General features: G+C 38.3%; 4 protein-coding genes across 10 annotated transcripts; 2 read left to right on the top strand and 2 right to left on the bottom strand.

Moving 5' to 3' along the window:
* The first annotated feature begins 26519 nt into the window (after nt 1-26519).
* Nucleotides 26520-40089, top strand: tmod4 (tropomodulin 4 (muscle)). The gene is made up of 10 exons (XM_047360880.1): nt 26520-26674; nt 30993-31148; nt 32186-32342; nt 33130-33249; nt 36835-36927; nt 37051-37181; nt 37818-37925; nt 38281-38424; nt 38545-38689; nt 39863-40089. The coding sequence occupies exons 2-10, from the start codon at nt 31047-31049 to the stop codon at nt 39883-39885; spliced, it is 1023 nt and encodes a 340-aa protein (XP_047216836.1). The 5' UTR covers nt 26520-26674; nt 30993-31046; the 3' UTR covers nt 39886-40089.
* Nucleotides 29981-50302, bottom strand: scnm1 (sodium channel modifier 1). 5 transcript variants are annotated; one of them, XR_007037637.1, is made up of 9 exons: nt 49869-50024; nt 49641-49711; nt 49467-49555; nt 48776-48870; nt 46123-46223; nt 45909-46030; nt 45706-45817; nt 45404-45606; nt 29981-30049 (listed from the first exon to the last, which is right to left on the bottom strand). XR_007037637.1 is itself a non-coding variant. In XM_047360884.1 (8 exons), exons 1-8 carry the CDS (start codon nt 50214-50216, stop codon nt 45495-45497), a joined length of 729 nt encoding a protein of 242 aa, XP_047216840.1. In that variant the 5' UTR covers nt 50217-50302; the 3' UTR covers nt 44220-45494. The 5 variants fall into 5 exon arrangements, 3 of the variants coding, with proteins under 3 accessions (XP_047216840.1, XP_047216837.1, XP_047216839.1); XR_007037636.1 differs by lacking the exon at nt 29981-30049 and adding an exon at nt 44220-45326; XM_047360884.1 differs by lacking the exons at nt 29981-30049; nt 49869-50024 and adding an exon at nt 50190-50302 and having other exon boundaries at nt 44220-45606.
* On the top strand, nt 50226-54189 carry lysmd1 (LysM, putative peptidoglycan-binding, domain containing 1). The gene is made up of 4 exons (XM_047360885.1): nt 50226-50330; nt 50576-50784; nt 52202-52485; nt 53457-54189. The coding sequence occupies exons 2-4, from the start codon at nt 50605-50607 to the stop codon at nt 53638-53640; spliced, it is 648 nt and encodes a 215-aa protein (XP_047216841.1). The 5' UTR covers nt 50226-50330; nt 50576-50604; the 3' UTR covers nt 53641-54189.
* Nucleotides 54190-57964: 3775 nt separating this feature from the next.
* Nucleotides 57965-65537, bottom strand: tnfaip8l2b (tumor necrosis factor, alpha-induced protein 8-like 2b). 3 transcript variants are annotated; one of them, XM_047356911.1, is made up of 5 exons: nt 65238-65537; nt 65051-65157; nt 64854-64964; nt 60884-61207; nt 57965-58720 (listed from the first exon to the last, which is right to left on the bottom strand). In XM_047356911.1, the coding sequence occupies exons 4-5, from the start codon at nt 61199-61201 to the stop codon at nt 58478-58480; spliced, it is 561 nt and encodes a 186-aa protein (XP_047212867.1). In that variant the 5' UTR covers nt 61202-61207; nt 64854-64964; nt 65051-65157; nt 65238-65537; the 3' UTR covers nt 57965-58477. The 3 variants fall into 3 exon arrangements, with proteins under 3 accessions (XP_047212867.1, XP_047212863.1, XP_047212854.1); XM_047356907.1 differs by having other exon boundaries at nt 64854-65157; XM_047356898.1 differs by lacking the exons at nt 64854-64964; nt 65051-65157 and having other exon boundaries at nt 65238-65526.
* Nucleotides 65538-71291: the final 5754 nt, after the last annotated feature.

Here is a 71291-nt window from a genome sequence, read left to right as displayed (position 1 = left end):
TAATGTTGAAAATGAAACTATGATTAAACAATTTAATTAAACAAAAAACAAAAATGACAGATTCAAATCATTTGTATAATAATAATAATAAAAATGTAATAAAAGCAACAAATTTTTAAAGGCCTTCATTCCATGGGTGTTCATAAAGTATGTATCTAAGGCTTCATTCATGCTACAGGCAAATGCAACCCATATCCGACTTTTGGCGGTCAAAATGGCCTAATTCCAATCTTTTCACCTCCAAAAAAACAGAATTGTGCTACTTCGTGTCGCTTTGGGGTTGTGAACCATCACTATTAATTGGAAGTTTGAACAACCACTTAAAAAACAATCAGATTTCAGCAAAATATCAAAATTGAGCATTAAAACCTGCAGTGTGAATGTAGCCTTAGAAGTAAAGCTGAGTTTGACATGCGTATGAAAAACAGGTCACTACAAAACTGGGTTTTACAATCGAGTCAAAATTATTTCAGAGTTGACATTTTTAACTGACCATCCAATACTAGCAATTAGTGTTTGTTAGCTATTAGCATGTTAGCTTGGGGAAAACTATCAGTTTCTGTGTTTATATACTTAAAAATTAAGATCCTTACCTTAACTCTGCTTAACATTTTCAAATCTAGCTATTGCCATTACACAGGTTGAAAACACAAAAGGAAAAACAGCACCTTTGCTGTACTCTGTTCTGCCTTCCTGTTATCTGCTGAAAGTCTTGCTCTCTCCCATAACCTGAATTATAGCAGACATGTCTCAACATGTGAAAAATGCAGTTTTTTAAAATAAATTCATACCATTCACTAATACTGAAAATAACTGGCACTGTGTATTCTTTTTTCAGTAACAGCATCAATACCAAAGTGTTTTGCTCTCAGCATGACATAGTAGCACTTATGGTACATTCATTGATTGGAAAAATATGGTATTTTTCAGGTTCTAACTGGCTGGTCCGATTAAGCTAAACAATGTAATTTCTTGCATTAAACTCTAAACCTGCATTAAACCTAGTTCTATCTATCACAAAATGCCAGTTGTATCTGTAAAATCTAACAAAATCTCTTTCTAAGTCAGCATTATCTAGGAAATTGGGATATATATGTAGGTCTTCAATATTAATAGTTGAATGGATCTTTTAAGGTCCTAAATAACTCAAGTAAATGTCTTTCACTGAAACTTATTTCTAAGTACAATATTAAAAATAATTAGGACAGGATTAAAAGCCTTCTTTGGTCTCTCTTGGGTTCCCCAACATTTTTCTAAATACAAACAGAATGTGACTGCATTGAATTGGCACTGAATATCATTTAGTGCCAATTAGATTCCAGATTAACGGAAGTGCACTGTTTAAATGAATAATGCAAGCAATAATTAAATTATAAAAGTTTGATATAGTTGTATTTTTAATTGACTGACTTTGATTATAACAGAAGTGAATCATTTTGTGGGGACTCAGGTTTAAAATGTTTTCCTCAGTGCAGTTCGCTGAAGTAATGAAATAAAAATAAAAATAATGCAGCAGTCATTCAGATAAATACGTCATCAGGCCTTTGTGTCTCATCAATAAAAGGTTTAGTTTAATCTGTTTGATATAGCTACAAAGAGACATCACAGCTTAAAACTGGGACAGTATGTTCAGTATGTGCACAGAGTCATCATGTATTTATTTTGACTCTCTCTGTTTGGATTCCCCACCTAACAACCTTTCTTCCCCTGGTTTTAATCATTGCAGTTACTTAATGTCATTGCTAGTTTTCACTGATAAAGAGTTTCCTTAGCAATGCTTTTGTTTAGAGATTTGATAGATTTGTTTTAGCCACTGAAAGAGGCTTACAAATCACTGTGATAGCTGTTTTGATTTACTTTATCTGAATGACATCTTGGTCTTTATGTCTATTGATGTCTAAAATAGACTAAATTCAACACATGACTCCAAACACATGGTTTGGCTTTGGTTCAGCCTCCAGGGTGTTCCTGTTCTCATGTGTGCATAATTTGAATGTAAAATCAAGACCATTTTATTTAGTCTCAAGTCTGTTATTACCGCATTCTGCCAGAGGGTTTGGAATAAGATTTTCCTTTGATGTTCCTTCAGCAGTCTAATCCTTTCACCTTAATGCATTCTTTCTCTTTTATTCTGATGTGTGGCTTGCTTTATCTCAACTTATCACAGAAAGCTGTATCCGCTGTAAAAGACTCCCACATCTCTCTCATCTTGTTATGTCATTCCAGCCCAGCAGATAATGAGATCAGACAGTTTTGAAACAACTTACATAGAAACCAAGAAAACAAAAATGTGAGAAAATATGTTGCATTCTCAACCAAAAAAAATGTTCAAAGCCAGCCTTTATTCATGGTGGTTTATTTCAATGGCCTATTGTGGCTCTTAATTGGTTTCATTATATATATATTACCTTGCAATACACTCCTTGAGCGATCCATCTTCCCATTAACTCTCACACTGTTCCATGAAGACCAGATTTTTGGAGTACATCACTAATAGTCATATAGTCAACCAATTCTCCCACCTAGACTTCGGATCTCTATAGTTCCTCTCGTGTTACCATGGGCCTCTTAGCTACTTTTCTGATTAATGCTGTCCTTGCATAGCCTATCAGTGTTGATGTATGACAATGTCTTGGTAGGTTTGCAGTTGTAGCACATACTCCGTACATGTGTGGGTTATTGAACAATGCTCTGTAATATGTTCAAAGTTTGGGATGTTGTTTAATAACTTAAAGCTGCTTTAAACGTCTCGACAACTTTACCCCTAAACTGCCTGCAGTGTTTCTTGGTCTTCATGATGTTGTTTGTTGGATAATGCTTTTACAAACCTCAGATTCTGTTACCAGACATACAGTATATTTACACTCACCAGCCACTTTATGAGGTACACCTTGCTAGTACCGGGTTGGACTCCCTTTTGCCTTCAGAACTGCCTTAATCCTTCGTAGATTCAACAAGGTACTGGAAACATTCCTCAGAGAGTTTGGTCCATATTGACATGATAGCATCACACAGATGCTGCAGATTTGTCGGCTGCACATCCATGATGCAAATCTCCTGTTCCAGCACATCCCAAAGGTGCTCTATTGGATTGAGATCTGGTGACTGTGGAGATTTAAGTCCAGTGAACTCATTGTCATGTTCAAGAAACCAAGTCTGAGATGATTCGTGCTTTATGACATGGCGCGTTATCCTGCTGGAAGTAACCATCAGAAGATGGGTACACTGTGTTCATAAAAGGATGGACATGGTCAGCAACAAAACTCAGGTAGGCTGTGGCGTTGACACAATGCTCAGTTGATACTAAGGGCCCCAAAGTGTGCCAAGAAAATATCTCCCACACCATTACACTACCACCACCACCACCAGCTTGAACCATTGATACAAGGCAGGATGGATCCATGCTTTCATGTTGTTGACGCCAAATTCTGACTACCATTAAAATTTCACAGCAGAAATAAAGACTCATCAGACCAGGCAATGTTTTTCCAATCTTCTATTGTCTAATTTTGGTGAGCCTGTGCGAATTTTAGCCTCAGTTTCCTGTTCTGAGCAGACAAGAGTGGCACCTGGTGTGGTCTTCTTCTGCTGTAGCCCATACGCCTCAAGGTTCGACGTGTTGTGCATTCAGAGATACTCTTCTGCATACCTTGGTTTTAACGAGTGGTTATTTGACTTACTGTTGCCTTTCTATCAGCTCGAACCAGTCTGGCCATTCTCCTCTGACCTCTGGCATCAACACAGCATTTGCGCCCACAGAACTGCCGCTCACTCAATATTTTCTCTTTTTCAGACTATTCTCTGTAAAGCCTAGAGATGGTAGTATGTGAAAATTCCAGTAGATCAGCAGTTTCTGAAATACTCAGACCAGCCCGTCTAGCGCCAACAATCATGCCACGTTCAATGTCACTTAAATTACTTTTCTTTCCCATTCTGATGCTCAGTTTGAACTGCAGCAGACCTACATACCTAAATGCATTAAGCTGCTGCTATGTGATTGGCTGATTAGAAATTTGTGTTAATGAGCAGTTGGACAGGTGTACCTAATAAAATGGCCGGTGAGTGTATATCGTGATTAAATTCCAAATTGTGTCTCTAATCATATTGGAAAAAAATAATTTAAGATATTTTACACTTTACAGAAATGATACTAATGCACTCCCCCAACTTTTACTAAGCTACAGTAGTGATTCGCTCACCTTCTAGTTTTAAGGGCTTTTCACCTGTGCAATCATATGATGGTAGACTCCTTTAAATACAGTTAGTTGCGGCAGAAAAGAAGCAGTAGACAGGATATAAGAGAAAAAGTAGCAAGTGTACACAGACGAGTCTTTGACATGATTACATTCACAAAGGGACCAACATGGCGTTTGGTAACACCCTGAAATCTGTTTCCCCCATCATTACTTCAAATTTGGGCCTGGAGATATTTAATAAAATAATCCAAATACTCGTACTTGTCGTCTTCCGCTTATCTGGGACTGGGTCGTGGGGGCAGCAGACTCAGCAGAGACACCCAGACGTCCCTCTCCCAAGATATCTCCTCCAGCTCCTCCGGGGAGCTGTCCTGTCCCTCCAGCATGTCCTGGACTGTCCCCTGGGCCTCTTCCCAGTGGGACGTGCCTGGAACACCTCCCGAGGAAGGCGTCCAGGAGGCATCCGGTATAGATGCCCGAGCCACCTCAACTGGCTCCTCTCGATGTGGAGGAGCAGCGGCTCTACTCCGAGCCCCTCCTGGATGGCCGAGCTCCTCACCCTATCTCTAAGGGAGTGCCCGGCCACCCTACGGAGGAAGCTCATTTCAGCCACTTGTATCCGGGATCTCGTTCTTTCGGTCATGACCCAAAGTTCATGGCCATAGGTGAGGGTAGGAACGTAGACCGACCGGTAAATCGAGAGCTTCGCTTTTCGGCTCAGCTCTCTCTTCACCACAACGGACCAACACAGTGCCCCCATTACTGTGGCAGCCGCACCGATCCATCTGTCGATCTCCTGCTCCATTCTTCCCTCACTCGTGAACAAGACCCCGAGATACTTGAACTCCTCCACTTGAGGCAGGAACTCCCCTCCAACCTGAAGAGGACAAGCCACCCTTTTCCGGTCGAGTTCCATGGCCTCTGACTTGGAGGAGCTGATCTTCATCCCAGCCGCTTCACACTTAGCTGCGAACCGCCCCAGCGCATGCTGTAGGTCTTGGCTAGAAGGGGCCAGCAGGATCACGTTATCTGCAAAAAGAAGAGACGAAATCCACTGGTCCCCAAACCCGACCCCCTCCGGCCCTTGGCTGCATTTATAAATCCTGTCCATAAAAGTCCTAAACCATATATAATCCAAATATATTATACATAAAAATCAGTCCAAAATTGATAAATACCACAACATAAAAGACTTACCATTGTGTCAGACTGAACCTGAATCAAAGCAAATATGAAAAAGGTAGTTTTCTTCCACAAATTTTAGACTGTTTTGTTGGTTCTACAGTGCATATACCAAGAGGCAGGTTGTAGCAGTCAATGGGATCACCTTTGCAAAAGCAGAATCCCCTTTGTGCTTCAGTTTATACCTTAGCTTTGGTAAGAACATCTGGCTGAATGACCTGAGTGCTCTATTGTTATGAGTCGAGCAGCTTCCTTTATAGCTTGATATCAAACCATGAGACTACTTCTCATGGTTTGACAGGAACCCAGCCAAAACCTGCTAAAATGATGTGTTACAGCATTCCTAACCAATGGCAAGCATTAAGGATATAAGTGTTCATGGGCAAAACATAGAGAATTTCAGTATTTCTATGTAGATGTGATAAGGACACAAGTTTTTCAAAGTCTTTTGGTGGAAGATAAAATTTTGCTTTAGCAACTTGACATAGCTGATAAAACTGGTCTTGACCTCAGAGGTACATTGTTTCTCGAAATTAAAAGAACTTTCTAAAAACACACAGTGGGCCAAAATTAAAAGTGGGAAACATTATGAAGCAAGAGAGTTAAGGATATCAGGTAAGTCAACGGTGTCAAATTCAAAGACACAGTGGGCCAAAATTAAAAACCTTGGACAGCATCTCGGGGCAGCCTTGATATTTATTTAAAAACGTTCTACAACTGAATATGTTTTTCCTCCTCTTCCGATATTACAGTAACCCTATTCACATGTAGACAATCAAAGATTAGTACTATAAAATCAATTCTACAATAAAATAGATTATTCTGAATCTTTCTCTGTCTGTAGCCTTCTTTAATGTAAACTTTTTTTTCACAGACTAACATTAATAATCATATCAATTTTCATTAAAGCTCAGTTTTTTACACTCTGATCTGATGCACACTTGTCCAAACCAGTTAAAAATCAACAAAGGGAGCATGTGGGTCCTAAAACATCAGCAGAGTATTCAGAGATTTGTAATAGTAGTGGTGCTTGCGCTGTCTACCAGCTCTATTGGGTATTTGGAATTATCTTGTGGAGCAAATATAATTATAATGCAGCCCAAATATGGCCTGCCAGCCTGAGTTTGACACCTATGAGTTGAGTCATACAAAGATGGCATGATATCCAACAGTTTTAGTCTTGTTTTCAATTAGAATAAGGGCATTCTCTGCTAGCCATTCTTTAACACCTTGTAGACAATTAACAATTATCAAACATGATTCATTTTCTACAAATTATTTGTGACCGCAAGCTTCAGTTTACTAAATGGCTATGTTGCTTGCAAGTTGGTGGACTGAAACTGGAGACATTTTGTTACTTTGTGTTGTTTTTTTTTTGTCAAGGAGTAGTGGATATGTTTCCCATAACTCAATTTGATTGCAGGCTTGAATTTGGTTTTAGAGTCTTCATCTCAAAGAAACAGTCTGAGAAAACTATACAGTACTTAGGGTAAAAAAAAAACATGTTTTTCATATTTTATTTGCCTAAGATGTCTCTGTTTTTCAAAACAGTGTTAGATTGCAGTCTTTTGAAAGTAGGACAGGTTTCAGATGAGGCTTCGCTTCATCTCAAACCATTACACCCTGTCTACACAGCCTCGGACTGTGCTTTCATTTCCAGTGTTTTTCTCTGGACTTGCTCCCTGGGTCCCCCTTACACGGCCTCTTCGTTCCTCTCAGGGCTGCGTGTGTGGCATGTGTTTTGGATTCTTGCCCAGGGACTATTCAGAGTGGGAGAACAAGGCCCCCCAGTGTGTTCTGTTTTCGACATTCTTCTGCCCTGACATCAGCCCGGCTGCAGGAAGAAACGCTACCTCAACGGTAAAATGGCTGTGTGCGGGAAGGGGCCCCTGTTGACCCGAGCAGTCTGGTTGGCGGACCCCGGCAGGGCGTGGGCTTACCCCAACCTTGAAAGCTGAAGCCCCCCAAAACAATGCAATCAAAGGGATGGTTTACATACCACGTGGTGTTTCGCAGTATAAATGAGATGGCAGTGCCCAGTGTTTGTTAAGATGGATTGTCCCCTCATTCAACACTACCACCTCCAGTAGATGGGCTATATGGAAATTATGGTCACATGCTGAATGTAAATATTATGGTTTGCGAAACTGCAGCCTGAGGCCAAATGAACACTGACGACTTGTGCAGGGTTTTAGTTTCTGACTATTGGAGTTGTTGTCTAAGAGTGGCATTAGAGTCTGCTGTTATCTTAGTGAAAATGTTCTTTAGTAACATATTGATTACATTAGGCTGTACATACATTTTCTTCCTTCTTCCTTTATCTTAAATGATGAGCTGTGGATCTGTCAGCCATTGACTTATCAAAAGAACCTAGCTGCTGAACCTTTTCATCAAGTTACCTTTTAAGATTGACTATTAGACCCAATAAGTATTCAGTTAAATGCTTAAGTTGCCATATATTGTAATTTTATCTTAGACATAGTCTATGGCGTCTTCAGTTTTGGACTCCGGCCCATCTTAAATGTTTTCCGCATGCTCTCATTCAGTGAGCTTATTCAAGCTCATGGCCAGTTTCCACAAAGGGATCCGGTTTCCCGTCAGCAGAAGGCACATGTGTGTTTGCTTGTGTTTGTCTGGGTAGGAGGGCGAGAGAGTGGCTGAAAGAGAGGAGGCGGGGAAGCGTGGGAGGAGGAGACATCAAAGACACGAGAAATTGGATCCCCTCTTTTCACCAAGCATGTGGGGCTCAGAGACAAAGGAAATGCAATCCGCCATGTGACCATGAACGCCTCGGATGCCTCAGCCATCTGGCTCCATTCAGCTTTTCACTCATTCAACATTATCAGGCCGCACCATGCATTTGACGCCAAACTAATTTTTAAAATAATTTTTCATAGTATTTTATTTTTAAAAAATGTGTCCTTTGTTTTAGAATAAACAGAATTATTTTATAACACTTGCATCAAAAATTAACAAAGCTTAAGATAAGAAAGTTGATTAACGCTTTGTGATTGCAAAAATGACTTACACCTACTCTAAAAGACTACATACTGTATATAGAAGTGTAGTTACACACCTTATTGTATATTTATTTTTAAAATGTGAAAAATTTAAAACTAAAGGAACTGCAATGCTCTAGAATTTTCATTTAATTTTGAGAGCACTGCCTCATGTGCAGTTAAAATAAGTTTACTTTGGTTCGCAGGTATTTTTCAATGTTTTTCAATAAAATAAGATTCAAATATTGAAGGAGTATTGTGACCTTATCACACCTGACAGTGTCAGTTATAAAAAAAATCAGTATCGGACAAAATCAGAATTGGCAGATCAGGCTTTTTAAAGATTGGTAATTGGTGGTCGTCCAGAAAACTGCAATCAGTGCACCCTTACCAAAACACATATAGCTTTATCATTTATTTCTAAAGAAATGTCTGACTCTACACATACAGCTGCTGTCTTTTGTTTTGATATGACTTGTTCATGATTCAGATCGTAACATATTTCAACGTAGTTACAGTTAATTGTGTGCGGACTAAAAATGGACCGCTTGGGTTATCTAAGCACAACTGGCTAACTCTTGGTGCAGAGGACATATAATGTTAGACAGGACACCAACAACACATATTGGGATTTGGGTTTAGTCAAACACTTAGATATCGATCATTTAAAAACTGCTTTTATTAGGACTTGAAACTTGGGAACCAATTAGGACATCCCTAAGTGTCACACTAGTTGATCCACTATATTGCCAATAGGATTTGACTGCCTACTATTACATCCTACTCTTGATCTAAAAGGTCCTATTTGTTGATGGAGCCACTGTTGCCAGCAATAAAAACTTTAACATTTCTGTCAGTCTCCCACAAGGTTCTGGTGTGTGTTCATAGTTAGCTGAGAAAACCAGAATTGCAGATCAAATTCATTCAAAAGGTGCCCAAGAAGGTTGAGGTAAGGATTCAGTGCTGGCAACTCAAGTTTCTTCACACCACACATTATACACCTTCAGCTATGGAAATCATTGATTTGGTGGTGAGACCCAATACTTTTGGCAATATAGAGTAATACAGGATTTTTTTTACTTAACTGAAATGAGGACATTTTGTTGGAGATTTAGACTAATAGTAAAATTCAACCAATTTCCTTTAAAATAAAATTTACTTGTTGGATATTATTATTGGGGCTGGATGAGTCATTCTAATTTTTCCTTTTAGAAAAGTAGTTTCCCAGACTTTAAGTGGAAGTTTCCCTCTAAAAATATACAGTTTAATGTAAAATAGAAAATGTCATTATCACAGCTGCTGGAATTTGTTAGTTACTAAATTACCAATGTTTTTATATTTCTGTTTTGTAATCTTAGTAAAGATTTCTACAGTTTTGACTCTTTTCTTTGGTGTTAACACATATTTTTATCTCCCCTCGCTGTAGCCCCATTTTACTTGTCTTTTTGAACTCAGACATTTAGCTCTCACTGAGGAGTAATGGATCTGTTAAAAGGTAATAAGAAGTTAAAAATGGCAGAAGTGCATTTGGTGGCCTTCATCATCAGCTGCCGTTCATGCAACAGAGATATTGTATTGTAGCATTTAGGCGAAAACGTTATCCTCCCTGGGGGCCCTGAACATAGTCTAGCTATACTAAAACCATCATTATACAGTATAATAAAGAATCAAGAGAGTCTGTCTATTTCTATTTCAGGTTGAAGAGCCCCTCTTGTGTTACTATGGCTAAAACTGATATAACAGTTGCTTAGCTCCTCTGACATTAGCAGGGTCAGTAGTATCAATGTCACAGACTCCTTGCCTTGAAGCTGGTATTATTACTTACAGAATCGCTGGTGACTTGGCCTTGGAGTTGTAAACTTTCACATTCATTTTTCTGAAATACAAACGATGGGCTACAGAGGAGATTGTAAAAAGTTGTATTAAAAGATCAACAAAATGTCACTTTTACCAGTGTATTGATCATCCAGTAACAGACAAAAGTCATGTCAACCTCTGAGAACATACCCATTCTGTGTAAGACTACATTTTTTAATATCTTGGAGATGCCAGCAACACAGTAACAGATACAATCTACATTTCTGGACAAAATCTATATTCTTTTCACATCAGTATCCTTCTAGGGACTTGCAATCTGTACATTCTGAAGAGGTTTAAAATGGCTGTACGGTCCAGTCGTCACAGCTGTTGACTAGTTCATCTAAAAGGAAGTCAGATTGGGCAACTCTAACAGCCAACAACAGTAAGGGCAGTAATATGATAATTGTTGGGTGTTTAACCAAAAACACAGCAACAAAAGTACATAATAGCTGGATGGAAAAATATAAATTACTCTGAGCATTACTAAGAATCCTTTATGCCTGTGCAGAAATTGTAAGTGTAAATTAATGAACATATTGCCTGGAGGAACAAAACAGAATGAAATTATCTAGAATACTACTTTTGGCTCAGGTTTATTCATTGCCATCCATGTTTTGCGATCTTACTTGATTTGAACACTTTGTGGTTTATCATAATGAGATGCTGTGATAGGACAGGACAGGTCTGTTCATACACATCGTACGGGTGCCATTCTGGGCTGCTTTTTATCCCAGTCCGTCCTTGGTATCTGTCCTACCCCATCATTTAATACTGATGTTTTTAAACATTACATTTTTGACTTTGTACCATGCCAGGAGCTGAAGATGTAAATTAGCCTGCATGACTAAATCTGGTATGTTTCTATTATCAGCTTAAACATTAACCTAAAAACTGATGAACTGTTTGAGTTTTTTTGCTAGCCTAGCTCTATGTCAACTATAGACAGATCTTGGGTTGATTTAACATAACAGAGTGAGTTAAAGTAACCTAAGCCTAACTTTAAGCTAACAAAAAGTGGATTGAAAAGATAACATAAAAACTAAGTTCTTAAACAAGTAAATATTAAGCAAAACTGGGCCAAAATTGGGACTTTGTGTCACACGCAACTAAAGAAATAACCCAGTATTTTGTATGTCATTGTTGTGAATTGTCCCTTTTAAAATAAAACCGATGAGATAAAATATAAAGATTGAATCCAGTCATTCTCACTTGCAGCTTAAGCCTTTTAAATGCATGCCTGGTTCCTTTTCATGCAAAGCTCCAAAATGCAAACCTTGCTAATGCTCCCCATACAATTACACCTAATACACAAATTAAGGGCCATGCAACCAGACTACACACCAACAAATCAATCTGCAAACTACACACCAGAAAGAAAACTTCAGCCTGAAACTCTATTGTCCTGCTCCTGCTGGTTTACATAATAGTACGCCACAAAGAAACTGGCTGTGCAGATGAACATCGTTCTTAAAACACCGGTTGGACCAGGCTGTCATCTTATATCCTAATATCACACAATAGTAAATCTTTGTTTGGAAAACAGACCTGTTGTTGATGAGGACAAATGATAGTTCATGGAGGCATTCTCAGAAGAAGTCTCAGTTAAAGTTGAAAAGATGGGTACATCGTTGTTTTCGCAAAGAACCAGCTGCATTGGTGAGGGGTCTCGTGACCAGTCGAGCTGTGTCATGCGATTTGTGCGAATTGGAATTCTGGAGAAATACCGAAAAATGCATGATGTGTAATAGGAAAAGGGGCAGGGCAAATGTTCTGTCACAGCTCACAATAACTCCATTAACTGACATCTGAAAGACATCAATAACTAAAACAAAATGCAAATAAGTGGGCAGAGTTTTATGGCCTTATGATAAACCCTCTCTGTGTCACTTTATCAGACTTTTATTTCAAGATAGTGTAGTTTGTTTATAGGTATAATAGCTGATCTTTAACTTGCACCAGCGAAGGGTCTAACAATGGCTCTAAGGATTTCATCTCAATACCTAATTGCAGTCAGGGTGCCATCATTTATCCTTTATAGATCTGTGTCCCTCCATGGATGTACCTCCCCAGACCAACTCTGACCCACCTCCTCAAACAAAGGAGCAGATTTCGGTCCTGCTGATGGGTTAAGGAACTCTGACAGCTCTGTCCAGCTCTCCAAGAGTAAGTGCCTGTCTCCTGGAATCTCCTCCATGAACTTGAGACAGTGTTGGAAGACACAGCAAACCTTTGGGCAATGGTACATATTGATGTGTCATCCTGGTAGAATTGGACTGCCTGTGCAACCTCTGTAGGGTCCAGGCATCGCCTCATGCTACCAGTAGTGACACTGACCCTGATTAAAGACAAAACTACTGAAAAGCAGTCAAAAAAAAAAACAAACATTTCTGTTTTTGGGGTCATCTCATTGTTGTCCCTTTAGTGTACCTGTTTTTAATTTTATTAACACCAAAACAGCTGACACTGATTAATAAACCCCTTTACTAATTAACTGACCAGATCAATATTCCAGAGGTTTGACTTGATATTGTACTCTGATTAAAAAGTGTTCTTTTCACTTTTTTTAGCAGTGTATTATGGTGTGAGTATTTTAAAGTGAATAATTATTTTTTATTTGAAAATATATTCGATGCTTCAATATGTACAAGTTGTGTTTTCAACAGAAAATACCAAAATAACAGTGGCTTTACCGGCATAGTGGGGCAGATCAAAATGAATCACATGTTTTGGGAAATATGACGAAGTGAAAGAACTTTGTATTATTGCCAACTTGCCTTCCCTGAAGACTAGTATATGCTCAGAAAAATTAATATTAAACTCAAAGCCATTGGCAAGCATACACGTTGCTGTTCTCAAACAAATGTTGCAGCATACTTTTGAAACATCAATCTTAACTATATACATATATAACTACTATACTACATACTATATAACTGTATACACTGGACCCAAAAACAAAATTGAAACTGCTTTTTCTTTCTGACAGTAACTTGGCAACATGTGTTTAGAAAACATGTTCGTCATCAGGACTATATTACAGATCAGACAGGAGTTTCAAATGGTTTTACCACCAAAAAGTATAAAAAAGTTACATAAACGATAGTAGATGCAAAGAAAATTGGGATTCTCAATCCTGCTTCTTGAAACCTACTGCCGCCATCTTTTAGATATGGCACTGAACCAGCAAACCTCACTCAAAGAATGGCTTATTTTATCTTATTTTTCATCAATTTCTGCAATAGGCTGTTAATGAGCCATCAGTTTAACCATGCATGATGGAGGAGGACCAGAATTGGAAAATGCTTGAAATGCAATCACTTCTATTTCTTGTTGAGAAGAAAAAAGTGGACCAATGCAAATATTCATTTACTGCAGAGAAAGCTATATTTATGTAGCAAACTGCCAGTCGTCTGTGGAATTCTGCAGCTCATGAATGAAGCTCTTTTAATGTTAAAATTTAATGTTTAATGACTGGTATCTGACTAGCCTACCACACCTAAAAAGTGGGAAAAAAACATGTGTGTGGTTAAAAGATGCCTGTGTGGTATCAGATAAGGGTGTCAATTTAAAGTTCTCTGAAATTTAAATCTGAAAGAATATCAATGTCATCAGTTCATTACAGATGCACAAATTGAAGAACCATGAGCTGTTGGGATGCAGTCTTAATGGGGTAACAGATTTACATACAGTATGTGACCTTTTGGACGCAGGGACTTGTAAAGGGTTAAGATCTAGTCAGGTTACTGAAGGTTACTAAAGCAACATTCTTGTATTTCAGGCAGCAGAGCAAGTTTGGCCTAAAAAAGCCTCTTTAACAGTAATACAAACATGTAAATCTATTTTACATGTTTATAAAGTGTTTATGATGTTCTCGTTTTTCTTTTTTATTGTATTCCTCCACACATTCAGTACAGGTAAAAGGAGAGTCTCAGTCAATAATTTTCTCAGCTGTTGTCACATAATAGTGGAATCTCATTTCTGTCTTGGAGAATGTTTTACATACAGACATGTCTTAGAACATTTTTCTTTTAGGAGATTATCAAACAAGCCTTACTTAGTCGTACTGTTCTCATCGTTACCTGTTCTACCTGTTTCTCTGACCTTTAAACGGACATATTTAAACTGTCTTTGTAAAGTGCCTTGAGATAAATAAAACTTAATTGAATTGAAATGAATTTCCGGCTTCCTCCCACAGTCCAAAGACATGCCTGTTAGGTTAATTGGTCTCTCTAAATTGCCCTTAGGTGTATGAATGAGTGTGTGCTTGGTTGTTTGTGTGTTGCCCTGCGATGGACTGGCGACCTGTCCAGGGTGTACCCTGCCTCTCGCCCATAGACTGCTGGAGATAGGCACCAGCTCCCCCGCGACCCACTATGGAATAAGCGGTAGAAAATGACTGACTGACTGACTGACTGAATTGAAATGTTATTTCAGGAATTCTACAGCCTTCTAGAGCAGGAATGTTGTTCTTTCTGTAGGCAGCTCCAGACAAAGTATCTGTGAAACAACTCAGTGGGACTATAGTCATAGTAAGGACTGACAAGGCTGCATACCATGAATGTCTTTGGTGCAGCCAAGTAAATATAAATGTTTAACCTTTATTATCTGACACTCAAGTCATAAGAAAAAGGTTTTGCCGAGGAAGGACATATATGGACATCCTGCCTCCAAACGCTGGTCCTTGCATCATCTAGTATGACCACAAAATGTTAGAATAAGGACCCATAAAATTATTTCTAGTTTGGATTATATGACTTAGTGACTAGGTGTTACCAGGGAGTGTCAGGTGCAGTGCAGGTAATAACTATTATGTTGAACATTGAGTCAGATTGATGCTAAAAGACACCCGACCCAATAACAAACCCATATTTCCTTTTGATCGTTCATTGCAGAATAACAAAGGAATCTTACAATGTGATTACAATTAGCAAACCTCATTTGCAGTTAGGTGCATAGCAACAGCATTGTGTTTTGCAACACCAAAACACAGACCTAACACATACATGGCAACATGACTCAACACCTTGAATTCAAATTCAATTAAATTCAAAAATACTTTATTAATCCCAAAGGGAAATTAAATGTTGTTATAGCTCATATTATGAAGGTTTCTTCAAAGAGCCATTGTAGATGCTGATGGCTGTGGGCAGGAAGGATGTCCTGTAGCGCTCCGTCTTACAGCAGATCTGAAGAAGCCTCTGACTGAAGACACTCTGTTGTTGTAGGACAGTCTCATGAAGAGGATGCTCAGAGTTCTCCATAATGTTCTTAATTTTATGAAGAATCTGTCTTTCCACAATGATCTCCAGAGGTTCCAGAGGAGTCCCCAGAACAGAGCCAGCCTTTTTTATCAGCTTGTTGAGCTTAAATGCACATTGGCTCCAGCTACCTATGATGGCTCGAAGGGGTGGAAAGTAAACGATGACCTGGCCTCCTCTTCCTCCTCACGGACTCCAAATCCCAGATTCCTGATTTTAGTGAGCTTGCTTGTTGCCCTGTGATGGCACTGATTCCTCAGCAGATCACAGCACAGTAGATGCCAACACTGATTGGAAAACCATTTTCCAGAATACTGAAAACATAAGTTTCAAGAAAACAAACTAATGAAATAAAAAAATCGGGTCTTACTGCACACGTCTACATGACAACGGAGACCAGGACGTTTTCAAACCATTATACTCTGGAAGCCGTTTTCAAATCGTCTCATTTTCAGAGAAAACGTTCACCGTTGTTGTGTAAACGAACATTAGAAAGGCAACACAATTTTTCCATTTTCATCAGAAAATAATGTCGTGTAAACGTGGCCCCAGTTTCTTAGAACAAATATGCAAAAACTTTCTGAAAAGTGGCTTTGTTAAATACCCTTCCAATGGTTTTTGTTTTTCCAGCCAACAGGTTCATCTTAAATTTTATCCGAATTAAAGCTGTCACAGTCAGATTTAACATAGACTGCACCTAATGTTTTAAATGCCTAGTCTCTTTAATCACCCACTAATTAAATCAAATGAACTTGGACCTCAACCTTTCCCAATTTTGAACTCTCATCTTATTACTTTACAACCATTGCATGCAGGACCGACACGTCATCATATAAATGCTTTGACCTATGCTTGTGAATGACTAAGCAGACCCTCTTTCTTCTAAACATGAAGGTGCTGCAATGGAATCTTGCACTTTAGTTTTAAGCTGACAGGACACAATGACTTATCAGGTCTGAGCAAGCTTTAACCAGCGTTTATTTAGTCTAGCTCAGCGCAGTTTTCCTCATTCGTTTTTTTATGTTCAGCTCCTTCCCAGTCGTGTACAATCATGCAGAAGCTTGTTCGGGACAATGTGCAGCCTTCGTGCATACATAGGATTCAAACATCGACAGAATTGTAAGGAATGCCCCGAGACAAAGCGGAAGATACAAACAGATACGTGCAGTATAAGGACTAAGTGCGATTTGTGCAAACATGTGTTTCTTCACGGAAGCACGCGGTGCACGTATCTCACAGCGAGGAGAAAGAACAGCCTGTGTTCAGTTTTCTCATGGGTTTAACACTCCACCTAGTGGCCTTCTTTACCAAATTCACTGACTTGTGGAGCAATTGAAGAATTTCATTTAACATATTATTTTTGGGTTTCATGGAAAGAATACTATTAAAAAAGAAGACTGACAATTAATGTAATTATAATATCTGGCAAGTTTCATATTCACAAATGTAAATTTTCATCATCTTTACCTTTTCTTTTCCAGATTTCTGAGAGTAAAAACAAAAAAGATGTAAACACATATGAATGCTGTAGGTCATTGAATATTTTTAATTTATCATAATGTCCTTGATTATTTTCTCCTAGTACTAAATGTATTTATTGTAGAAACCTATCCCCTAGCGTACTTTGTTACGCATTCTGTTCTCTATTCTTTGCATTTGTGAACAAAAAAAGAAATCAAAATCGATTTACGCACTTCCTTTCTCTATGAGCAGGAACAAATGGTGTTTTGGTTACACAAACAATGGAGTTATGACAAGTGAAAAAATACCATCATGGAAAATTATTGGTGGGTCACCTCAAAAAAGGAAGAAAAACTGTGGTTTTGACGATGATGAGGCAAAGGGGGGGTCCTGTGTACTTCCTGTGAGAGCCCCTTCTCCTTTCCCTGATGTAAAATTATCATAATCTCAATTGATCACAATTCCACGGATTATTTTGAGAAATTATTATCGTAAATTATCTTTTTGAGAATGTTATAACCATTCCTATCATCCAAAAGCAGTTTAGTTTTTTAACAGAAGGCAAATAGTAGTGAATCACTGTGGAGTTCAACACCTATTAGCACTGAGATCTGTTTCTTTGGTATTTGCTAATTGTGCAATTTCTCTTTTCTGTTTTTACCTATTTCAATAATTAAAGCACACGTAAGCTGTGGTAGAAAACTTGGACAGTAAATAATATGTGTTAGTAACTAGTAAAACTAACCACAACTTGCAGATTGAACACATGTTATCAATAATATTAAAACTGTATCTGGATACAGTTTTATGCACAGTTAGCCAGCTATTAGGAACATTAGCTGATAACATCCCTTTGTGTATTAAACACTTAGGGAACCTGTTTGTACTATACTACGTATGTTGCTGATTTAGTGACATAAAAAAATCAGAAGTGGAAAAAACTGTTTATTTCCACAACTACCAAACAGCCAGTCTAGATATTGAAGTTTTTGGTAACACAGGGACCTCTTCATTTCTATGTCAATGAGAGGGTTGCAGTCGCTCTTTCAGACCAAATACAGACATCCCTACGTCAGAGTACCATTCATTACCGCTTCTCTGTAAGGATTTCCTATGACTTATAGCTACATAGCACATATTTACTTACTAATGTAGCATGGTTACACATCTGAATATTACTTTATATGGTCTATCTTATAAAGTTTGCTCATGATACATTTTTAGTTGAAAACTAGCAGAAATGTGTTGAGATTATATAATAATGCAGCATTCCCTTTGTTTCGGAGGTTGGGCCTCCTGTATGAGAATGATGTCACAGCCCAGCTGAGTTTGTTCCAGTTGTAAGTCAGCAAAGCTTTGAGATTTAACTGTGATGGTTATACCTTGACAACTAGTGTTATTAGTACTCACTGATAACATCTAGTATGACCACAAAATGTTAGAATAAGGACCCATAAAATTATTTCTAGTTTGGATTATATGACTTAGTGACTAGGTGTAACCAGGGAGTGTCAGGTGCAGTGCAGGTAATAACTATTATGTTTCACCATAATGCTTCTTTTAAATTGTTTTATTATCAGCATCCAGTGTCATCACCAAGTGATAGTATTGTTGCAAGACTTGGCTACTTCTTTTTGGCCTGGACATTATAAATTGAGCAACTCCCTGCTTACCAATGCCTGCCAACCGAGTCACTTTCTGCTGGCTGAAACTAACTCGGTTTTATCCGGTACTGGTTTTATCTCACATTTTTTAACGATTATCACTCTGAGTCACAAAATACTTTTACTCTAAGTACAGACTGTTCACATTGAGTCCATCTGCTGCATGACATCAGTACATTGCAAATATCCTGTCTCAGTCACACAGGATACTAGTCATGCAAGTGTTACTGAAGGACTGGACTGTTGTAATACTTTATTATCAGGAAGTCCAAAACATTTGGTAAAAAGTCTTCATTCCAAAATACTGAAATGAAAGCTCTGCTTAGAATTACCAGGGAGATATTCATATTTTAGCTTTTCTACACTGGGTCCAGTTGAAACCACTAAACAAGCTACTGCTGACATTTCCTTTGTGTACTTTTTCTAAAACATAGAGAGTACTCCTGGACCAGTGCTTCTGTACTTTTTGTGAATTTGCTCTATCTTTTCAAAGCCCCAGATGGCTGTTCACACCGGGTCGGTTTTGCTGAAGGTTTCTTTCTGTTAAAAGGTAGAGGTGGGGTGCTGGTGGCTCAGCTGGTAGAGCCTATGGTTCTTGGGTTTGATTCCCAGTCTTGGGCCATTTGCTGTATGTCTTTCCTGTCTCTCTTCACCTTCTTTCCTGTTTGATGACTGTGCAATAAAGGCCATTAGTGCCCAAAAAAACAATAAAGGTAGATGTTCCTTTCAACTGGATTGCTATGAAATCAATGAATCAATGCCATCAGCTGTCCTAAAAACTTAACTGAATCTAGTGCATTGTATTACAACTAGGATCTATTTGGTATACACATAATGTATTGAGAATTTTCTTTAATCACTGTATTGTTTTGATCATACACTGCAGAAATTACAACTGTCTTGTAAAGTTTGTTGAGATAACATTTGTTGTAAATTGGTGGTATATAAATAAACTGACCTGAATTGAAACTAATTTTACCCCATAATTTAATCATTATTTCACATCCTTTTAGTCCAGCGTGTGTTTAGCTAATGTGTCTTTTGGATTTTTTTGTCTTTTGCTTCTAGTTTCTCCTCCTACTTCCTGAATTACTACATCACTAACTGGAAGTACTGCCCTCTCACACACCCACGCTTTGTTTTGAATGAAAAAAGAAACTGTCTTAAACTGGCCTAAACTCTAATTTCAGTTTATCTGAGTTCATGTCACCCAGAAAAACCACACAAACCCCACAATCACAAACAAAATGATGTTAAATATAAATCATATTGTTTTGTGTTAAGCTGAAAGTCTAAGAATGAGGAAGTCGACCAGAGGGCCGGTCTGGGTATTCAACTGTTACCACTTTACATGGCAGACTGTTTAGGGATTTATACCTACTAAAGTTCAAAATGTTCCCAGGGTTATTTGATTTTAATAAACTTCAGACCACCGCGGTCAAAATCGTGTTTTATGAGAGAGCCATGAATCTCAAATGTTTTTGTTTAATATCAACGTAGTTTGTTCAAGTTGCTTTTAAAGAGTCGCCGTTGTGCTTTCCTTAAACTAATGTGGTTTCTGTAGATTCACCAGACATAAAATAAAAAAACAATTTTTTAACAGCAGAGATTTGCAAAAACAATCTCCAGGGTTTTGGCAAAGGCAAGATTTTTCAGAAACAATCACAGCTATAAAATGTTTTGAGAGATTGTTTTGCTACAAATGTCCGTTCAGTATTCTATGGGACTGCAAATCTAGGATAAGATAAGTTAAGTTCATAATTATTGTGTAATTTTAAAGCCATGTTTTTAGTGTGTGTTTTATTAAACCAAATAAAATACTGTAGGTCTTTACATAATATTCTGCATGCTGGCTCTTTAAATAGATGCCAATCATGTAGTGTAAGAAACAATATTTGGCATTTTTCTCAGGAGGTTTAGACAATGTGTGGAATGTAGTCAGCCCACATTTTTAAATGTGTAAAACGAACACCAACACTGAGCAGAGATTCAGTGCAATCATGGACTTTGTCATCTTTGGAACAAAGTTAAAGCCTAGTCAAATCACTGATGCTTCGGTATCAGGCTATTTTGAAATACATTTAGATCTATTAAAATGCTTTTTAAAAATTCTACAGTGGTGATCATTCAGTTTTTCTTTGCATGCATTTCATACAGACCGTAAATCAGTTATGATTGGTAAATTTCCAAGTTCTCCTCAAATAACTACATAATTTTCTCTTAATGCTTAAGTTTGCTCCCACAGTTAAGAAAACACTGACTGTATTGTCCTATAATTGGCCACCAACCTGTCCACGGTGGATCCTTTTCTCACCTGGAGCATACTTCAGCCCCTTAGCTGGTTCTTTAAAGGAATATTCATTTTGTTCCTCCTAGTATTGAGGTTAGGAGGAGAAGGGCTTTGTTAAAAAAGAATACAATTAAATAAACACGCATAGGATGCATAAATGTATAAAAAACAGACACCAGAAAATACCCAGCCCAGTTTGTAAGTGTCATATGAGGTAAACAGTGAAAGATGGAGCAATACAATGAAAGGTTTCATTGCACTTTCTAAATGTCGTTTAGGTAAATCAGGGGAACTACATGCCAGTCTCTAGTGGGGAGAGTTTCAAGTTGTTCACAATGAACATTTACTATAATTGATGTTGGCACCGCAATGTGGTCTGATATTTTTGTTACACCGCCTGTTTGTCTCAGTTTAATCAAATAAAAATAATAAATGATACAAACAAAAAATGATAGGTAATCATCCATCCATCCATTTTGTTATACGTCCTTCTTCCATACAGGGGAGCTGGTGCCTATCTCCAGTGGTCTATGGGCAATAAGCCAGGTACACCCTGGACAAGTTGCCAGTCCAATGCTGGGCACCACTGAGACACACAGGACAAACAATTATCCACACCTAAAGGTAATTTAGAGAGACCAATTAACCTAAAAGTCATGTTTTTGGACTGTGGGGGGAAGGTAGAGTACCTGGAGAGAAACCCCACATTCATGAGGAGAACATGCAAACTCCATACAGAAAGACACCAGGCTGGTAGTTGAACCTAGGACCTTCTTGCTGTAAGGCAACAGTGCTAGCACCTGCAACACCACGCAGCCTGATACGTAACTGTGAACTGGATACATGTTAACATGAATGCTGAAGAACCAGAATCACACCAGAAACAGAAAACGAGGTCAACAATTGGATTCAAGACTGTGGAAAACACCTTCTAAAGTTTGGGCAAGTTAAAACACACAGGTAACTGATTAAAAAAAAAAGAAAGTACCTGAAGTCAATGCAGTTAAAACCTTTATGGTAGTGCCTTTAAGTATGAATGGGTGTGTGCATGGTTGTTTGTCCTGTGTGTCTCTGTGTTGCCCTGCGATGGACTGGTGACCTGTCCAGGGTGTACCGCCCCTCTCGCCCATAGACTGCTGGAGATAGGTACCAGCTCCCCTGCGACCCTTCATGGAAGAAAGATCCTACAGAAGATGGATGGATGTTGTGTGTGGATCCTTTCTTAGTTCCCCTGCTCAGCACTCTCCCCCAAGCTGTTCTACATCCTTATTTGACTCAACAGGTCTCAACACCACTCCTTACTTCTCCTCAGTATTTAGCCTTCTTGGTTGTCAATGTGGGCTCCATGTGGTGCAGTTGTTAACAATGTTGCCTTGCAGCAAGAAGACCCCCTGGCACTTAAAGACAGAAATTCATGTTTTGTAATCATAAACACTGACCTATAGAATATTTATGGGAAGGGCTGAAAGGTTGTGTGCGAGCAAGCCTGCCTACACACCTGACTCAGTTATACAAGTCGTGTCAGGAGGACTGGGACAAAATTTGAGACAACCTTGTACTAGAGACTGGTGGAAGAATACCCAAAATGCTTGAATCAAAGCGTACGTTTAAAAGGCAGTTCTGCTCCTAGATATGAAGAACATTGACTAAATTCTGTAAATAACTCCCACCACATATATTCTGATATTAAACAAATGGAAATACTTTTAGTGATCCTAACTTACCTAAAACAGGAAACGTCTGGTCTAGTTTAGTGTTGACAAAAAGGGAAGAAAGGGTTATGTATTGTTTTGTACAATAAACTGAGTTAAATTATATCTGCATTTGCTTTTCTCTTGAAACTCCAGTTTTCCCCAAAGTCCAAAAAGATGCAGATGGAGTTTTTGTTTGTTTCATTTGTATTGTCCTGTGATTGGCTGGTAACCTGGTAATCTAATGCTGGATCCCTTCTCTAATCTCGACCAGACAGCTTTCTCAATCCCTCACAGTTTAGCTGGTCAAATGATAGAATGGTAATTTTCTGCCATCTACTGGTCATAACAAAAGATGTGGTTTTTAAACAGAATACAAATAAAAAAATCACTTATAGGATGCATTACTGTATTCAAAAAATTTAAAATTTCCAAAGCACAGTTGGGAAGTGCCACATGATGTAAACAGTAAGAAGAAGATGTGAAATAAAGAGTGTCTGTTTCAATGCACCTCTAAATGCTGTTCATGTGAAACAGGGGAACTACGCACCAATCATTTCTCTGCTGGGGAGAATTCCTAAACTTCAACAAAAACATTTACAGTAACTACTGTTTATACTGTAAGGAGGTCAGCCTTTTTTTTTGTCACATCACCTGTTTGTTTCAGTTAAAAAAAAGTGAGAAAAAAGACTGAATGACGTAAACAAAATAAAAAAGGTAATACTGAGCTGGAAAAATGCTGAAATAAATGCTGAGGAATCAGAATCAAACCAAAGGCCAAAACTGAATTCAACTTATTGGAAGCCACATTTTAAAATGTAGTAATCATGTAAGAAAGTTAAACCACTGTTTAACATACATCATCAAAAAGCTATTTGGATAATACATAGATTAAACTTTGCTTCTTGATAGTTCATGTTTAAATGTAATGATTTTGACATATTTAAAGTCATGATAGGCTGAAACAGTTGTTAGAACTGTTACCTTTTAGCAAAAAGATCTGGGGTTTGAATCCAGGATGGATTCTGTCTGTGTGGAATTTACCCAATCATTTGAATTATGGAAAATAGAGAAATTAAGTTACTTGTGAAACTGATTCAAAGCACTTCAAACCAACTGCTTGTCACATTAGTTGTTTCTTGTCTTGACATCACTTCTTTTTATTGCTGTGTTACTGGGATTTAACAGCAAAAAAATGAAAACATAGAGTGACCGGCAACCTCTTTGAACCTGTTAGAAAGTGTAACATCTTTTAGATTAGTGACATGAATACTTATTAAGCACATTCATAACATTTTACATTTGAAAATACCAAAGCTACTTTCATGGTTTTCAGCTACGGTGTGAGGGCAATTCTAAGTAAAATTACTGGGGTTAAAAACTACTGCAAATATTATCATCTTATAACAATACAATTTCCAATAAAACTAGAACTTTGCTTGACTGTGATCTTGAAAAAAAAGTAGATAGTAACCCATCTTAATGCTGTGTCATTTTAACAATAGATCTTCATAACGTTGTTATTAATGTAATAATCCAGTTTAATTTTCTGATATCATCATTGTTTATTGCTAGATTTACACATTGCAGCCATATTTTGCCACCAATGGGAGAAATAATGAGTAACTATATAAGGGATACTGTATGATGAAAAAAAATAAAATTGATGGATGCGTTATGTTTAGTATGAAAACATCTTAACATTTTCAGATGAAAAAAACTACGAAAAGTCATCAGAAAGAAAATGAACCCCTCCCACCATTAATAAGATTTTAGAGTCTACAGGGGATCCATATTAAATTGCAAAGGTTGAAGAAAAATATGAGTGCATTTATTAAAAAAGCTCTAAATGTCTATTTTTTTTCACAAAATCATCTGTCACAGTTATTCAGCTTTCTGTCCTTACAGTCGAGCGCCCAATTAATGTGAAACGACGCACAGTGAGGAGGACGGTGAAGGAGGTACAGGTCCTTCTCAAACAATTAGCATATTGTGATAAAGTTCATTATTTTCCATAATGTCATGATGAAAATGTAACATTCATATATTTTAGATTCATTGCACACTAACTGAAATATTTCAGGTCTTTTATTGTCTTAATACGGATGATTTTGGCATACAGCTCATGAAAACCCAAAATTCCTATCTCACAAAATTAGCATATTTCATCCGACCAATAAAAGAAAAGTGTTTTTAATACAAAAAACGTCAACCTTCAAATAATCATGTACAGTTATGCACTCAATACTTGGTCGGGAATCCTTTTGCAGAAATGACTGCTTCAATGCGGCGTGGCATGGAGGCAATCAGCCTGTGGCACTGCTGAGGTCTTATGGAGGCCCAGGATGCTTCGATAGCAGCCTTTAGCTCATCCAGAGTGTTGGGTCTTGAGTCTCTCAACGTTCTCTTCACAATATCCCACAGATTCTCTATGGGGTTCAGGTCAAGAGAGTTGGCAGGCCAATTGAGCACAGTGATACCATGGTCAGTAAACCATTTACCATTGGTTTTGGCACTGTGAGCAGGTGCCAGGTCGTGCTGAAAAATGAAATCTTCATCTCCATAAAGCTTTTCAGCAGATGGAAGCATGAAGTGCTCCAAAATCTCCTGATAGCTAGCTGCATTGACCCTGCCCTTGATAAAACACAGTGGACCAACACCAGCAGCTGACACAGCACCCCAGACCATCACTGACTGTGGGTACTTGACACTGGATTTCTGGCATTTTGGCATTTCCTTCTCCCCAGTCTTCCTCCAGACTCTGGCACCTTGATTTCCGAATGACATGCAGAATTTGCTTTCATCCGAAAAAAGTACTTTGGACCACTGAGCAACAGTCCAGTGCTGATTCTCTGTAGCCCAGGTCAGGCGCTTCTGCTGCTGTTTCTGGTTCAAAAGTGGCTTGACCTGGGTAATGCGGCACCTGTAGCCCATTTCCTGCACACGCCTGTGCACGGTGGCTCTGGATGTTTCTACTCCAGACTCAGTCCACTGCTTCCGCAGGTCCCCCAAGGTCTGAAATCGGCCCTTCTCCACAATCTTCCTCAGGGTCCGGTCACCTCTTCTCATTGTGCAGCGTTTTCTGTCACACTTTTTCCTTCCCACAGACTTCCCACTGAGGTGCCTTGATACAGCACTCTGGGAACAACCTATTTGTTCAGAAATTTCTTTCTGTGTCTTACCCTCTTGCTTGAGGGTGTCAATAGTGTCCTTCTGGACAGCAGTCAGGTCGGCAGTCTTACCCATGATAGGGGTTTTGAGTGATGAACCAGGCTGGGAGTTTTAAAGGCCTCAGGAATCTTTTGCAGGTGTTTAGAGTTAACTCGTTGATTCAGATGATTAGGTTCATAGCTCGTTTAGAGACCCTTTTAATTATATGCTAATTTTGTGAGATAGGAATTTTGGGTTTTCATGAGCTGTATGCCAAAATCATCCGTATTAAGACAATAAAAGACCTGAAATATTTCAGTTAGTGTGCAATGAATCTAAAATATATGAATGTTAAATTTTCATCATGACATTATGGAAAATAATGAACTTTATCACAATATGCTAATTCATTGAGAAGGACCTGTATATAAATAAAATCTCCAACACTACATGTCAGACACTGGTACCTTGGGGTCACTACGTTCAAGGGTTTACTGCACATTTTTTTATTTTATTTTTTTATTTATTTATTTTCTTTTTTTTTTTTACCAGGGATGTCAGTTATTGTGGAGGTTGTTGCAGTTGCATTTCTTCTCCAGTGTACATCCCCACTCAAACCAGCAGATGTCATGCTTTCTCCTTCTGCTGGGCTCCAAATGTTTTGCCTGATGAGCATGCCCCATTTCTCTTTGTCGCCCCCTTCTCCATGACCCCTGCCAACCCCTCCTCTGTCACACAGCCAAAATAATAAAATGCTGACTTCTCAAAGTGCATTTGGTGAGCCCATCTCAGCATAGCAACCCTGCAGCCTGACACATGAGAGAGAAACAAGAGAGGGAGGAGGGAGGAAAATAAGAGAGGGAACCTGGTTTAACTTCAGCTTCTGTCCTGCTGAGGGGCTTCAGCCCTGTGCTTCTGTGAAGGTAGGAGGGAGACTGCTTTCTTCTGTCTCTGCTCTTTGTTCTTTGTTATGTGGGGTGCATAGTTTAAATGATTTCTGTGTCTATTTGGATTACTCAGGTTCTTTTAGCTAGAATAGAGCAAAGCTGAACAAGCTGTTGAACCTAGATATGTTGTTCAGAGGTTCTTCAGGATTCGTGTTTGGCTGCTAAATATGGTTTACAATGAAAGCTAAACAAGTTCAGTTTGTGTGAGGTAGATTTTCCCAGTATTCTTTCAGCAGAGGCTATGCGGAGACCTGTGATAGTGTGTTATAGTTGAATCAGTCTGCATGATACATGAAGGGGTTAAATCCGATAGCTTCCCATCAATGTGCAGTTAATTTGTCACAGAGGTTTTGGAAATTTGTCTCTGGAAGTTGTAGGTTGGAGGGAGACAGAGTAACGTTTGTCCTTTGCCTCTTCATCAAATCCAACGCAGCTCCATTAATGGGTGACATCTGTATTTCTCTCCCTGGATCAGATTGTCTTTTGGGATTTTTCCTTAAATAAAAGCTTTAATAGTTGCTCTCAAGAGGCTCCAAATGGTACAAGTAGCAGTCCCAAGTCAAGGAGGATTCACACGACTGAATGTAGCTGACTTGTGAGACTAAAATTAATCTGAGGGCTGATTTGGAATGTTACACTCGGGTGGTAAGGCATGGAGAAGATGACCCTCGCATGGTGAGAGATCTTCAGAGATGTCTGGTGCTGAATGATTCCTCACTCTTTTTAAAAAAAAACATCTTTTATTTGGTTTTAGTTACAGAAAAGTAGAAATCCAAAGGGCAATCAAAGCAGGAGTTTGGTTACTAAAACCCAAAAGGTTTATTAGTTCCCCAAATGATAGCGAAATATGTGTTAATAATTTCAGAGGATGTGTATATCCTCCAACTTTGTAAAAATCAATCTCATGTAAAATATATACATAAAAAACACTATTATGTCTTGCAGCTGCATTACTTAAAATTAAATCCATTAGGTGCAAAAACAGGCAACATAATGATAGCTTATAAGAGATTTAACTGACACAACATAACATTACATCTAAGCTTTGCTTAGGATGAGCTGCACCCTGTGAAACTGACAGGTAAGGAAAAAGTCAACATTAAGATCTTTCAACGTCTGTTAATTAGAACTGTCCAGTTTTAAAACTGACAATTTAAAAATTTTATAAGGCTTGTGTGTTTTTAAAAATGCACAAAGATGATCTCTGGGATCAATTTTATTTTCTGTGAAAAATGTAGACAGTTTATTTTAAACAGTTAATAGGGATATAAAAGCTGGGAAACAATCATTATCTGCATCTTACGTTTGCTCTAGAACACGTTCAGCACTAAGACCAATATTTTTGAACAGTGTCATGTCTAATAAAGGTCCTAAATTCAGATTCATTATTAAAATTTTCTGATTAAACAAGACAGGTTGAGATTTTCAATAAACACTTACCACATTTTTTCTAGAAAACTTTAGCAGAATAAAAAAAATCAACCCAAAAGATGAACAATTAGTTTGCCATCATACCACTATAAGCTATACGATGAACCCACAGAAGTTGCTTGAGTTGATGATTCTTCACTTTAATGCATCTTGGATTCATCTTGTGTACCAGGTGACATTTTTCCACTTCTGAAAAATATTTTTCTTCCTTTTTAGATGCAGTCACGAGTTGGAATTTGCACTTCTTATTATTAAAATCAGAAAAACTGTCAGACATACCTGTTTTTTTTTTTTTTCTTCTTCCATTTTTCAGCATCTAAATTTCATATAAAGACCTTGTTACAGAATGACCACAATTACGGTCCGAGTTAGCTGATCCCACCTCAAAGTAGCTTGCAGATGCAGGAGAGGTTGAGCGTTTGACTGGAAAATAAACAGTCCACAGCCAACTGGCAGAGGCCGGTGTCAGCCATCCGACTGCTTGGATCACAGCTTCTTTTGTTGCATATAGAAACTCTGGGAACAAATCATATTTATGGTTGTATCCACTGTTTCCACTGAGGTTGACTGACTTTCAATGAACATAAAAATCTAAAATCTAAATCTACCTGAAGCAATGAGAGGAAATTTGTAATAATATTAGAACTTTATTCTCTGGTTTCACTGTATTTCATCACATAAAGTTCAGAGGTCAACATTTGCGGAGTGACAAACTGTTAAAGAAAAGGCTTAGCTGTTTTAGTTAATAATTCAGCAGTGAGGGCAAGTTTTAATTTATTTTTCCGAAGGTTGCAAAATACACCCAATTCTGTTTCAATAATGATGGGAGTTTTGGAGACAGATATAGTATTGATTATACAAACTTTGCTAGCATGTGTGTTTTAAAAACTGATTAAAACCTCTCATTTATTGTAAAAGCAAATCACAGTTGAGTTTTTCTCCACTGTCTTCTGAGTTACAAACCCTCCTCTCCTCCTTATCCTTTAAATCTCCTCTACCTTCCTCAACACTTAACTGCGATCCAGTTGGTGTCATTGGCTTTACACATTAGTGATGCGAAGCCAGCAGAAAGGTCGGGTCGCACAGGGACAAACTAATTAAAGCAGTGTCATCATGTGGTCTAACTTATTCTGTATTTATGTTTTGTTGGATGCTTGCCTTAAACTAATATCCATTGATTTTAGATTTAAAAACTTTCATGGCACTGAGAAAAGCGTTAATGGGTTAATGTTGATACTACAGATCGTAGCATTTAACCGCATGTTAATCTTAAAAACAGTTATCTGTCTCTTTATGGCTTTATAAATTGATGATCTTAAACTTAATTCACATGTGCATGATGGTCAGTTTGTTTGTGGACAGATTAGCTTTGATATTATGTTTGGTTGGATTGTTGACTCCAACGTTTTAGGATAAACCAGCCCTGACCATTTTTTGAAGAGAACGGTTAATTTTGCTTGGTATCTGGGCTCCCAGATCCATTGTTATGCTTGTCTGATCCATTGCAGTGGTTTATCTGGACCTTGCTGCTCTGCGTAAGTCCTTGAATTCAAACAGGAACTTGATTTACGGACATTACACAAACAAACACAACTGAGTCTTTTTGCTTTTTTGCCATTGTGGCAAACTTTCCTTCAACTCTTCAATTCAACTCTTAAATTATTACATTCGCTAATTTACAACCAATGCATGACCCCGAGGTGAAACCTCTACATTCGAGTTGATTTGGTTTTATCTATTTATGTCGCTTATTTGAGTTTGAGTCTCCAGGGTAACAGATTAAGGAGTTAGGAGGGAATCCCAGAGATCTTTCTCGCCAAACTCACCCTCCAACTTATTCTGTGGGATCCCAGGGTGCGATCAGTTGGGAAGGGATATATACTCCCTCCAGCGAGTTCTGGTTCTGCCCTGGAGTGTCCTCTGAGTATAAAGACAGAACAAAGACAGACCAATAAATCGAAGGCTTCATTCTTTGGCTTAGCTCTTTCTGAATTTACCTTATTTTTTATTAGAACTCTTTTTAATTCTATATTTTGCTAAATATTTTCTTTAATATTCAATTTTTTTTATATATATTTGATCTATTTAGAAAACCCTATTCTGTAACATGGTCAGAGAGCATTTTTCCAAATTTAGATGAAAAATGAAAACATTTGCCCATCAAACCCTAAGGTCGCATACTCTGTTTGTCTCAGTTGTTTAACATTTTTGTTATGTACAATGAACCCTCTGCTCCTTGTTTGTATGACAGTGGTCCTGAATTTGTGTTTGCAGATATGTTTTGGGTGGACCAGCTTCAGTATGACCGGGTGTTTGTCAATGATAAATAAGGGATTGCTCTTTTCAGTCCTCTCTACATTCTGCTATTCTTAGTTGCTATGTGGTGAGCGAAGGGTTTAATGTTACAAGGACCTTGCTCTCTTTGTGCCATATGTGTCACTGATGCAGGGCATCAGTGTGTGGTTCATAAGCTTTAATATGTTTTAGAGCAAAGTGGCTCTTATTTGTGTTTTTTGATTATCAGAAATGCATCTATCATGCGTCTATCATTATTCAGTATGCTAGTTAGAGCAGTTGATATGCTCGGTTAAGAATCCAACAAAGAGAGCAGGACAGGAGACCCATACACAGGAATTGAGGAGGTTCTCAGATTAAATGTAGGCAGACAGGTTTGTTGTTTATAGGAAGAGCTGGGAACTGACTTCCTAAATATGAACTATAACATGTATCCTTGACTCTGTTTTTGAGTGTTTATAATTTAAAAGCATTTAGTATTTATACGTACATGTTAACATTGCAGGAGGCAAGTTAAAGACTTTTTAACAAATTTGTAATAATTTCCTTATCCTTTCTTTCCTCACAGTGCCCTCAAATCCAGGGGTGTGCAGTGGTGTGTATGAGTGAGTGTATGTGAGTCATGTCGGACCCAAGGAACATCGATGAGGATGCCATCCTCAAAGGCCTCAGTCCTGAGGAGCTGGAGCAGCTGGAGTGTGAACTGCAGGAGATGGACCCTGAGGTATGGCATAATGGTGAAACCTGCCAAGTGGTCAGTTTTTGATCACTTACGTCTGAGCCATGTTGGTCTAATTCAAACCTGGTGCAGGTTTTTCTTAAACCTGAGATCAATGTGGTCACTGTTCTATTACATGTTGACATTATCATTCTGTTTTTCTCTCTGATACCAAAATGCAACATCTACAAACTGGACTTAATATTCTGTGTTCAAACAGAACTACACACAATTTTTATCACAAGACTATGCAAAAACTACCCTGTCACTATGAGCATCATTTCCTCTATAAAGCACCTTACAAAACTATTCACTCCCTTTGAAGCTTTCCACATTTTGACAAACATCAATGTATTTTACTGGGATTTTATATGACAATCAAAAAAGATACCAGAAGAAGTAAAGCATACGCACAATGCATTATGTTTCGGGATGGTGTTTTTTATGGTTATATACAATGTTTTCCTCCACACAGCATTTTGTATGTTGGCCAAAAGGAAAAATTTGAATTCATCTGATCTAAGAATCTTCTGTCGCATGTCTGCTGCACCCCTACATGGCTTGTGGCAAACTGCAAACAGGAATTATCATGGCTTTCTCATAAAAATGGCTTCCTTTTTGCTTTTAATAAAGTCACATTTGTAGAGTGCTTGTTTTGACATGCTCCAAACTGAGCAGCTCATCCAGAATTACCATGGCCTTCTTGGCTGCTTTTATGATTAATTCTCTCTGCGCTTGGCTGTTAGTTTAGGTAGATGGAAATATCTTGGTAGGTTTGAATTTGTGCTATAGTCTTTCCATGTTTGGATGTGAGATCAAACAATGCATTGTGAGATATGCAAAGCTTGGAAATTTGTTTTTAGAACCTACCACTTATGGAGCCGCTGATTTATTTATATTTTCTAATGGACCTCTGATGGCTTAACAGAACATATGCCTACACCTTTTACGATGCCACAGTTTCTCTTACTGCTAATCTCACAGACATTAAAATACCATTGATTTCTAATCAGCATAACCTAAATGATCTTGTATTTTCCCAGAATGCCATGCTCCCAGCTGGCTTGCGGCAGCGAGACCAGACGAAGAAGAGCCCAACGGGGGCTTTTGACCGTGATGCCCTGATGCAGCACCTTGAAAAGGAAGCCCTGGAGCACCCCGACAGGGAGGACCTTGTGCCCTTCACTGGGCAAAAGAAAGGTCAGGAAGGGCAGTTTCTCGGAACTCTCCATGCTCTGTTAAAAAAAATGCTAATTGTCTGCTTTGAGTTATAACTGCTAGAAAAATATTAATGATGGACTAGTTTGTGTATGTCTAGAATCTTAAAAGACATATCCCAGCTTTTCAAACATCTACACCATTGCAGTCTGCAATGCACCATTGCACCAAAGCTCACTGCACTTAGTTTCAGGTCTGTGTGGGATTTTGCACCTGGCTGACTTTTGAGGCTACATTCATTATACAACTGCTGTCCAGCATGTTTAGGCCTAAATGATTTGTAACAGTAGGTTTGCACTCTAGGTCAATAACTTTAGATTTATTAAATTGAAACTAGAAATACAACAAGCATTTTTGCTCTAAATTTCACTTGTGTGTGATTTACAGGTGTTTTTTCGTAGATTAATCACAGAAGAAAGATGAGAAAGTACATTGTAAGATCCAGTGTAGGATTCAGGCTGTTACCTAACTCTGAAAACACTTACTCCATGATGAACTATCGTCCAAACACGTTTTCCATCAAAACATAAAAAAAATCTGCAGAACCTCATTTAATGACCCCATGAGCATAAAGCAGTAGGTTTAGCTGCTACCATTTCTGCAACACACACACATATACACACACATATATATATGTGTGTGTATATATATACATATATATGTATATATATATATGTATATATATATATATATATATACATATATATATATATATATATATATATATATATATATATATATCTGTGTTGTTCTTCCTTTCTATGTCCAGGAAAGGCCTTTGTGCCTAAGAAGCCAAAGGAGATTCCCCTGCATGAGCAGGTGATCCTGGAGCCGGAGCTGGAAGAGGCTCTGAAAAACGCCACAGATGCAGAGATGTGTGACATTGCAGGTTAGAAAAGCACTGTTACTGTCTTGATAACGTAGCATGTTCTTATGTTATCGAAGTGTTTATTATAAATGTTATCAGGTTTGCAGCACAAAAATAACTACATTTGGTCATTAAACTGAAATCTGTCCAATGCATGTGCTTAAGATGCTTTGGTACGTTTTTATTTAAGATACTGTTTTGGATTAAATAACTTATAGATGTACAAGACAACAGTAAAAAACATGTAATCAAAAACATGTTTATACACGTTTCCCACCAGCAGCTACTAACTAACCCGTAATAATGGCATACTTTGCACAGTGTGATCTCATTGTTTTCACTACAGCCACTCTGACCCACATAGTTCAGTCATACAGGCCTGTTGTCTCTACTGTTGTGTCCCTCAACACTAAGACAGCAAAGTTGTCCCAAGCTAATAGACACTGCCAGAAATGCAGCAGGTTCCAATTCTCCAAGCTCAGCAACACTAAAATAAATAAGCCTGGCTAGAGGCCACTGAAGAAAGGGTGGGGAGGATGTAGAGATGGTGAGAGCAAAGATACTGTATCTGTTTAAAGCAGACATGTAGGAAGGCACTATGTTGACACATAGGGCTTCAGTTTTCCATGTTTCTTGAAGGTGTAAATGCTTAAATTAAGTTTAGAAGTTTAGGATCCAGAATGTGGAGTGTCCAGTTATTTAGAATGGGTCCTTTATTAATCGGAGCTTGGAAATGCAATGGAGGATTTGTCTGAACACCACTTGAAAGACAATCAAAATGAAAACTGCTGTCCTCACAACAGACAGTTAACATCGGCTCAGAAGTTCAAATTAATGGTTGGTAATCACTAATTTGAGAATTTAAGTCTGTCTGGAGTGAATGAAACTGAATCATTAAACAGGCCAACTTGGCAAAGCAAGCTGAACAAGCAGTCACACTCTTCTGACAGTCCAGTCAGGCGAGCAGGCATCCAGAAAGGCAGAACGGGGGAGCGTGTTTGTCCAGCACCATCAGTCTGTTACAGCGACTGGATGTTTGACCCTGGACACCATCCAGATCAGGATTAAACCTCAATTAGCCCATGTGAGTCTTTGTGTGGGCTTTTATGGTAGACATACTAAAAAAATGAATAGACTGTCCCATCTAAGCTCAGATAGCATCAGACAAGTTGGTCTTAAAAGTTTAATTAAAAATTTTGTTCAGATTTTGACAAACACGTTATCAATCTGAGTTTACTTTTTAGTTCAGCAGCCTAGTTTGTGTTTTAAACCTACTGTGGGTTTATTGTCAGGGCCAAGCCGGATTACGTGCGGGTGTTAATTGCCAGAAACACCCCTACATCACTCCCAGAAATCCCTGCCCCCCTATCAAGCAGCTGTCCCCCCTGGCTTCTCTTTTCTCTCAAGGCCCTTCCCATGGTTCCCCACACTGGGCCAGGAGGCTAGTGGGTGGGTAAGTGGGTGCTGTCCCAGCAGTTGGCTTCAGGATCACATTGGTGCTGGAAGCCTACAAGAGCAGGAATAAAACAACGGGTCTGCCTCCTGCTGGTGACAAACTGTAATAACAGCAGAAAAAGGAGGAGCAAAAGGCATGTGGAATATATTTTATTTACTTTTATTTCACCTTTGTTGCACTTATTGCTTTTTACACAGAGTAGCCTTTAACGGGTACCTGTCTGGCTACGTATCCAGCCAGCTATAGTTGGGTTCAAATGGGTTTAAAAAGTGACTAAAGCTACACATTCTTTAAAAAATGGCTAATATTTTCACAAATCCATTGGGAACAATGTGGCTTTCATTCCCAAGCAAAACATTAATAAAATGTTTCTAATTTGTTATTACTCTAAAAAACGTTAGAAAAAAGGAATATTAGGCTGTTTAAAAAGGATCAGTGTTTTAATAGTTGTTCATAAACTCAAAAGTGTCCTGTATTTACAGGAAAACACTTCAAAATTTCGCTTTGCTGTGAATCACTGAATTAATATTTAATTTTATAACTACTGTTTCTGAGAACAGCTTTGCGATTTTGTCACATTATATTATATTTATAAATTTTTTGCCAGGAAAGGCAAGCAAAAAAAAAAAAGCGTTCTATCTGCAAAAAGACTTCTAAACAAGTCATCATGTTCACAATGCTTTTGTTTTATTTTGTATCAATGTGGCTTATATTTTCTCATTGTAATTTTATTGGGATTTATCTTTACATACATTTAAAATAAACCTTCACCAAAGGAGAATTTCTGTCACCTAATAAGTACGTCCGTTTGTCTGTCCATTGCGCCTATCTCCAGCACTCATCGGATTAAAGGTGAGATACACCCTGGACAGGTCACCAGTCCATCACAGGAATAAACAGGATAGAAACACACAGGAGCAACAACCAGGCCACACACTCCGTACCTTAGAGCAATTTCAAGTGATCAGTTACCTTGCTCGGTTGCGCAGTTGGTAGCACTGTTGCCTTGCAGCAAGAAGGTCCTGGGTTTGATTCCCAGCCTGGGGTCTTTCTGCATGGAGTTTGCATGCATGAGTTCTCACCGGGTACTCTGGCTTCCTCCCACAGTCCAAAGCCATGCCTGTTAGGTTAATTGGTAACTCTAAATTGCCCTTAGGTGTATGAATGATGGTGTGCATGGTTGTTTGTGTGCCATGGACTGGCGACCTGTCCAGGGTGTACCCTGCCTCTTGCCCATAGACTGCTGGAGATAGGCACCAGCTCCCCTGTGACCCACTATGGAATAAACGGTAGAAAATGATTGACTGACAATTACCTTAACAGTAAAGTTTTTGGACTTTGTGAGGAAGCTGGAGGACCTGGAGAGAACCCACGAATGGACGGGGAGAACATACAAACTCCATACAGAAAGACCCCAGGCAGGGAGTCTGTTATGGATGTATGATTCTGTGGCTTTTTCGAATCTCATTGCTGCCCTAATTAAATATATCTGCCCTTGTTGCTTATCTGCCACACCGCTCACTGCTGCATGCTTACACACCATAACCTCTGATCACATAAGACGCACATAGTCAAAGATAAATTGATACAAGAGGATGACACCCTTTAGGAGGGTTAAGAACAGGCATAGATAAAACCAGGACTCACGCTCCATCCCTAAGATGAGCTGAGGGGAGCCTGGTACCGAAGGTGAATGTCACTCTGTATCTGTTCAACTGTATACTTTGTTCACTGAGCATTTTGGCAATAAATCTTCATTTTATACTTAACCATTTTTCATTATTTCACAAGGTAAATACTTTGCTGGTTTCACTGGTTGGGTCTCGGAACTGGAGAGAAACGGACCCGGTGGTGCTTCCCCAGGGGGGAAAGAGGGCCAAAACCTCCATTTTACAACAAGTTGAACCCAGGACCTTCTTGTGCTACTCAGCTCAGATAAAATGAGACAGGAATTTTGTTTTCAAACACATATAGAGATTAAGACATTTCATCATGGAACAGTCAGAATCTTTTTGTTTTAAAACCTGTAGAACACAATGAGATAAAAATGTGTGTAGAGACTTGTCATGAGGGATGTCTGTGTAAGGACACAGTAACAGCACAGACTAAAAAAAGAAAACTGACAAGTGATTGTTTTCCTGTACTTTTAGCCATCCTTGGAATGTACACCCTGATGAGCAACAAGCAGTACTACGATGCTCTGGGCACCACGGGCACAATCGCCAACACAGAGGGCATCAACAGTGGGTGATACTCATTTTAAAAATGCATTTTCTTCCCATCTAATCTCTGAAGAATTATTTAATAGTGATCCTGATTTATTTCACATCTCTTTGGTCTCACTTATGTTTTCCTATCACATCCAGGTGTTGTGAAACCAGATCCATTCAAGATCTTCCCTGAAGAACCTCCAAACCCCACCAACGTGGAGGAGACTCTGGAGAGAATCCTCAACAATGACAGCTCCCTGACTGAGGTCAACCTTAACAACATTAAGGTAGTTTCAGTGGTACATTAAATTAAATAACAAAACAGTGCTACTTTAATTTCTAAAAATGCAAATATACCTTTTTCCTCCTAGAAAACAAACTAAAGACATACTATTTTTCAAGTTAATGTTAGAATTTTTTGCCATTCATGTGCCATTTTACCATGTGATACAACACATATATATATGGTCTATAAAACATTTTTAAAAAGTCAGTCAGTCATTTTCTACTGCTTATTCCATAGTGGGTCGCGGGGGAGCTGGTGCCTATCTCCAGCAGTCTATGGGCAAGAGGCAGGGTACACCCTGGACAGGTCGCCAGTCCATCGCAGGGCAACACACAAACAACCATGCACACACTCATTCACACACCTAAGGGCAATTTAGATTGACCAATTAACCTAACTGGCATGTCTTTGGACTGTGGGAGGAAGCCGGAGTACCCGGTGAGAACCCTCGCATGCACGGGGAGAACATGCAAACTCCATGCAGAAAGACCCCCAGCCAGGAATTGAACCCAGGACCTTCTTGCTGCAAGGCAACAGTGCTACCAACTGCGCCACCGTGCAGCCCTTTTTAAAAAGTGTTTAAGTAATTTAAACCTGACTCAAATCAAGACAATCAAGTTGACCTTTTCACCTGCAGGACATTCCCATCCCAACTCTAAAGGAGGTCTTTGAGGCAATGAAGGAGAACTCCCATGTGGAGGTTCTAAGCATTGCTGCAACTCGCAGCAATGACCCTGTGGCTTATGTGAGTACATCAGAGTTTTAAATAACTATAGCAGCAAAAATATCAGCATATTTTTGATTCTGAGGTTATTGTAATTGCTTTTATTTTATTTTTTTACAATTCAGTTAGATTTCCTACTAGAATATATATTTTATGCAGCACTGCAGTTTTACATTTAGGAGATTATTTGAAAATGTAGTAAACGTGACATAAATTTAAGTGCACAAGAATATAAAAATATTTACCCAAAGCATTGATAAACCGGTGTCCTTCAGGTGGTCATCATATGATTTTCACTCATCAAACTAAAGACAGAGATTATGCACATGCAATCTGATCGTATTATGTGCATTGCTTTGTGTGCTGTTGTCACCAGGCATGTGCTGAGATGCTACAGGAGAACACCAGCTTGCAGAGTCTTAACATTGAATCCAATTTCATTACCTCAGATGGCATGATGGCCATCATTAAAGCCATGGCTAATAATGCTACACTGGTGGAGCTCAAGATTGACAACCAAGTAAGAAACAAATGAGTCCATTCTCTGTTGCAATGCACTTAGAATTGGACTTATCAATATTTAACCTGTAAAAAACAAAACAAAAAGATAGATATTTATTTAAGATGAAGTTTCATACAGAGGCAGAAGCTGGGCGACACAGTTGAGATGGAGATTGCCTCCATGTTGGAAAACAACTCCAGCATCCTCAAGTTTGGCTATCACTTCAACCAGCAGGGTCCTCGTGCCAGAGCTGCCATGGCCATCACAAGAAACAATGACATGCGTGAGTACCACCTACTCTCTTCAGAATCACAAATTATTTGGGTTTTGTTTTAGTAATCTAAAATAGATCAACAGAGACGTTCCTGTACTGGTAAATAACTTGTAACTTGAAACAGATCAAGTTCCAGCAAGAAGTTTACATACCCGCATCATAGGCTTGCATGTCTGTTGGCTTTTAATGATGCATTTGAACCTTTCTTTAGGATGGACTGGTCACACAACAAATAGCTTCATTGAACATGTTTTTATTGGATCGCGGTTGAGGCTCTTTTATCTATTCCAAAACCAGTTTAGATGTGTTTTGGTTTATTGTCCCGCTGGAACATCCAGTTGTGTCAGGGCTTCAGCCATCTAGCTGTTGATTGAGGTGAAGATGGAGGTTGGCGATAGACCTCCTTCATTATTCCATTCATCTTGTGCAATTCACCAATAGCACTGGTATGAAAACGGATTGATGCTACCACCACCATGCTTGACAGTTGGAAGTGTTTTTAGGTTTGAGATGCTCTTCCAAACATACTACTTAAACAGGAAACTAGTATTTCAGCAGGCTTGAACCTCGGTGGTTAACCGAGGTTCCAGCATTGGTTAACCATTTTTCTTTCATCTGAAGAGCCAGACAATTGGACAAAATCCAGTGCTCCAACATGACAATAATTCCAATTATCCAGAGGATAAAGCAGGCTAACACTCAAGCGTCTGCCCCTGACCTCAAACTTATCCCTGTATCAGGGAACTAAATGATTTAAATGAACTGTAACATTTCTGCTAATAGGAGTGGTCAAGTACCCAGCTAGAGTAATGCCATAAGTCTGTTTATAGCTTAAAGGAACATTTGGTTGTCATGGAATTTGGAAAGGGACATTTTGGGGTATTTGTATATATTTGAGCTTTTATATATAATTTTGGCATTGTGGGCATTAAAAAAAGTGAACAAAAAAATCAGACTTCATGTTTTAAAACTCATTGAAGTTCCTTGTTGTATTATCAATTCACTCTGGGAAACAAATGGTTTAAATCAATCAACGAAAGCAAAAAAAAATCAACATTAATCCTTTTGATAAGTGTAAACTTCTGATCAGAACTTCAGCTGTAAATACAAAAATATCTTCTATTTAGAGCAACTGTAACACAAAGATTGAAAATGTCACTGTAAGATTTCTTTCTTTTACAGTTCGCCAACAGAGACTGAGATGAAGCAAACAGGAGAAAACACTTAAGCCCCTCAGAGCCTAAAAAGACTGCTGATGACGACGATGTGTCAGCTTTCTCTGGGGTGTGCCAGAGATGAAGGAATCATCCCAAATGAATCTGGTTCACGGTGGAAACCATGTCTAACATCCATGCTTAACCATTTCATTTCATTTCCTGCTGAATTCATTATAAAATGATGTGATCAAATGTGAAGCGTCTTTTTTGTGATTTAGTTTCTTCATCACCAACATCATCACAGACAATTCTTCGATTCATGAAAACTTTTTCACTTTTGTGGTGCTAAATTTTATGTGGCGAGGGAAACTGTAAATATTTTCAATAAAAATATCTATTGGACTATTTTTTTCTACATCTTTGGCAAGTTTAATTTTGTTGCTTCTACATACTGTTGCATATATGGAAAACGTAAATACATGTTAAGTGACTTTACAAGTGAAACTAAATAAACTGATAGTCAACCTATTAATGTAGGGCAAGCAACGTTTCTTATGTCGCCATTCTCTGCATATTTCATGGCACAATCATATTTTTACCTCAGAATAGTGTGACATTTTTAGGACGAACCTCTCATGTCAGGAATATCATTACTTTAATTCTTTCCTGATCTAATGACTTTACCCAAACACCTGAGCTATTTTTACTCTATATACCCTCCCTTTCTTGACTCTGATGCAAAACATAACTGAGCCAGCTGAGCTTGAGTTACCTTGTTCCAAATATAAGAACCAACTTTAAGAGAGCTGCACTTTTGTGAACCCAGAGATTTACAAACAGAAGCAGCTGCTAACCTCTGATGATTTCAACCACTTCGGGTTCTTATAGCACCCGTTTCTTTCAACAGTTTATTTTCTTAAAGTACTCTTTTTTTTGCCCTTGTTTAAACTAGAGTAGACTTCACACTGGTTTTGCTGCCCTGTAGGCACAATATCATTGTGTCTGCCTGCCATGCTGTGTGTGGCACATCCTTCATACAAACCCATACAAGTATCGGTAGCCTCATAGCATAATTGCCTAAGTCGTATGAGCCAAAATATGAGTAAAGCAATTATACTTTGAGGCTAACGATGTTTGGAAACTAGAATTTCAAAGTAAAAGTATACTCAATTCTAAAAAATCATTTTAGTACGGTATGTTCATTGTAGTTTTAATAAAGCCATTTATTGAGAAAAAAAACAGTAAATTGCAATAAGACACAACCCCTATGAAACACAATGCAATCAAAATGCATTTAGACTAACCTTAATTTCCAGCAAACAATTTAATTTAGTATTGTATAGAACTTCCAACAAAACATCTGAATTTTTAGTCTGGAAAAGGGAAGCCCTGCTGCTCAGAGTTCAAACTTTGACGATGGATAAACAGTCACACAGCTTGATTTAAATCTCTTGGAACATAACTGTCTTGCATAACTTTCTCTTAAATTATGGCAGCGACGTTGCCTTGCAGTCTGCACAGGAAAAACATTAGTGGAAACTTCCAGTACAGAAAGAGAACCCTTTTAACATGCAATGAAACAATAAATCAGCATTACTGAAGCAGTGTCAGATTATGACCAGTGACATGGAGAAAGCTCAAGAAAAATGGAGAATGGTTTCTAAATTATATTTATTGAAATTATGAAGAAACTTGGTTAAGATAGTTCAGGCTGTGTTGAAGAATCAGAGACATTTATAGTTACACCATATACAGTACAGACCAAATGTTTGGACACACCTTCTCATTCAAAGAGTTTTCTTTATTTTCATGACTATGAATATTGTAGCTTCAAACTGAAGGCATGAAAACTATGAATTAACAAAAGTGGAATTATATACTGAACAAAAAAGTGTGAAACAACTGAAAATATGTCTTATATTCTAGGTTCTTCAAAGTAGCCACCTTTTGCTTTGATTACTGCTCCGCACACTCTTGGTATTCTGTTGATGAGCTTCAAGAGGTCGTCACCTGAAATGGTTTTCCAACAGTCTTGAAGGAGTTCCCAGAGATGCTTAGCATTTGTTGGCCCTTTTGCCTTCACTCTGTGGTCCAGCTCAACCCAAACCATCTCGATTGGGTTCAGGTCCGGTGACTGTGGAGGCCAGATCATCTGGCGCAGCACCCCATCACTCTCCTTCTTGGTCAAATAGCCCTTACACAACCTGGAGGTGTGTTTGGGGTCATTGTCCTGTTGAAAAATAAATGATGGTCCAACTAAATGCAAACCGGATGGAATAGCATGCCGCTGCAAGATGCTGTTGTAGCCATGCTGGTTCAGTATGCCTTCAATTTTGAATAAATCCCCAACATTGTCACCAGCAAAGCACCCCACACCATCACACCTCCTCCTCCATGCTTCACGGTGGGAACCAGGCATGTAGTCCATCCGTTCACCTCTTCTGCGCTGCACAAAGACACGGTGGTCGGAACCAAAGATCTCAAACTTGGACTTATCAGACCAAAGCACAGATTTCCACTGGTCTAATGTCCATTCCTTGTGTTCTTTAGCCCAAACAAGTCTCTTCTGCTTGTTGCCTGTCCTCAGCAGTGGTTTCCTAGCAGCTATTTTACCATGAAGGCCTGATTCACACAGTCTCCTCTTAACAGTTGATCTAGAGATGTGTCTGCTGCTAGAACTCTGTGTGGCATTGACCTGTTCTCTAATCTGAGCTGCTGTTAACCTGCGATTTCTGAGGCTGGTGACTCGGATGAACTTATTGTCTGCAGCAGAGGTGACTCTTGGTCTTCCTTTCCTGGGGCGGTCTTCATGTGAGCCAGTTTCTTTGTAGCGCTTGATGGTTTTTGCGACTGCACTTGGGGACACTTTCAAAGTTTTCCCAATTGTTCGGACTGACTGACCTTCATTTCTTAAAGTAATGATGGCCACTCGTTTTTCTTTACTTAGCTGCTTTTTTCTTGCCATAATACAAATTCTAACAGTCTATTCAGTAGGACTATCAGCTGTGTACTGTATCCACCTCCTGCACAACACAACTGATGGTCCCTGACAAGGCACACCTGTGAAGTGAAAACCATTTCAGGTGACTACCTCTTGAAGCTCATCAACAGAATGCCAAGAGTGTGCGGAGCAGTAATCAAAGCAAAAGGTGGCTACTTTGAAGAACCTAGAATATAAGACATATTTTCAGTTGTTTCACACTTTTTTGTTCAGTATATAATTCCACACGTGTTAATTCATAGTTTTGATGCCTTCAGTGTGAAGCTACAATATTCAGTCATAAAAATAAAGAAAACTCTTTGAATGAGAAGGTGTGTCCAAACATTTGGTCTGTACTGTAAGTGTCTCTGCCATTTAAAATCTAGCTTTAGAATTGGCTTGCAATCAATTTAAATCACCTCTAATCTTTGCCAGTAAACTGGAGGTACCTTTTCAAGGCACAGTCACACAGGAGCTGTTCTGTCTACTTCAACAGAACCAGTTTTTTTTTTCTTTGAGTAGTTTGCTTCCTTTGAGCAGGTGTGACAGCTCATCCAAACTTTGGTACCCCTGAAAACTGTCTTGGATCGTTTGCACGTAAGCCATGGTGAAGTTAGCTTACCTCATCCGGACTATCCCGCAAACCAAAGAAAGGAAGCAACATATTTTATACATGTGATTTATGGACATATATGTCATCTAAATTTGTTGCAGTAACTTGCTCTATCTCTGAGTAACCAGGATGTCTTAGAATCTACTTATCTACCATCTTTTTCTGTGCTGCTGCATGCTTTCATGTAAAGAGCAACAGGCTGATAACTTCAGTTGCTGCCAACACTGGGCAGCCTATAGTGATAGCAGCTGCTGTACCTGCATAATGTGAAAGTGAAAAAAGTTAAATGAAGATTTGAATTGTGACTACATTAAACTGAACCGCATCCCCAGGAATATCCTGGTGTGAAACAAAATTAGACAATAACATTTAGTGCCTATTATACTTGCTCATCATAGCCTGTACCTTTAATGAGATCATGTCTATTTAGTGTATGTAAGAAAAAAACCTGCTACAGTCAAATGGACTATTTATTTTTGATACAAACCTAAAGTGGGTTTTATTTTATAGTGGGACACTTGCAGTCAAATAATTCAACAGGGCCTCCTTTCATAATTTCACATTTTCCCTCAGAAATCAGAGATTAATTCATATCTGGTTATTTTGCACTCATGTTGTCACTCTCGTGGTTTCATACATTTCTTGCCAATCAAGTAAAGCAGAACTCTGACCAAAGTCTGCATGACGAAGAACAATTAAGCACCCAAACTTACACCAGTTAATTAGAGAGCTGACTGAAAACTGGAACATCTGACAGAAGGCGATTTCTCAGCAAAACACATTCACACATTTAGTTTTTACTGCTGCTCTTTAATTCCAAAGACTACGTTTGTTTATCAGATGACATGATAATGTTAACGAGTATACCACTGCACAATTACAACAGTATTTAAGAGTCATGTAAATTTAAACACATTTCAACATGTTTTGTGTTGAGGAAGGGTGGTTTAGAAACCAAGCGTGACAGAACAGTCAGAGGCTGACCATGCCCTTGAGGCAATTTGATAGAATTATTATAATTTTTTTTTTTTACAAACGAAAACAAGTACAGCTTAAGTTCTTTAAAAAAAATACATTTTATAACTTTACTCCTGAACCCTTTACATGTGATCTATTGTTAATAACCTGCATGGATCCAGCAGGTCAAGTTTCCAGTTTCCTAAACTGATTAATAATCTGTAACTTGACATAATGCTTATATGTACCTGGTCAATGCCATTCAAGTAGTACTAGTAGCAGTAACCAACAACTTCCAGCAAGTGAATAAGAAATAAATTTTGTATATAAGAGGTAAGAGGAGCAGAAAATGCTGCAAGGTCTGCAGTTCAAATCCAAGATTAGACAATGGAAATGTTTGGAGGTCCAGTCACAGAACTGCTAATGTTACTGGTAAACAAAACTGCCATTTTGAACAGTGTAAGAGGGGACCTAATACAGGTGAGGTGATTAAAAGCATCCTCTAACATGTGCTTGGCTTATTGTTATAAACACCCAGAGTAAAACTTCTCGGTAGATTAAGAGAAATGTGTATTTAATAAAATGAATGAAAAATATTCAAAGTTATTTGGAATTTAGAATTGGCAGAAACATTTGCACCACTGTTTTGTTCCGGTTTCTTGTATTTCACAACAGCAGGTTACGGCACACAAAGCATGTCCCACAACATAGTGGCGGTACTAATGAGCTGCAACAACTTGTCACGCAATACTGCAGCTCCTTTCGGGTAGCGAAAAGCAGCTTTTTGGATGCATCTGAAATGGGTCATGGTGCATCCTGAAGAACCTAAAGCATTGTCCAGAACAGTGACAATGTCATAAAGGTTTCAAAAGAAAATAAAGGCTTGCAGTTGCAACACAGGTCACTCCACACAGGTCCAACATCCTTTTCTTTCATCCCCTATGGTGAAGAATCAGAAAAGAAAAACAATACACTCTGACCTATAAGTTGTTCTGTCAGTTTCGCAAAGTCCTCACCGATGGGAGTTCTGGTTCCTCCAAGTAGAACTGTTGCTCATAAACATACCACTGTGGTACAATAATAGGCTTCTCACAGTTGCTTGTCGTTTCAGTCGCTAGTAGGTAAAGGAACAAGAGGTGCAGGTTCTTCCTCGTCTGAATCAAACTCCACATTCTGGTCTTTGACCCACTGGCCGTTGTAATCTTGAACCCATCCATCACTAAAAAAATACATACTGCATAATGAAATGAATCACAAACCATGCTGGTGCTTTGCTTCAATTCCATTAACAAGAGCAAGTAAAAGAATAGCTTTGCACCTTTTCAGTTTGAGATAGTGATCCAGTTCCCTCCTCCTCTGTGATGTTAGAGCTTCTGCAACGTGTTTCACTGCAGCCTTGTGTCCTGTTTTGACTGATGTTGATGACGATTCTTTATTGATTATTAAAAAAACAATTTCAGAAAAAGAACAATTTCAGAAATAAAACAAAATCAGCACACTGATTTCCAGTGAAAGATTTACCTGCGTTAGAGTTAACACAGTTGCTTGCTGATATTGTTTTGGGAACTTCAGCTTTACAGGATTCAGATGGGTTTCCAGTGGGATCTGAGCCAGTACTTGTCAGTCTTCTTTCAGGTTTTGAACTAGAAAAGAATGACAGAAGCTATGCTTAAAATTGAGCTCTTCATTGTGAGAGCAAATAATAAAAGGTATTGCACATCCCATAGCCACACACCTGCTGTTTCTGTGACGGCTGTTGTACGGTACAGTCTTTAGTAAAGCATGATGGGTGAGCCTCCGGGTTTGTGCTATTAAAGGCGCTGAACCGGAGGGTTCCTGAAAGCACACAGAACACTTTTTGTCAAATTCTCTCTCAAATGCTGCTGAGTTCACTCAATCAACAATTCTGGTAAATAACCTGTCAGCATGCAACATTCCAGCACAAAACTGTTTTAAAATGCTTGGCAAGGTGCAATTTGTCAGAGTCATAAGGCACTCCCAGTGACACCACATAACGCATTTCACACAAGACAAGAAAGTGGTTCAAAAGTGTTACTCAAGGAAAGGCAGCTTGTTTAATTAACGTTGTTTTTAATGATTCATTTGCCCTCTGGTAAATGATCTGACTGACTCCTGCCTACAGGGTTCCCACACATTTTCAGGAACACAACTGTACAGGTCCTTCTCAAAGAATTAGCATATTGTGATAAAGTTCATTATTTTCCATAATGTCATGATGAAAATTTAACATTCATATATTTTAGATTCATTGCACACTAACTGAAATATTTCAGGTCTTTCATTGTCTTAATACAGATGATTTTGGCATACAGCTCATGAAAACCCAAAATTCCTATCTCACAAAATTAGCATATCATTAAAAGGGTCTCTAAACGAGCTATGAACCTAATCATCTGAATCAACGAGTTAACTCTAAACACCTGCAAAAGATTCCTGAGGCCTTTAAAACTCCCAGCCTGGTTCATCACTCAAAACCCCAATCATGGGTAAGACTGCCGACCTGACTGCTGTCCAGAAGGCCACTATTGACACCCTCAAGCAAGAGGGTAAGACACAGAAAGAAATTTCTGAACAAATAGGTTGTTCCCAGAGTGCTGTATCAAGGCACCTCAGTGGGAAGTCTGTGGGAAGGAAAAAGTGTGACAGAAAACGCTGCACAATGAGAAGAGGTGACCGGACCCTGAGGAAGATTGTGGAGAAGGGCCGATTCCAGACCTTGGGGGACCTGTTGAAGCAGTGGACTGAGTCTGGAGTAGAAACATCCAGAGCCACCGTGCACAGGGGTGTGCAGGAAATGGGCTACAGGTGCCGCATTACCCAGGTCAAGCCACTTTTGAACCAGAAACAGCGGCAGAAGCGCCTGACCTGGGCTACAGAGAAGCAGCACTGGACTGTTGCTCAGTGGTCCAAAGTACTTTTTTCGGATGAAAGCAAATTCTGCATGTCATTCGGAAATCAAGGTGCCAGAGTCTGGAGGAAGACTGGGGAGAAGGAAATGCCAAAATGCCAGAAGTCCAGTGTCAAGTACCCACAGTCAGTGATGGTCTGGGGTGCCGTGTCAGCTGCTGTTGTTGGTCCACTGTGTTTTATCAAGGGCAGGGTCAATGCAGCTAGCTATCAGGAGATTTTGGAGCACTTCATGCTTCCATCTGCTGAAAAGCTTTATGGAGATGAAGATTTCATTTTTCAGCACGACCTGGCACCTGCTCACAGTGCCAAAACCACTGGTAAATAGTTTACTGACCATGGTATCACTGTGCTCAATTGGCCTGCCAACTCTCCTGACCTGAACCCCATAGAGAATCTGTGGGATATTGTGAAGAGAACGTTGAGAGACTCAAGACCCAACACTCTGGATGAGCTAAAGGCCGCTATCGAAGCATCCTGGGCCTCCATAAGACCTCAGCAGTGCCACAGGCTGATTGCCTCCATGCCACGCCGCATTGAAGCAGTCATTTCTGCAAAAGGATTCCCGACCAAGTATTGAGTGCATAACTGTACATGATTATTTGAAGGTTGATATTTTTTGTATTAAAAACACTTTTCTTTTATTGGTCGGATGAAATATGCTAATTTTGTGAGATAGGAATTTTGGGTTTTCATGAGCTGTATGTCACAATCATCCGTATTAAGACAATAAAAGACCTGAAATATTTCAGTTAGTGTGCAATGAATCTAAAATATATGAATGTTACATTTTCATCATGACATTATGGAAAATAATGAACTTTATCACAATATGCTAATTGTTTGAGAAGGACCTGTAATTATATTAAAAACGAGTTCCCTGGAATGTAGCTGCATTAACATTTTTTTCCTATAATTATTTTAATAGCCAGTCAGTCAGTCATTTTCTACCGCTTATTCCACAGTGGGTCGCGGGGGAGATGGTGCCTATCTCCAGCAGTCTATGGGCGGGAGGCAGGGTTACACCCTGAACAGGTCGCCAGTCCATCGCAGGGCAACACACAAACAAACATGCACACACTTTTAATAGCGTGGGACTGAAATATAGGTTTTTGAGTTTCATACCTTCAGCAACAGCAGGTGTGCTTTTTGTGTGAAAGCAATGCTATATCATGTGTTGCTGAAGTAAAAATGCAATTGGCAATAGCTTTAAAGCGAAGTTTTAGAGCACTGTTCTTCTGGGAAAACTCAAATTGTTGCATTCAGATGGACTAGGCACCCTCTTAAAGCTGTTAAAGACCACTCACAAGATCATCTCTGATAACCATGAGAGGCTCTTTTTACATCCTGAATTAATTTGATATTTTTGGCTGTTGAAGTAGGACCCATTCAGTATTAAGTCAACATTTTATGACTGAGTGGTGTACACAGACCTGAGTGAATACGACAAAGTCACCAACCTGCTGTCTTTCTTCGGACTGGATGTAGTTTTCATGTCGTCTTTTCGATATTTCATTCTTCAGCTTTGATTTTTTGCCATAGAATGCCTTCAATCCTGAAAATGCAACATGAAAACAAATATGTTTATCTAACATATCAATATAATGCAACAAAAGACAGTTTACATTTTATGATTGATATATATTAAAAACTAAAATAAAGAATGTTGTTTATTAAGACTGCTTTTCATAAATTAGCAAAAATATTTTCTGATTAAAGAAAATTTCAATTTGTCTTGATTTTCATTAAGAAAATACTGCAGAATTGTCTGTTTTGTGCTTAAATGTAAAGGTATTTACATACAAGTGTATTTATCATGTAATGGAGTTTTAGTTAAATGTGTTTTAATCATAATGCTCATTTAAAGCAACCATAAGAACAAGCGGTTCAAAAGAAGGGCAGCAGATCTGTCCTTTGCAATATAACCATGTGTGATGTTGTATAGATTTATGGTGTTATTAAAGTTTTGCACGATGGGAAATTTAAAAAAAAAAGAGCATCTGGGATTTATATACGTTTTATAATCCCACAACATTAAAACATGACAATATGCTGATCATCAATTATTTCCCAACCCTGATGAAACAACGTTGCTGCTGCAGAAATGAAAACACTGCTCCCTGGAGTGTCTTTTTCTTTCGGAAACCTCACCTTCTAGATGTTTATTTCCTTGTCTGTGGACTGTCAGCATGTCAACCGTATCAAACACGGGACGGTAGGAGCAAACAAGACAAGTGTATCTGGAAATCAAACCGACAGCTGTTACTATACCGACTTAAATCCACTAGATTTTCAGTTACAAACACGTTTTGTGCATTCATTTACCTCCCATTTTTCATAAGAGCAGCTTCATCTTCTGGAATAAAGTTAGATAGAAGGTCTGCCACACGACGTTTCTGGAAAGCATTTCAATAAATTTGGATATCAACAGAGTACGTTTTTAAACAGGGTACGACAGATCAAACTGTGGCTAATGGGATGCTAACTTTAATCTTAAATGGCAGCTGCATTATATTCTTACCACAAAGGAAGTAATATAAACTGAACTGTTACCTTCAGAATATTGAGCTGACTCTTATCATTTCCCTCTCTTTTAAACGACATTATAAATAGAGCAGCAATCTTAAAACAGGTTTCAAAAACAGATTAGCTAAAAAGCTACTTCCGATAGGCACGATGCGTTCGGGAAAGTAGTGGGAAATATCGAACAATTGATCAATTTTTAATAATAATACATAAATCGTATTCAGCTCCAGTAGATCGTTCAATTTCAAGAAAAAATAAATAATATATAATTTTTACTTTAAGTGCTGGCTGTTTTAAATCAGTGATTTTGTATACAAACTCAAAAGGTAGCTAGTTATTCCAACTAACATGAACGCAGCGTTTGTGACGAATCATGAGACCAGTCACTCATCACGGCAGCCATGGCAACACGCTGCTGCTGAGTGCGAGATAGAAAATAATATTATTGTTTAAGGGTTCAGAGCAACTTTTCAAATGTTTTACTGGCAGGTAAGCCATGTTTAACTAATGTTTCAGCAGAAATTAGATATGTTAGTGAGATTCACCCACTGCTGTGTTCTTGATATCGTAACAGGTTTCACAAAAGACGGCTTAACGCAGATTAAGTTAAACACTCTGTTAGCCGGCTAACTTAACTGTTACTAGTGGGCATACGTGCGGACTGAAATAAAACTGGTCCTGTTATGATATTAACGAGGATAAAGTTCGCCTTGAATCGTATTGCCTCCACTCAGACTGCTAACAACCCAAATGTTTCTGGAATATGTCCGCGGAGCGATCGCCGTTGCCACCCGGGGGAGGCGGCCTGCTACGCGGAGGCAGAACAAGGTCTTACGGCAGTTTAACTCGATCTTCGCTCTCTCCGGTTCGCCAGAGACTCGTTGAGCACACAGTTAAACCAGGGGAAACACTTCAGGGCCTGGCTTTAAAATACGGAGTCACTGTAAGTATGCTGTAATGTTAGTTCAATAATTAAACTTTTAGCTGTCTGCCTTAAAAACACGATACATCACCCACCACTATGGACATCTGTACAGGTGCATCTCACTGAATAGAACACTTGTTAATTTATTTCAGTCAATTCAAAATGTAAAACTCAGCATATATGGTTCATTACACAGGTTGATATACTTGAATGGTTTATTTCTGTTAACTTTGATGAAAAAAACAACATTTAGTTTTAGAATATCATGTAAGACTTTTAATTCAGAAATAATGAAGACTGCTGACTTGACACTTAACTTCCTCCACAAGAAGGGTAAGCCACAAATTAGGTTGCTAAACAAAGCTGGCTTTTTATGGAAAGTTGAGTGGAAGGAAAAGGTGTGATTGAAAGGGGCACAGGCAACGGCAATAACCACAGCCCTGAAAGGATTGTGAAACAAAGACCATTCAAGACTTTGGCAGAGATTCCCAAGACATGGACTGCAGCTAGTGCAGTGCTTAAAGAGCTACAGCACACACACAGGTGTATCCAGAACATGGACTACAACCGATGTCCTCCCCATGTAAAGCCACTACAGATGCAATGTCAGAAATGTCTTACATGGGCTAAGGAGAAGAAGACAAACTGAACGGTTGCTTAGGGATCGAAGCCTTATTTTTAGACAAATGTAAGGGTTGCTTTTAATGTGGAAATCAAGACTCCAGAGCCTTGAGGAAGAGTGGAGTGGCACAGAATTGAAACTGCTTAAGGACCAGTGTAAAGCGTTCATAGTCGGTGATGATTTAGGGAGCCACACAATCAGATGGTGTTGGTCAACTGTGTTTTATCAAGTCGAAAATCAGTGCAGCCATCGACCAGCAAATTTTAGAGCACTTTGTGATCTCATTTTCCAGCAGGACTTGGCACCTGTCCACCCTGCCAAGAGTACCAATATTTGGTTTAACCATAGTATCACTGTGCTTGATTGGCCAGCAAGCTCACCTGACCTCAATGTTACTGAGAGTCTATGGAGTATTTTAAAGAGACCCAACAATGTAGACAAGCTAAAGGCATCTATTAAAGCAAACCTGGCTTCCCTAAGTTCATATGAATAGAACATACAATACATTTCAATAAACTGACATTTCTGTAATAAAAAAGCAGTAAAACATATTCTAACATTCACGTTTTCTGAGAAAATGATTTTTGGGTTTTCATTAGATGTAAGGCATCATCAAATTTAACAGAAATAAACATCTGAAACATTTCATTATCTGTTTCATTATGTTAATGATATAGGAATGTCACTTTTTGTGCTGAATTACTGAAATACATAAACTTTTCCATGATAATCTTATCTATTGAGATGCACATGCAAGCTTTGGTCACCCATGGTGAACAATTTCAAGCTTAATAAAGAGAATCTATCTTCCAGGTGGAGCAAATTAAAAGAGCAAACAGACTGTACACCAGCGACTCAATATTCCTGAAGAAATCCCTGTCTATCCCAGTGCTGTCAGACTTGAATGACCACAGCAATAGGGTAGATTTGTCTGAGGAAGACCACAAAGAAGGAAAGACTAACTGCGCTACTGGTCAGGAGGATTTAAGAGAAGGTGCATCTGACCTTACACCTAGGGAATTTCTGAAGAGACTGGATGACTTGATCAACAAGTCTAAGCAGGCCGCAGCCAGAGGATGCCAAGATGCAGAGAGACGGTACTACTACGTTGTTTCTTCAGGCACGCTTGTCACATGTTTGTACCATAACTGTTTTAAAGTGTTGCCACTGACTGGATGAGTTATCTTATCAGGGGGGCATATTTCTGAAGAAATCTACAGCTTGTAACATTTTTAAAGTCCATATGAAACTCTGAAGCTGCACATTCACATTAACCTTATTAATGTTAGATACTCATGTTGGTCAAGATGATGCTGTGATGATTGCATGTATGTGCTCTTCTGCTGACTTTCTGTATGACCCTGCATAAAACACAGGTGACAGATTAAAGAAAGATCTTAAACTTTAGGGATACAGATAGGTGATCTAGGGGCTTTTTTATCTTGTGGAGGCATTTTGCTTTGTGACAACTACTACTACTTATTTGTCATGTCTAAACAAAGTAAGAATTGACAACACACTAAAGGTCTGGCTCTGCCCTACTCTCATTAAGGGTTGGGACATACCTAGGTCACACTTGGCTGCTGGGAATGTAGGAAATGTTGGTGATTGTGTCAGACATCTTTTTTGTGTCTCTAACATGGTTGATGGGGTTGTACCACATCATGCTTTTTTCTCCTTTTTTCCCAATTTAACATATTAAATAGTCCACTAGCTGAACCAGTAATGAACTGACTTTTTGCAAGCTTTGTTCATTTTTTTTTTTAAACCTCTGTAACTTGCCTGATTGGTTAATGTTTAGATGGATCTCTACAGCCGTCCTTGTTGTACAGTTGTCCATCTGTGCAGATTTAGAATAAATCAATGGATGGGTGGTCCAGAATGAGCTTTATATGGATGGAAATTCTTGACCACGTATTGAAGAACATTTCCTTTTAGAAAGAAACTTATAATCTGAGCTCTGAGCATGACCAGACAACTTTAAACAAGAAGCAGACTTTAACAATACTTTTAAGTCTTATTTAAAGTAAAGAATATTGAATCACTTGTTTATCTCTTTTTTTAACAGCGTTGCAGCCCTAGAAGCAGCTTGCTCCAGTACAACTTCAGATTGGCGTCCGTTAACAAAGTCACAGAGTGTTATTTCATCAGCAAGAGTTCAGCAGCAAGCACTACTTGGGGCAGTTCCCCTCACTACCACTAAACTCACCAAGAAGCTGAAAGAAAGGGAAGACGAGATCTTTGAACTCTGACACCGTTTTTCCTTAATTTTACTCAGATCATTAAAAAACGATGCTAGAAATGTGTGGTGAAGGGATTGGACTCCAGGGGCAAGACAAGATCTCTACTAACAACGCTTCTGTACAAAGTTGAAAAACCTTGTAACTCAGTCATTAACTGCAGAATTTGTTTTAGGAAGCCTGTTTTTTTTTTATTTAGTAAAAACTGCACATATTTATTTATGGGAACATACTGGTTGTATGAAACGTCTTCTTTGTCTCCACCTGAGTTTGGCTTGTTCCTACAGAAAATAGAGACATGAGAATTTTGTCACATGATGCTTCAGTTGTATGTCTGCATATGGAAGCTCAGCAGGGCAGCTTGACATTTTCAGGGGATGCAAATACTCATACTCACTGTAACAGTAAGAGAACAAAACAGGTTAAAGGTTAACACTGTATTTTGCTAATGTAAAAAAAAAATGTTCTTGTAGGATATTTTTAACATCATTTTTATTATTTTCTGGGACTTAGTTTTTGATTTTGTCAAATATTTATGTGATTAAATTTTAAATAAACTCATGCTTGATTCCTTACTGAAGAAACCTTTACAGTTTAGGTGTTTCTGTGAAATTTTACCCTATTTCCAAAATTTCAAACTTCATCAATGGTCTTAGACTTTAGAGTGTTACACTGTGTAGCCAGAATAGAAAGTGCCTTACTAAAATTCTATTTCACATCTTGTCACATTAAAGCCAAAATCTTTGTGTTTTATTGTGATTTTATGTAATAGACCAACACAAAGTAATTCATACATTTTAAAAAGGTTTAGGTGATAACACAATGTCCCAGACTTTGCACTTCTCACTGACCACTGCAAACCTCCCAGGACATGGCAATCCCTGTAAACTGATGCTACTATTCCACACAGACCACAAAGACCAGGAATCACCAAGAACATTAAAATTTTAGGATTTGTGAGGATTCTTGGAATTTTGCAAATTTTCTGGGCCAATTTGTGACGCCCTAATATTCAGTTACGAAACAAGTACGACAGATAAAGATAAATCGTGAGATTTGGCTTGATTTGCATGAATATTGTCAAGAATTCAGTACGTTTTACGAGAATCTATTAAGAATACTGCACGAACGCCAGGTATCACTTTGGAATTAATTTACAATAGGCCAAATTCATTGTCAAAATAAGGTGAGATCTTTCCATGTAATCCATGCAACATTTGTAACTGCTCACAGTTTACTCCATAAAAGTTACAATAAATATCCTTATGTGTAATCCATGCAATAATTATTAAAACACACAGTTGAAGCAGTAGGGAGTGAAACAAGCATGTTCTCATATTCTGGAGCTGAGAGACTGGAGAGGCCTGTGTGGAGCCACGTATTATCTGTCTTATCTTTTGCACAAATATAAACAAGTATGTCCAAAGAAATGATGTATGATGATTTTACATTCTTTCACATGTATTAAATGAAATTAGTAATCTTTGATTAACAAGTTAAAAGGTGTATGATTGAAATACTGTGTAAAGTTTAAAACTGAGCAGATTAGGGAAAGAACTGTAGGATGACTAGGAGTGACGAAAGCCAGCTGCATGCTGACAGCGACGGGAGGAAGGGAGGATGCGACTACAGACCAGCGTGGCTATTATCGGCATCTCTAAGGCTGAGAAACAGAATCAGTAGGTCACAGTGACCTTGACTAAAGTTTTGAGCAATAATCAAGAAGCTGAGCTGAGCAGGTTGCACAATAACTGAGAAGCCTAATAAGGGGCTGACTGGTGAAAGCATCAAGAATCATAAAAGCAATGCTGAAGGAGGGAACTGTGGTTGTTTCCTCGCAGAAGACCAGCGAACAAGATCGGACGGAGAAAAGAAGCTTAGATGGAAAAAGGAACAGAGACACAGCCCAACTGATTGACTGCATTAAAGAAGAGGATCAACCCGTGTTCCCCAGGACTGTGTCTCAAGATTAAGAATCTGATTTCATCTAAAGCCTTTTTATCCAGACAACAGACGTGAACTTGATCGGTGAACAGCTGATTGCTCTAAGTTTCAGGCTTCTGGAAGTCCTCAATCAACCTCATTTATGTCTCCGGGTTTCCTTCAACTCTTCAGCCTCTGGAAACTACTGTCTTCAGAGACATATAACAACAAAGATCCTGTTTAACCATTAAAGCCTGGAGCATCAGTGCCTGCCACTTAAAGGAAGAAAACTGAAGATTAAGTCATATTCCCTTCAAGAAACCACTCGTTGTTACCAGAAAAATCTTCTCCATCAGGTGCATGGATGAGCCTCCGTCTCCAAAGCCTCTTCAAACCCACTAGTTTCAGCAGCAGGGAAAGACAGGTTGAGTTGATTGATTCATTTCTATTATTGAAATTATTTTGTGTTGCTGAATTTAAGCTGTTACTGACCCCTGCAAAAGTGTTACTAATTAAAGAAAGTATATAAAATTCTGGTTAAATCGTGGACATCCAATTATTTGAGTCACCGTATTTTTTGGTTTTTCATTGGTGGTAAAAAGTCTGGTTGCCTGGTTCTAAGATATTTTAGGAGGTTTTCATAGGTTGCCTTAGTCAAGTTTGTTAAAACAGCGCCCTTGGGGCTCGTGCCGAGCCACTAAAATCAACCTAGTCCATATACCAAAGCCAGTTGTAAAATTAGGGAATGAGCAGCCGTGAACAAAAGTGACTGTTGAAAGTGTGGGAGACTGCGATAGGCTACTCAGGCGTCCAGACCTACAGCTGAAGAAGGCCGAGACTTTTGTATGAAGTTCTGTCAGAGGCTAGGCGAGTCATTTCCCGACACCAGCTTAAACAGAACTTTCATTAAACCTGCTTAGTAAGACCTTTCAGGTTTGGGGAAGTCCAGACCCGTTGGATGGAGAGCCAATTTGATCAATCCCTTTAGACATAGGGAAGTAGGAGGGAGGGGTTAGCTCATCGGACAACGAAAGCATTTAACAATCAGGAATCAATTTGAATTTGTTACTGTTCTTGACAATTTGTGGAATTTCCCATCAAGATATAATGAAAGCGTTTGGGCAACAGTTCAATGTAGAGCAGTTGCAGTACTGGCTGTGGAACTGGAGTATCAACACCAGCTGCTGATAGCTAGAAGAAGAAAGCTTTGAAGAAGAGGCCTCAGCTGGTGGGTTAGACTGGGGCTGATGCCAGCTAGAAGAATAAAATATGGTCACTACAACAGACTGATGCAGGAACTGAGTCTGGAAGATGAGAATGCCTTTGTTTCGTGGTCAAGACACTGCTTTATGAATCCCCGATTGAGTTAGGAATACATTTGTTAAGAATTACCAGAGATTTTTTCGATTCAGGAGTTCTTCACCAAAATTTGAACAGGTCAAAATGTTTGCTATGAATTCCAGATGGCTCAAGAATTGCAAGAACCGATGAAGAATAAAATACGAATCAATTATGAATTCACAAACTTATTATGATTCAACTAAGAATCCTAAAACTTTACAATTCCTGGCAGTTCCTTTTATTCCTGGTTTGTGTGGAATAGTAGCATAAAAGAAGAATCATCCAGTGAATCAACAAAGACACCCATGGTAACTCTGGAGGAGCTGCAGACATCCACACCTCTGAATCTGTCGACAGGAAAACTTACATGTGAACTCCACTAATCTGGCCTTTATGGAAGAGAGGCAAGAAAGGCATTAGACTCATTGGCAGTTTGCCACAAAACGTATAGGTGACGCAGCAAACATGTGCAAGTGTGTGTTCTTTTCAAATGAGACCCAAATTGAACTTTTTGACCCACATGCAGAACACTACATGCGTCAGAAAACTAACTTCACATCAACCAGAACCCATCATTTCCACAGTGAAACGTGGTGGCAGCAACATGCTGTGGGGATACTTTTCGCCATCTGTGACACAACACAAATCTGAGTTGATGGGAAGTTAGATTGAGCTATGTACAGATCAGTTCTGTAAGAAAACCTGTTGGTGGTTGTAAAAAACGTAAGACCGGGGCAGAGGTTTACCTTCCAGCATGATAACCTAGTTAAGTGTTCAGCCATGCATACAATATACATGCCACACTTTTATTATTTCATTTGTTAAAAAAAATGTAAAACAATTTATTTCACTTAACCATTAAGCACAACTTTGTACTGGTCTATTACCTAACATTCCACAACAATATATTGCAGGTTGTGGTTTTAACACGGTTAAAGGTAATGAAGGTCAGTTGGTGTGAATACATTTACATATGATTTTATGTTTGTGTCCATTGTAAATTTTGCAGTCTTGTCAAATGTTCTTTGTGCAGTCAATAGCAGCAGGGAAATGACGAGAACAATTGTTCATGTAATACTTATGTGGTTATTTCCCTTTTTATTACTTGAATTGTAATCTCCATATTTCAGTAAACAGTGCACTGTTACTGTAGCATCACATGTAAACCACCTGATGGCAGTGTTGCAGTACAGTGACATTTTCTTTTTAAGATTGGCAAGATTTTTCAGCTGCTGTTTCATTCTTCCTTTACATGTACACAGCCCTTAGGTCTCAGTAACAAAGTACAGTCTCACATATAAAACATTTTAGACATATAGTTTAAATCTGCTGAAATTTAAGTTTTTTTATGAACTTTACTTACACAGGATGTGCAGTCCCTTCTGTACATTATAAAATTGAGACATAACCTTTGCCCTTATCAAATATGTTCTTTAAAAGCTAAGGGTAACCAGATTTGTTTTCGAATCAGTCTTCTTAAGTTGTCCTCAGCAGCAGTAATACAAATTTCATCCAGCGGTCCAGAGTCTTAAGTGTGTTTTCCTGTTTATCTCCCAGTGAGTGTTGCAAGCATGTTCCTCACACGTCATATTGTCCCGTCCTCTACCAGTTTGTTGAGTCCTTTACAGATTTTAGTGAGGTTGGGTCTGAAGGGTCCGCTTGGGTCATACAATTTGGTCAGAAGCTCAGGTTCGGCGTAATGGTTGAAGACGTGGTTGATGCGACCGTGAGATTTCGGGGTGAGGTGGGTGTTGACCAGTTTTAGCAGAAGATCCCTGCACTCTGTCAAGTTTTCTGACATCACCATCTTATCAAAGGTAAAGTCCACCTGCATCAGTCAAGAGATACATTAATGTTAGAGAAACTGACTCTTGTGACAACAGTCTAACTGCAAATTTAAAGTTCATTTCGAATTCAACTTTATTGTCATATACAGTGGTTCTCAAAAGTATACACACTCCTGTAAAAATGCACGTTTTTGTGATGTAAAAAATGAGGCCGTGAGTCACTTCAAAACTTCTTTTCACATATAACATCTATCCGGTACAGTTCAATTGAGTCATTCAGAAAAATGAGAATCACAAGTAAAAATGGTGCAATATCAAAGTTGCTTAAGTGAGTACACCATAGATGTAGAGACAGAGATCTGTGGTCATGTGACGTGTTGATTTGGTTTTTCAATCCTTATTCTTTTAAATTTACAAAACAGCAATAAATCACTTTCCATAGTTTATTAAGAATTGTCTTGCAAAACTCCATAATGATCATTTTAATTATTACACATTCATATGCTTCTACTGGTAACAAGCATTTTGTAACATGGATGTACTGATTGCACTTTATTGCAGAAGGTAACAGAATTAAGTGGGTCTAAAACTATATACTAGTAGTAAATAATATGTATATAGAAATTGAGACCAAATACACTGAAAATAAATGTTAGGCCTGGAGATTATCTACCTAATATTTTCCCACTCTACCTAGCAGACGTTCTCCAAATGTATCAAATGTCAGACTGTCTTTTTCACAGCTTTCTTCTAATGATCCCACATATTTTCTGCAAAGTTTTGTTTGGGAATTGAGTTTTTTGTGCAAAAAATCCCCAATTGTATGTAAGAAAAATAACCACAGAGCATGATACTACCACCACCATGTTTCACATGTATAGTGTTGTTTCTGTATCAAACCTACCTTTTGGAATTGTTGCCCGAGGTTCAAACTGTGTTGTATTAGAGCTTAACACATTCTGCCACAGTTTTAGGAGACTATAGTTAGGCTCGGATGGTTTGGTTGGAAATAAAGGCTTCTGTCTTACAACCCTACTCCTTACTCCAGCCATGTGGAGAATATATGAGATTTCTGATATGTAGAAAACAACCAGCGCTTGGCAGAATTTCGTGCAGCGCTCAGTGCTGCCGTTAACCTTTTAGGAGCCTCCCTGATCCGTTTTCATTTGGTCTGTTTATTTTATGTCTTTTGATAAAACATTCATTTTCTGTAATCTAACTATTATTCCATATTTTCTCCAGTTAGTGAGGACAGCCTTCACTGATCTAATACTGTTGAATAATTTGTACCTTGCACCTGACTGATACCTTTGTACAATGAGATCCCTTGTATTCTTTATAAATATCTCGGTAAACCACTGCTTAAACTAAATGTTGCAAATCTCATGAAAATCTTACACAACAGCTGAACTTTATCTAAGTTTAATCAGACTCACTATAATTCATGTTAGGTGTTAACCAAACACGATTAAATCAAAACTATTAGTTTAAGGATGTGTACACTAAAGTTGCCATATTGTTACAGCTTTTAAACTTTTTTTTAACATATTTGTTTGTTTTTTTGTAAAATTGTACATCATAAAGGTCACATTATATGTAGAAAAAGTTCTGAAATAATTTTTTGTGCTTTCATTTTTTTTTTGTCATTCATTTCTTTACAGGGTTGTGTCGATTTTTGAAAGCAGCTGTACCATAAGCAATGGAACATTATTAATGTAAAGAAATTCTTAAACTCAGATGCCCTTAAATAGTATATGGTAAAATAAAAATTTAAGTAAAAGTAATAGACAAATATGAATCCAAAATAAGCAGTATATTCTTGTCTTGGGACGGTACGTGCATTAAGAATAAGTATTCTCAACTCTGTCAACCTGTTTGATGTTATCAAGAACGTTTTTGCATACAGTAGGTTTGAGCCTTGTTAGTTATACTTTTTACCTTTATGAAATAAATCACTGTCTGTCTTTAGCTCTGTGGGTATTGGATCGGTTTTATTCAACTTTACTGTACATTTTGTTCCTAAAAAAATTTTTTTTTCAGAACTCTTGCAAATATTTCAGGTTTTTTGGTAAGAATACCAAATATTTAAAGAGTATGACAAAATGAAATAGGAGCAAAACATCAGTTAGGAAAAAGAAGGGCTATTTTTCTAAAGCATGCATATATTGTGGTCATTGGGGGAGGGTTAGTATCTGGGAGTTTACCTCATAGAAGCTGATAGCCGTCATGGCTCCTGTATGGAGCTTTTTCTTAAATTCCTGGGCTAGTTTCAGTTCCTCTTTGCTGAAACAGTTGTTCCTGTACAGCACCCCGATCTTGACAGCGATCTTGATCAGGTTTTTAATGACCTTCTGAGCTACTGCTTTATTTCCTGTGTACTCCTTGGAAACCCGATACAGTTCATCCAGTATTTCACTAGTGGTGTCGTCTATGAATCTTTGCACGGTGCTTTTGTTGGCCATGCTGCTGAGGATCTTCTTCTGTGCCTTTATGGCCAAATCCTTGGAACTGAATGCTTCCATGATTGCCTGAATTATCAGAGAAAATGAAAGCATTTAATTTTTAGTGACAATTTATTGCAAGTATTAACAAAATCATTTACCGTTGTGCTTGAGAACATATTAGCTGACTGATAGAATGCCTTACATTGAAATATCTGAAATTAATGTTATTAATACGGTCTCCAGGTTTTGCAGAAGAAAAATGCTCTTTGTTTGCTTCACATGAGTTTGGGTATGTCATTCTTTGCTGTTGTTATTTTCTATACCTGTGTTTCTTTTTACCAATGAAACAAACAATACATATCAGGACATTCTTTACAGGAATAAAAATGAAAAGGTTAAATGAAGTGGTTACAATCAGCTAAAAATGGAGTCTGTTGAAAGACACTGCCGAAAAACCTGTGAATAAGTAAAAAAAATGTACAATAGGAAAACCCAAACTATTCTGTTGTTATGCAGCACATGTATACCTCTCTACCACATCTATTTACAGTGTTAGTAGAAGCATTTAAAAGCTCTCTTTTTGTGTGGTGCTAGCTGATATTTGTTTTTGTACACGACGTGCAATCAAAAGGGAAAGATACTATCAAGAGACTTAGCAGAGACTTTTCATTTCCCACAGAGATTGTAACCTCACCTAGCATTAAACATAGAGATCCCCCCCTGAGGAGGTCATCAGCATGTACACAACAGATCATGACAGAATGGCAAAATCATTTATTTTCCTTTCTCAGCATTAGCTAGCTGAAATGATGTCTTTAAAATAGATTTTTTTCATCAAGGTTAAATACAGGGCTTCCCAAACATTTCAGCATGTGACCCCCAAAATAACAGTATGAGACACTGGCTACCCCCTAAAATACATGTAATTATTTCACTCAATAGAGTTTCATAATTTCATTTTCTATTTATTTATTTAATAATGTATTCAATAAAGAAATGGAAATAGTGAACCTATTTGTTAGGACATGAATTGGTACATTAATTTATTTGATGGTTAATTCGTTTATTTCATAATATATTCATTTATTTAATTTTGTTCCTTCTGGCCTTCTATACACATCAGGGATTACATTACAATGATTCTGAAAACCTCCACTCGGTGTCTTGCAACCTCCCACGGGGTCTGGAACCCCACTTTGGGAACCCCTGGTTTAATACACTGAAGTAACAAAGCTACAAACTCACTACTTATCTGGGAAAACGACATGATTTTATCTGACACTCATAGACAGAGCTGGAATAGAACATTGCACTCATTAAAGAAAGTAAAACTATATAAGAATGATCCCTCTTTAAATAGTTTAAAGTCATGTTTATTTGCAGAGAACTTATGTATAAGATGCTGACATGCATCAGCTGAGTGCTATGTCAAAAAAAAGTTTCTACTTCATTGTAATCCTCTGTGTTTAAGACAGAAACACAGATATATATGTGTATTTTCTTTTTTGTCCTGTAATTTATTTATATATTTTTTTACATGTGTAGAGGTTTTCTGTGCAAACAGGTCCACAATTCAGAAGTCAGTCCCCTCACATCTTTGAGCGTATGTTTCTCCAGTAAATCCCACTTCTTGCCTGTGTGGACAAGTATTCAACACTACTGTAAGGAGGTCCCAACAGTACCTTGAAGGCTGCATAGCTGCAACAGGTCCATGCATGCAGTTTTAGCATTGCATCAATGCTAGGGCAAGAACGGAAAGAATGGTACATTGTACCAAGCTGTTGTCTTCAGTACTGTGGTTGGGTCTGCCTTCCACTCAGACATCTACTCTGTTATTGTAACATCCTGTGTATTAGTAACAGCGTGTTGCCCTTAACCTGTGAGCTAAATTGCTTCCTGATGGCTGATTTATTGGATTTGTTCTTTTCACTCTTTGTGTATGGTGATGTTTTGTAAAAGCTGGTGTTGTCCAGCTATAATCATGCAGGTTCAGCAGACTCCACCATTCAGCAGTAAATGAAGAAACAGTCCAGTTACTGTGTCTGTCTAAATGATAACACCGTGCACATATATACTATTCCCATCTTTCCTGGTGTAAAATTCATAATCTCAGTAGGTTTCATTTACATGGACATTCATTCATTTTGAACACGTGTTAAATTCCTAATAACTGGCTTTGTTTCAAATGCTTTTGGATCCCTGTGGAGAATTAAAAAACATTCATTAGATTAATTTCCCTGAACAGTGATAATGGAAGTGGAGCACTGTGATAGCTATTTAAGATCTGTGCTTCAATCTCATTTATTTGCTGAAAAGACTACGGGGATTTGAGAGACGTGAGCAGTGTGTGGTCATCAGCCAGTTTTCCACACAATGAAACTTCCACAGCAGGATGCCACCAGCTTTTTAGCTTTTCAGTTTCTACATGTTTCTTTTTTCTCTTTTAAATGAACTCTGTCTGGGGGTTTTGAGGTTGTTTAGAGAGCATGAGCACATTTTAGTGTTACAGGAAAGCATTGCTACAAAGGAAAACAACCCCTCTCTGTAATGGATATTGCTGAGCAGCAGTTTGTTGGTACAATTGGATAGTAGAGGGCCTTTGAGCATTTATCAGTCTGTTTGTTGGTATCCACCAGGGAATGACTGCATTACATGTTCAAGTGTTTGTTTTCCTTCCCGATGCCTGTTGGGATTGAGGAGAGTGTGTGTGCAGTGCTGTAGGGGAAACAACAAAAAGTAGAGGTGGAACCATCACACACAGATAAGGTCTTGATGTATTTCAGAGTTATTCTAACAGTCAGGCAGTGGGGAATATTTGAAGCCTGGCCTAATAGACAGTCAAAGCAAGTTGTGAAGAGTGGGCCCATCTAGGCAGTCAGTGGAGGTAAATATTTAGCATTCCTCAAATGTCTCCAGCATTGAGCTACAGTGTTTGGGTGCAGGTATGAACCTGCGTGGATCAGGATGTTCATTTTAACAGTTTGTTTTTGGGGTATTTGCATGAAACTGTTTATTTCATGCAAACAGTTCAAATTCAACAGTTTGTAGCATTTCTAAATTTTCTCAGAGGAGGCCTTTTCGATTCAGCCAAACTCCATTTAGTGTTGTTCTTAGAAAGTTCTTAAAAGTCTTTTTAGTTTGACTAAGACATCATCAGCATGTTTCATCACAGGGCCCAGGTTTAGACAGACGAGAATGTAGTTCGTGACCATTCAAAGGTCTGCCCCCTTTAGCAGCTCATAACCTTTGTTCATATCGAACAGTCCAAATGTTCCAGGAGCGGGCCATTTTTGGAAGGTTTATTGTCGTCCTAAAATGGTGACTGCGGTAAACAAGGAAATGTTTGCCTCTGATCAACCAGGAAAGATTAAATAATAATGATGATGATGGTCCTTTTCCTTGCTCTTATTCAGCAAATGTTTGTGAAAGCTGAGCTTTTTACCAGGATAAAACGTCACTTCCGTCCTTTTTTTCACTTACGCTATTGTGCAACTTCATCTTTTGTTGCAGCTCCTACATATTTTTTTAAACAAATTCGAAAAATATCTTGTCTTTTATTTATATAAGGTATTTAAAGATTTTTACAAACACTTTCGCTTAGATGAAGATAGAAGACAAGAAAGGGTTTTGAAATCTTTCAACATTGCACAACTTTTGGAGCAGTCACAAGCATACATCTGTGCTGAAAGGGAAGCGAAACAGAGCAGTTAGCTGAGTATTTGTTCCTTGCCTCAGCTCCAGTTTGACGCTGAAACCTGTCGTCTTTAGTAGTATCTTTTAACCTTCAGCAAATCAACGTTGACCAGTTGAGATGCCAAAGTCTACTGATTTTACTCTCAGCCTGTGCAAACAAAAACATAAGCTCAACATATGTGCCTGTCAGTGTAACTTGTTGCAGCATGACTGTGAACAAAAAGATCTCTCAACTTGTGCTCAAGATGGGGAAGTGGAGAGAAGTCACTCAGTTTCCAGTCATTCCTTCACTGAGGCTGCCTTTGCTCATTGCCACCAATAACACATTTAGTCTGCACAGACTTAAAATAAAAGTAAAAGACACATCTTCCTTTCCAGTTCTTTTTTTTACTAGGAAATGAACACAGTAGAACTGTCTTACCTGAGTGTTTGCTGAGTCCCCCTCCCTCCTTGTGTGTGTCAGATGTCGCGCTCCCTCCGCTCTGTGTATCACTTTGACAGCACAGGCAGGTTAATTTAACAGGATACCTTCATCTCCACCAAGAGAAGTACCCAAAGCCATAAAATCAGCCCTCCTGGAGTGCTTCTGTCAGTGCTCACCACCCTGTCTTAAGATAATGTTGAGTTTTACTTCCTTAAGGAACTAAATTGCTATGACACACCCCTCAGTGTGTGTGTGTGTGTGTGTGTGTGTGTGCGCGTGTGTGTGTGTGTATGTGTGAGTCTCTCTCTCTGTTGTTCTCCCTCTCTTTTTCTCACTGCCCTATCAGCTCTCTTCCTTTGAAAGTTAAAATCAAACTCTCAAAAACCTGAATTTCTCTACTGTCGCTCACCAAAACTTACTCTCTTACTGCATCTCTCTGACCTCTCTTCCCTGCAATGCTGACGTAGTGCCTCTGCTTGTTGTGACAAGTGAAAGCCCTCTGAAAGAATTCACCAATAATCCTGTGATGGAGTCGATTGAAAGGGGAGCGGCTTAACTCCTTTTTGTACACCTTTGGTGGAATGTAGCTCCTGTCAGTATTGCAGAGCACCATGGCGCTCCCCATGTGTCTCTTATTAAAGGCAGAATCACAACAATGAGCAGGCACAAGACCGTCTTCAAGTGCACGTGCAATCCAAGCTCAACAGCTAGATCAAATATATTTTGTAATGTTCTTATGTTTAATTTTAGTGCAGCTAAAACAGTCTTAGCATAATTCATAAAACTCTGTCCATGCATGTTTGTCTATTTGAATTTAGAAGTTACATATTAACACATTTTTTGCAGTTGCATATTTTTTTTCCCATATCATAATTAATATTTTAGTTTTTGTCATGTTTTGGAGCTGAATTGATTATATTAATTTAGCAACATAAATCTGTAAGTCTAAATCAAAATTACAAAGTAGCATTTTATAAAAGTTGTGACCCACTCAATGAGGCAAGGTCCACAGCTTCCATAAAGTAATAAAATTTAAGGTCAAATCTCTTTTATGAATGGAGTTTTGTTTTAAGCTGTCAACCTTATCTAAAAGCGATAAATACATATGAGAATGGTATAGAGCTAAAGCCAGAGTAACCTACATAGACTCTGCAATATTTAACAACAACACGGCTGACGCGTATAGCTGCTACAGCAAACATGTCCGCCAACCTCAAGCTCTGAAGTGAGCAGTTGTCAAATCAGGAAGTGTCCCACCACTTCTAGATTTGTGTTTATCTATGTACTTTGTCTGAATGGCAAGCCACTGTACTGAAGGCCTGTTAGCTGTGATCCAGGCTATTCACAAAAAGACATGTTCACTGATTATTCATGCATGTTAATTGTTGTCAGATATTTGGGGTTAAAGGGCATGCTGAGAGTCACGGTGGACTGAGAGGAGTGTCCAGACATTAATTAGCCCACCAGTGTGCCGCGGAGACCGAAATACACCTGCCTCTTTATTTCTGCCTCCCACTCAGAACATCTGTAAGAAATTTACTCAAGTAAAGTTGTTGCTGTTACTATCTCTTTTGCAACTGCAAAAATGAGGTAGTCACCATAGAAACAGACAGGAAGTTGTGCTTAAGCGGTTTCCTGATGGCTTCCTCTTTATCGTATAATGACATCTCACAAGGAAATACAAGCAGGGAGAACTCTGCTGAATATTGGCATGTGTGCAAGTGAATTCACTTGACTGTGTTTGTGTTCATGAGTGTAATTGTATGATGGGGTGCATGCGACTTGAAACAAGCCCTCCCTTGTCTCACCTTAACACTGTACACATGTTACGTACTTGCCTCTTTGGTTAAGACATAATGAGAGGATCTTGCTTAACGCCACTTATCTATCATTAAAGGATCAGAGAAACCTTCCAATGGCCTACCTCTCTCACACATATGTTTACTCACATAATGGCAGTGTTTTATCACAGGATGACTAAGGCCGGAATAATCAACTTCATAACCACTGAGGTCAGAGAAGTGCAATCTGGAATGTGGTGGAATATTTGGCTTTCTGCTACTAGGCTATGTTTCCACTCAGTACTAAAAAACAGATGGAGAGCATGGATCAAAATAAACAGATGGAACTGGATTTCATCTCATAAACCAACCCTTTCATCTCCAACATTTTGGAATTTAAAGAACCTTAGAAATATAGGAATTGAGATTTTAAAACCTGCTAGACAAACTGGATGGTTACTGCTATGTTTGTCTTGCCATGTAAGCAAAAAAATCTTCTGTGAAATAGAAAACAAGAACTTATTAGGAGTTCCATCCATGCTGGTGCCGATCTCCAGCAGTCTACGGGCGAGAGGCAGGGTACACCTGGACAAATCGCCAGTACATATTAGGAGTTTTGGCAAATAATAAAGCTGTATGTCAAACGTCTCAAATGGATCTGGGTATTTGCAATAGCTGTATAGTTTCAGAATAAAATAAAATATGTAACTGTAGTACTGAGAAAATAAGAGGCCTAATTTATTTATATTTTTCACTATATGAAGAAAACTATTTTAAAGGAATTACCTATTTTTTCATGCAGAAATGTGCACATCTAAAGAAGATGTGGCATATTTACATTAATCTGTTCTAGAAAAACATGAACCCCACCTAAGATGTTACAGATAACGACCACCACTGAGATATAGTTTTTAGCCTCTGCACTTAAGTTTAAAAGTAGGTTAAGTCTCTACACTATAAAATAGTGTAGATACTAATATAACACTTATCTAATTATGTTGTTTAAGCTGATTCATTACCAACATAAGTGTCAACCAATGCCATAAAATAAAAACATGAAACTATTGAAGCTCTTAGATAAGTTTTTAAAACTTTTAAACTGCATTGAAGCCAGATTAAAGATGGAAGCTTAAATAATGTGGAGTCACGCAGCTCATCCTCAGCTTATTTTTGACAAGATTAACTCAAAAACCAACATTTGAAATTACGACTAGATATAGTTTAGTAATTGCGATTTTATTTGAAAATGCCTGCACTGTTCTATCTATTCTCTGCTGCTGCAGGAAACCAGCAAGTGAAACTGAAAAAACTTCCCACTTATTGCTCTCTGTGTCATGACAGTCCCATTCTCCTGATTAAAGCGCAGCAAATGAAGCTATTTAGATTAGATCCTAGAGGAAATTCTTTTTTTTTTTTGTACTTTACAGTCAGAATCTTTTTCATAGAACAGTCTGCTTACTTTGAAGACAAAAATGTAAATAATTTGTGAGATTTGAATCATGCTAACCATGCATGAATGTGTACCCCTGCCTTCAAAGTTACCTATTAAATATATTTTTTCTTCATTCTTTGCATGATACTTGTTGAATTAGATGTTCAACATATTTATACTTTTGGACCTAATATCCAGGTTATTTGTTATATTGTGAAAAAACAAATATAAAATAAAAAGTCCAGCTGTAGCAGATTTGACTGACTGAACTCCTGTCTTTCAAAGAATTTCCAGCTGAAAAGCTGCCCAGCTTCGTATTATTGGGTGAGAATGTTGCTCATTGTTTATGGTGGGAGGACCTAGGACTTGAATGACATTATGCAAATCTTCTGCATAGTGATGTTAAATGAAGTGCTAAATACAAATGAAGCATTCTGGCCTTACAGGAGCAGCGCTTTCTAGGGTGGACTTCGCGACTCCAAGCTGAAGGTACAGGAAAAACTCGAAAAACAAAAATGACAGTTTTAGCTTGGGCTTTATGTATTACCTCTTAGTCATGGCAGTTGTCCACAAATCACAGTTTTATTTGGGGTAATTACATTTACTAAGATGGCTAAAGAGATAGTTTTTTTAACGTGAATTTGTTTTATTATTTATTACTTTTACCATTTTCCATCAAGGACAAGTTGACTGAGATGCACATTCTGTCTGTTTCATTTAACAAAAGAAACCAGACTTAGCCATTTGTGAGCAGTGCTGGCCATCTTTAATCTCACACTTACATCACGTATCAGTGGTCGGGCAAACAAATCATTTGTCAGATTTTGTGATTGAAAGCAGTGGTAGGGAAACAAAGATGAAGGGCATGGAAACGAAATGCTGCCTCCCCATCTGGTCCTGGGAACACAGAGTGAACAGGTCTTTGGTGACCTGAGGGGTCTACGTGGTTCATATTTGACAATCAACTCAGATGTGTATTTTGGCCCAAGACCATTCATTGCTTTGTAGACTAAAAGTAAATCTTTAAAATTGACTTTTTCACAAACCAGGAGCCAGTGCAGTGATCTAAGAACTGGTGTAATGTGATCCATTTTCCTGGTGTAGGTCAGAACTCTTTTTGATGAACTGCAGCTGCCTTATAGATTTGTTTTTACCAGTGAAGACACTGTTGTGATCATCTAACCTACTGAACATATGAGCAATCTCTGTCCTGTTTTGACGGAAACACTTCATTCCAGGAATTTTTACAAGTGGTTGCTAAATCTAGGTCTGAATCTAATATGACACCAAAGTTTGTTGCATACTGTTTTTCTCTCTCTCTCTTCTTATTTAATGAAAAGTTGACACTTATGTTCTTAAATTCAAGTATACGTTTAAATTTAACTCTTGTAGCAGTGATTTCATAAATCATTGAGTTTTTTTTTAATATTACATTTTCCTTCTATTACCTGTCATACATGTTTTATGCCATGTCTAAAATTGCATTTTGAGGGGGATGTTCAACTTCCTATTTTTTTCAAACTGCTTATGCAAAGAGCGATATTGTGAAACCTGCAAATTCTCAGCATTTATGGAGGGGATTGAACTGTTTGTGCTTTAGAAAAATATCTTCAATTTTAAAAAATAGAATAAAATGTAAATATTTTACTCCTCTTATGTACATTTCAAATTAAACAAAAATGCAGCACCTGTTTGTAGCTGCACTGTAACATCCAGCCTTTCATTTCCTTTCAGTGTGTCATACACAATGCTCAGCTTTTAGCAGAAAATGAGTGGACCTGTTTAAATGCAGCAGTAGTTAGCTGACTTTAGTTCCATAATGCCTCACATGCACTACACCTAACAACTTCTTTAAACACCTTGACCAAATTTGGTTAAATCCACATGTTTAGTAACTCAGAGCAGCTTTTAATTGTCACAGTTTCGCTGAACCTGTTTAGTCGTCTCCACACTGCAGTAAGTCACAGTTTGCAACATGTAGCTCAGTGCTTGGGTGAGTCAGCAGACAGCTTTTTTACGATCTGAAGCTGTTCTCTTTTTTTGAGCAAATACCTGTTTCTGTTGCTATAAGCAACAAAGAGATTATCAATGATTTTCTTTGGAATGTCTAAATGACAACTTCTTGTTATTGTTTGTGAAATTTTCGGGGCCTCTTCAGCACCCTCTATTGGGGTCAAGAGGAAGTCACCGAGACTTTGAACTAAGCTGTTTCTCCCTGTTTAGGTTGCATGTTAAACGTTCATGCTTCAGAAGCTCAGTAAATGCAAGTAAAAATGCTAAATAAATGCTCAGATCTAGCTTTATAATTATTTAGAGATCGCAGCAGATTAGAAATATTATTAAAAAGTCTGTGCCAAAGAGGAACAGGCTTGTTAATAATATTTTAACAGGCTCTTCTTAACTGCAATTTATGTTGTGATTCAAAATACTAAAGCAAAGTTACACAAAAATATCAAAGTATACGTCTAGCTTTTCTAAAATAACTGTTTAATAGCATTCTGAAAGTACTAAAAAAACTTTCTGCTCTGTGTAGTTTTGCGAAATCTCAGTAGTTGATTGTAAATTCAGTTTTGTACAAACAGCAGGACTTCTTATAACAAGAAAAGGCACATAAACAGGACTGCTGCTTGAATGCTATCTTCTACAGGGTGCAATCAGCACATATCTGACCAACAGCTGGCACCCCGACTCCATGTTTTGTTCTCTGAGTTTATTGCTTCACCGCTGTCATGCAACACTCACTCAGACATGAGTTAGTGACAACAGACAGTGTGCCTTTCCATTTATAAGAGAGTAAAACAAAAATTGACTTTGTGTTTGATTTGCTGTGCAAGGTGC

This window comes from Girardinichthys multiradiatus, chromosome 3, assembly GCF_021462225.1.
Source record: "Girardinichthys multiradiatus isolate DD_20200921_A chromosome 3, DD_fGirMul_XY1, whole genome shotgun sequence".
NCBI lineage: Eukaryota > Metazoa > Chordata > Actinopteri > Cyprinodontiformes > Goodeidae > Girardinichthys > Girardinichthys multiradiatus.
Note: the sequence above shows the minus strand (reverse complement) of the source record. Positions and strands in the feature narration are given on the sequence as shown.

What these genes read in the sequence shown, in the direction of transcription:
- tnfaip8l2b (XM_047356907.1), bottom strand. Translation starts at nt 61,201, where the DNA reads ATGGAAGCATTCAGTTCCAAGGATTTGGCCATAAAGGCACAGAAGAAG. An exon ending in CGGCTATCAGCTTCTATGAG is followed by an intron (nt 58,721 to 60,883) that starts GTAAACTCCCAG and finishes TGACTGATGCAG; the next exon opens with GTGGACTTTACCTTTGATAA.
- scnm1 (XM_047360881.1), bottom strand. Translation starts at nt 49,919, where the DNA reads ATGTCGTTTAAAAGAGAGGGAAATGATAAGAGTCAGCTCAATATTCTG. An exon ending in GCTCTTATGAAAAATGGGAG is followed by an intron (nt 49,556 to 49,640) that starts GTAAATGAATGC and finishes TTTGATTTCCAG; the next exon opens with ATACACTTGTCTTGTTTGCT. An exon ending in CTGTGTTAACTCTAACGCAG is followed by an intron (nt 45,818 to 45,908) that starts GTAAATCTTTCA and finishes TAATCAATAAAG; the next exon opens with AATCGTCATCAACATCAGTC.
- tmod4 (XM_047360880.1), top strand. Translation starts at nt 31,047, where the DNA reads ATGTCGGACCCAAGGAACATCGATGAGGATGCCATCCTCAAAGGCCTC. An exon ending in TGCAGGAGATGGACCCTGAG is followed by an intron (nt 31,149 to 32,185) that starts GTATGGCATAAT and finishes GTATTTTCCCAG; the next exon opens with AATGCCATGCTCCCAGCTGG. An exon ending in CAACACAGAGGGCATCAACA is followed by an intron (nt 36,928 to 37,050) that starts GTGGGTGATACT and finishes TATCACATCCAG; the next exon opens with GTGTTGTGAAACCAGATCCA.
- lysmd1 (XM_047360885.1), top strand. Translation starts at nt 50,605, where the DNA reads ATGTCCGCGGAGCGATCGCCGTTGCCACCCGGGGGAGGCGGCCTGCTA. An exon ending in CTTTAAAATACGGAGTCACT is followed by an intron (nt 50,785 to 52,201) that starts GTAAGTATGCTG and finishes TCTATCTTCCAG; the next exon opens with GTGGAGCAAATTAAAAGAGC. An exon ending in TGCCAAGATGCAGAGAGACG is followed by an intron (nt 52,486 to 53,456) that starts GTACTACTACGT and finishes TTTTTTTAACAG; the next exon opens with CGTTGCAGCCCTAGAAGCAG.